The sequence below is a fragment of the Chamaea fasciata genome, unplaced genomic scaffold, assembly GCF_029207755.1.
Source record: "Chamaea fasciata isolate MVZ Bird 193981 ecotype frontalis unplaced genomic scaffold, bChaFas1.0.hap1 SCAF_6, whole genome shotgun sequence".
NCBI lineage: Eukaryota > Metazoa > Chordata > Aves > Passeriformes > Sylviidae > Chamaea > Chamaea fasciata.
Window position 1 is genome coordinate 71,437,235 of NW_027094091.1, and position 71,061 is coordinate 71,508,295.

General features: G+C 45.0%; 1 protein-coding gene and 1 long non-coding RNA gene across 3 annotated transcripts; one reads left to right on the forward strand and one right to left on the reverse strand.

Annotated features, from left to right (window-relative positions):
* Positions 1 to 6,835: 6,835 nt before the first annotated feature.
* On the reverse strand, positions 6,836 to 16,000 carry LOC136290443 (uncharacterized). Of its 2 annotated transcripts, none has more exons than XR_010721122.1 (4): positions 15,945 to 16,000; positions 10,238 to 10,307; positions 8,469 to 8,558; positions 6,836 to 7,556 (listed from the first exon to the last, which is right to left on the reverse strand). It is a non-coding gene; the product is annotated as an uncharacterized lncRNA (long non-coding RNA). The 2 variants fall into 2 exon arrangements; XR_010721121.1 differs by lacking the exon at positions 15,945 to 16,000 and adding an exon at positions 15,622 to 15,701.
* Positions 16,001 to 20,179: 4,179 nt separating this feature from the next.
* Positions 20,180 to 54,028, forward strand: UGT8 (UDP glycosyltransferase 8). The gene is made up of 6 exons (XM_066184855.1): positions 20,180 to 20,503; positions 35,503 to 36,326; positions 49,426 to 49,568; positions 51,027 to 51,103; positions 52,245 to 52,464; positions 53,429 to 54,028. The coding sequence occupies exons 2-6, from the start codon at positions 35,505 to 35,507 to the stop codon at positions 53,790 to 53,792; spliced, it is 1,626 nt and encodes a 541-aa protein (XP_066040952.1). The 5' UTR covers positions 20,180 to 20,503; positions 35,503 to 35,504; the 3' UTR covers positions 53,793 to 54,028.
* The last annotated feature ends 17,033 nt before the right edge of the window (positions 54,029 to 71,061 follow it).

Genomic DNA, 71,061 nt, shown 5'->3' on the forward strand with positions numbered 1-71,061 from the left:
CTTCTGTACAGTTATTTTGCCGTTCAGAAACCTGTTTTGGATGAATTCAGAGAAATAACTAAGCTGATCAATAAAATTACAAGTCTAGTATCAGATCAGACACTCAGAGCTGCCATACAGAAAACCAGGAGTTGTACTTTGGCTTTTAACTGATAAATGAATCTCTGCCAATAACTGTAAAGTGCACAGTAAGTTAGTCATTAAAATGAGATCTTACATCTCAGGTGTAATAACTCCTCTGCTCAATTTCTTAGCACTAACATAACTGGGAATGCAAACATCCCAAACTCAGCAAGTAACAGGGAAAAAAAATCCAACAGAAAACTTACAAAGTAGAAACAGTTTAGTTTTGTCACAATGAGTCACGTTTAGGGCTATCTCGCCCTTTCTCTTGCCCTTACACATCACCTCCCAAAAACACCCCATCCAATTGTCCAAGCCCCAAGGAAAAAGTTTACAGTTAAATCTATGCAGTTCATCAAACAGGTAAAACGCCTTGCTGGAGCTGTACGGCTCACCTGCCTGAAGCTTTGCATCACTAAAACCCAGCACTTCGTGCCCTGTGGTTATAACCTTGATTTTTTTTCCCCCATGAACATAAAATTTGGCTGCAACTAAGCTAAGTATATGGCTTCCCTTGTGGAGAAAAGCTGCTTCCGTGCCCTGGAGCCCCGGGTAACGCTTGCTGCTCCACAGTCCGCGGAGGGCATTACAAGCCCCATTTGCTCACGCATAAGAAATGAAGCTGACGCCTTTTTTTTTTTTTCCTCAGCCTCACCTTCTGCACTGTCGTACCTCTGGAATTAGCCATGCCTTGGCTTGTCTCTTATAAACAGCAACGGCAAGATAACACTCGGAGAGTGACAGGGAAAGCCAAGCTTCATGCCACAATATTCTGACACTCAGTTTTAAAAGCAGTTTATGATCCCAGGAGGGGTCAGCAGCGTTTGAAAAACAGACCCTATTCACAGGAGATAAACCCAAATCTGACAGCCCTCCACGGACAGGGAAAGGTAGAAGTTGATTGTCATCCCTGCTTAATTTCTTAATTAATTCTGCATCTCTCTTCCCCACAAAATGATGCCTAGAAGGGATACTTCCCAAGAGCTTGGGACTCTCAGCGAGCCATTAGCACCTCCTTGGCCACTGAGGGACCTGCTTAGAGGGGACATACTCATTCTTCCCAACAGCAGCGGGAGACCAGGAAATTACATCTACTGCATAAACACTGCTTCTTGTTTGCATGGGAAAAAGATGCAAAGCGGAGGTACACGATTCAGAAGAATCCCCAGTTCAAGTGGAGCTTCTCCTAGATGTGACTGCCCTGCTCATCAGAGTAACACTTGTTTTTTAAATCTTTTCAGGATCAGATCAAAGAACAAGAAGTTAAAAATATTACTGGTAGTTACAGGGCTAACGGCAGAACAGTTCAAGCCAAGAGCACATTAATTGAAATTTAAGACAATCCGTATTTCGTTAATTTACTTCATAGCAAAACAGGAGCACAGGAAAGCTCCGTGCCACTAACTTTGCCAACCAAAACTTTAAACAATGTGTGCAGATCTAACACCATCTTTTTATTACCAATATCTACATTCCCATCTTTAAAACAGATATCGAGATAGCACTATTTCAGATAACTCCCAGAATTAGATCTGAAAAGGGAAATCTGCAGCAAAAAAAGCTGATGTAGAGTTTAAGAACGAATTGCAAGAGATAAGAGAACATCCCCTGGGGACTTACACTGCTGTGTAGAGGGCAACACCCATGAAAGGACAGGAATAGCTAAATTCAGGTTATACCTTTGAAACCACAGTTTGATTTGCTTCCCTTCAACAGCTCTAAATCCTGGGAAGAGAAGGCTAACTGAGTTAGCCAGAGGTTTGTAGCAAAACAAATGGTGTCCTAAAACTCTCTTAACATTAACAGAGAGAGCTTTAGAAGCCTTGCTGAGGTAAACAGACATTGCTTCACTTTTCTAGAGGGAGGAATGGAGCTTTCCCAATAGCGAAGATTGCCATCAGATGTCAGAGGCTGTGAACACTAAGTGTCCTTAGACAGTCAAATTGTCTGAGCAGTGAGAAAGTTCAGCATCTTTTTATTCCAAGCCATATTTCAGTAATTTTTAAATAAGACTTTTTTAACCATTTGGACAACTCTTCACCACATCTAGATATAGACACCATGTTGGTATTTTTACTTCCAACTTATTATCCCCCAAGCCTGTTACTCTTTTAAGATGTATATGGGCATGTTATCAAACTTTTCCCTGATTATCTCTAATACCTTAATTACAAGATCATAAAGACCTCACATAAATCAACTTGCTGGGGAGAAATGGATGTTTCTTAATTTGTTTTAAACTCACCTGGCAAATATTTTGAAATTTAACAGTAATTCTGTTGCACAACTGATTTTACTGACTTTCCTTTAGTGGATCCACAGTATTTGAGACTACAGCACTGAAATCTGTATCTATAGAGGGAGAGAAAACCTTAATATCAACATTCTTAAATGATTCTCCCTCCCCCAAAATTAACAATAGTTTATGCAAGGCCAGAGACACAGAGCTCTGAAAGCTACACAGCATAGGCCTAAAGGAACCTAAATCCTCAAGATGATTTAACACCTTTCCCTCTGATGATTTGCTGCTAAAACCAGCACTTCATCTGTGCCTAGACACGATGTGCTAGTGGTCTTGTGTGTGCTGAACACCAGTGAACTAAAAACACGTAGGCAGCTACTAAAGATCCTGAAAGAAGGGGAGTTCATTGTAATAAGGAAACAGATAAAAAAGGACTCAGAACGTTATGATTTCGCTGTCATAAACTCTTTTCATAAAAACAATTTCCCCATACTGGAGCTAACAAGTCATCACTACCAAAGCAGTCAGTGGTTTAAGTTGCTTGACTTTCACTGCCATCATTTACTTCAGTTTGCACTGGACTCCTCCTGGCAAGTTCAGAAACAAGGAGAAACTAAGAATTTCAAGTACTTAATCTCTGTTTTAATTGCTCATCCTCCCACTAAGCGTGCCTTTCCAACTGAACAAATTTTGAGGAAGCTGCTAAATATCTTATCAGTATTTACATTCATTTGGGAACTCCAGGGCTGCTACTTCACAGCTGTTCCGAGGAAAAATTTTATTTGATCGGCTAAATGGCTTCTCATTAATCATTTCATAAGGTCAGAAAACCAGAAAAGAATCCCCTTTTTTTCCCCATGATATCTGATGACATAGTGCTAGATAGCCTCTCCTTTCCAGAAGAGATTAAATCACCATCCGTTTGGGATCTGTGCGAGTATGAAGCGCTTCCTGTAAGCAGTGTGCCAATTCAGTTCTTGGACTTCCCAAATTTGTAACATGTAACAGAAAAATCCACTACATAAGAAGCAATATGAGAATGAAATCACGAAGCCAGGCACCTAAGGCAGCACTACCACAATACTCCTCAGACAATAACTGCCCTAAGAAGAACGAAACAATAGTCTTCATTATCTACAAACAGCCTGACTAAATAGTGTGTTCCAGGGGTTTTCTGATCAGAACAACAATAATATGTATTATTTCCTATTATTTCACATTATTAAGACATTATTTCTTATGTTCACAAACATATTCAAGGTTGTAGTCTTTACATAATAACCTGTCCCTTGCCAGGCACAAACACTAGATTGCCCTGCAGAGCCAGAGCTAAGGTAAACTCAAGGGTTCTCAGAGTCCTGCTTAGGAGGATCGGTGCTGTGCAAATGGCAAGTAGGTTTTTAATGGCTCATACGACTGGTTAATGAGTGACATTAACATACATCTGTTGTCTGGAAAACCTTGAACAGTGCTACTTCCTGGTATCTAGCGAGGAGTGCAGCGTTTAACAACATGATGAAGTCAGAGATAAGACAGATACCACAAAAGCCTTTCAAACTAATCTAAAAAATCCCCTTGAGCAGAAAAATATAAAATAGTTTAACATGGGTGGGATTTTAGATTTTGATTGCATATTGGATTATTCAATCTTACAATTATTCTTCATAAGCCTAAAGACCGCATACAATTTGTATCAGCAAGAAGAACAAGCTAGAATTCTCACAAATTAATGAAAAAGCTTGCAGACCCCCAGACAGAAGTTACTTGGATTCAGTCCTCTTCACCCAAAAGAATTTCATTTTTTGCCCAATAAGCATCATTAAAAGTGTATTGCCATATAAACAAATATAAATATACAAAGTAACCGGCTGACAGACTCACAGAAATGAGGTAACTTAACTGGACATTCCTAGCCCTAGTAGCATTTTAGCCATGGGGAGCAGCTAGGTCACACTTCTCTACACTAATGTGTCTATTTAGTACAGCTATGGCAGAGTCAGAGCTTAAGCCTTCAAAGCGTAACAGATTTGGTCCTGTGATGTCCCTGTTCAAGAATCATTAACGTCATCACAGGCTGAGGTTGGAAGGGAACTCCTGAAGTTACGCTCTGATGCCTTTGGAGGGTACTTTGTGCTGTCCCAGGCTTGTTCTCAGATCTGGCTGCGACTTAGTGGATGCCACACTTCTCTGGCCAGCCTCTGCTGGTGCTCAGTCACCCTCACTGCAAAATAACGTTTCCTGATGTCCAGGAGAGAACACCCCTGTTACACTTTGTGTCCAGTGGCTCTGGATCTAGCAGCAGGCAGAAAAGGCAGACAAGTTCTGTCTCCTCTCTACCCTCCCTACAGCTTTTTGTCCACTGATGAGATGTCCCTGAGCCTTCTCTTCTGAGCTGAAGAACCATAGTGCTCCCAGTCACTCCCTGATGGTAGGATGGTGCTTTTCCTTGAACACCTTCCTGGCCCCTGGCTGCACGCTCTCCAGTATGTCCATGCCTCTCCTGTGCTGAGGAGCCCACGGCATCCAAGGTGCGGTCTCACAAGTGCTTTACACCTTGGAAAAAGCTGCTTCAAGGTCAGGAACAGCTCTGTACAGGAAGTGTGTAAAGCTAAATCAACTTTTAAGTTTCCTAATACCAAAGATTACCATGGTCTGACTGAACCTTTAACATCTTCGACCACATTCCTGACCCAGATTTTAAATAAAAAAAATCTGTCCTTAACATTAGAGTACAACAGAGGAAGTCCAAGACAACATTTTAGCATCAAGTTGCTTTCCAATAAAGCAACTTCAGAAACATCCTGGATTCTTAGTTTTGGCCAGCTTACATTTTAAACAAATAAATGCCATTTAGCACTGAAAACATGAAGTTTTTACGTGTCTAGAATAATCTCCTAATGTTGAAAGCAAACTTCCAAAAGCTCTATTCCATAAAGTTAACACAGCCTTTGATTGTCTGGGGATCTCTTCCTGTCACACACCAAGAAGAATCACTACGCAATACACAGATGATGATACAATCTCTGCTTTTGGTAGTTGTCTCCTCAGTAACCTTTCTGAATGACACCACAAATTTAACAGCACTCTTTCCCAGTCCTACTAGAAGGAGAACGTCTGAAATCAGTCATTATCGCTTATGCCTCAGCAATGGCTAGAAAATGTTTAGAGAGCAAATAAGTTGGTTTACGTAAACTTCCAAGGCAGTAAATTGAGACAGTAAAAGATCAAGTAATCTGAATGTGTCACAAAAAATTAGCAAAGGAAGAAACTAGAACTTCATTTCCTGAGTTCTGACCCAGAACCTTTGGAACTTAAGCTACAAGCTTGTTGATTTTACCATTTGTATACCAAAGGCACCATACACAAAAGTACATGGAAGTCAGCAATTGGAATTATGCATGATAATATAGCTTCTACCAGAAATCTATTAATGCTTTCCTAATCTATGATTGTAGTGCAGTAACACTTGGGGAGGGGTGTAGGTATGCATTGGGATTTTTTTTCCCCAAGTAATCATGCAAAGAATAAGTAGTGCATGTCAGGCTTCTGCTCTAAGTCCTCACAACACTCTGGCACACAGACAGATGAATTCCAAAGCATACCTGTGAATCCAGTGGTCCAGACACAGGCAAACACTAATGACCCTTAACCTGATGATGCTTGAGCAGAGATATGAATCTAGCAGAGATGCCTATCAGTGCACTGACATCCCCACACCTGTCTGGGGCAGAAACCAGCCCAGCCACCTGTGGTCAGGCTGGCACTCATTGCCAAGGCAAAGGCCAGGCCATGACACAATCCAGTAGTTTTGCCTAGGAGGAAGCACATCAAGCATGAAGATGAAGAGAGAACCGTGTTTGGCACGCTTTTGTTCCCATGCCATAAATAAAGGAAACTGAAACATTTGTCCAGAGCTTCCTTGTATTTCACAGTGAGTTTCTGTGGCAGACTAGGTGACAGTTATTGAGAAGCCAGAGCAATGTCTGTGGCACCCAGTGCCTGATGTCCTCAAACACTGATTGTACAGGCGAGCCAAATGCTCAGCATGGCTCACAGGAGCTTGTTACTGTAGGATTCCTTACACAGCATCACATATCAACCCTTTCCTTCCCCTGCAGAGTCTGCGAGAGATTTAAAACAATATATTACAGCAGGAAGTTAAGCCCACTTTTAACCATCACTGAAGTCCTTGCAGTATCTGACGGAGAAAGTCACTATCAATTTTATGGTTCTGTGTTTAAATTCTCATCCTAATTTCACTCACCACAACGTTTCAGAATGAAGGGGGAGAGAAAGACTGAACACTTGGGTCCAGATTATCTTTTTAAATATATATATTGATTCTTATACATATAATACATTCATAATTCGTAACTGACAGAAATCATAAAGAAGTTAAAATGGAGCCAATAGCAAGGTGGGTTGAGTTGGAAGAATAAAGAATAGACAGACAAGCAAGTGGCACAGAGATATCTTATCCTATAACTAAGGGATATCTTTATTATCACAGAGTATAATAAAAATAGGAATTCCATAGGAATGGGGAGACCCCATGGATAATGCTTCACACATTTCACAGCATTCCCCTTAAGGAGAACAAGAACAGATGAAGATATTTTTCTCATTTACACCAAGGTATTGTCAACAACTCTGACAGGAGATATTCTGAGAAATAAGAGGGAAAAACACAAAACTTGCAAAGTTTTTGTACATCTAAAAACACATGAGGGCATCTCATACTAAAGACAAGGACCATGGACCTACAGCTTACCTGGAGAATTACATGCTAGAAACACTTGCACTAATAAATCCATTTTAGAGTTCCGTTCCTGAAGTTACTGTAAGGAGCAAAGTGCATTCCCCGAAAACCAAACCAGCTTATCGTGCCCCAGATCCTTTGGTTGAACCTAATAAAATTTCCAAGTTAACTTCTGTGTTCCCCTTTATTGCCAGGCACTTGTAAGGCAGTGCCTCAGACAGCTAATAGGCTCTTTGGAGCGAGATATGCAGATACACGTCCCCAAAGCTGTGCCAATCAAAGACTTCCACAATAAATGGAGATAGTAATTCTATTGCTGCGGTGATCTAAGAGAGGTCAGGCTCGTGGGGACAGGTAGTCTAGTTAGGCAAACCCTTGGGCAGGCAGTCACAGAAGACTCAGTAAAAGGTCACCTTCGTGAGCTCACATAGACTGAAAAACACCAGAATAAGATGACTGAGCAAGCAAAAATTTCTTGCCAAATGTGAAATGCAATAATGGGGCCATACGTGAGTACTGCTCTGTATGTAAAAAGGTGCATTCATGTCCCATCAGCATTACAATAAAACTACAGACTCCTATATGTAGATGTTCTGGAAGCAGGAAAGCGAAACCCTTTGCACAACCAAAGACAGCAGCTGTGATTACTTCACCTTGCTGGCATAAAAGGCCTTGAAAAAATTTGTTGCTTTTATTTAGTCTTTAACCTGGTCAGAATCAGCAAATATATCAAGTGTTAGCTAGAACAAATAATTCCACCGTCAAGGCAAGGGTTTTTTTCTGGGTTTTTTTCAGTTTTTTTGTTTGATTGGTGGTGGGTTTTTCCTGTTTGGTTTTTTTTTTTGGTGGTGTTTGGGTCTGTTGGCTTGTGGGTTGTTTGGTGTTTTTGTTTCTGTTTGCAATATTTGGGTTTGGGGTGGGGGTGTTTGTTTGAAGCTTTTACCTGTATGTGGTGCACCAAGAGCAGAATACCAGTACAATACCAGTAGAGGTCTTTGGTTTTCAGGGCTAACCTGCACTGCTCCAGGCCCCACATGTTCTCATGCTTGACCTGGTAAATACAACCTGCCTACAACAGGAAGTTCCAGGCATGAACTGTAGCTTCCCGTCTCATACAGCTGGTATCTAAATCAATCCCTTTTCTCACCCAATCTGATATTGCATCACTACACGACCCTTTCCTTAATGCAAATTCAATCCCACCACATCTCCCAACTTTCAGCATTCATTTCTTTCCGGTTGTGTCACCATTTACAAAACGCTTCATCTGCTAGGATGTTGCAATTTTGGAATAAGAGCTGGTAACTTATTTTGGCAAGGTGCATGTACTTGAATTTCACTTACCTCAGCGATGTTCTAGGTGTGAAGAATTTCCACAATTTGCCCACTGTCCTTCCTGTTTCAGTCTGTAGATTGTCTCCTTCTGGGCATACACTGTCACAACACAGAATAAAACACAATGTAATTTATGCTGCTAATGCCATGCATTAAGTGGTGGTACTGCTATGCATTGCACACATGCAAGAAGATACATGTTTCACCTTCATTATCAGACTAAAGTCGTTCCCTGTATAGTCAAAACAGGATGCTGCCCTTATATATTCACATATTTACTGAGCATCAGTAAGCACTTTTTCCTTGATAATTTTAAGGAAATTGAGAGATGCCTCTGGTGACAATAAAAAGGGCAGGTAGTGTTAATCTGAGAGGGAGAGAGAAATTTTCCCATTATCAGTCACACAGTGTTTGATCCAGGCAAGACAGCAAGGTGTGACACCATCTGCCCATCACTGTGGTTGTCAATGGGAATGAAATTTAGCTGCTCATAAATGTTTTTTCTGTTTTACTACTAGAACACTAATAAGTAGTCAGAATGAAATATTGGTCATTTTACAGTGCTGCATGTGTTTGCGTTTTGTTCAGCAACCAGAACAAATAAATTCTTGGCACAATGATGTCCATCCTGTTAAACCCAGGATGTCATATGGACACAATACAGCCAGCCCTGGTCACCAGCAAGTGCAAGTCATTTCACAAATTCTTCGATGACTTGTCCTGACTTCTCAATCAACTCTTCACATAGGAGCACTGTTGTTTTCAGCTGCTTTAGTTCAGTGACTTCATATTCATATTTTCCATGACTTATCATTCCTACAGTTCCTTATTTTCCAGCTCCTGGTCACTTCCATCCCTGTATCCCATGGTGCTTTCTTGCTTCTGCAATCGGTGGCAGAAGCTGTCTCTGTCTCTCTGCAGCTGCCACTCTTGTCCTCATTTCACATCCTGCTTAAGTGTGCACTCCTTGTTCCTTGAACGCCACCCTTCTTGCTGCAGAGACGGCAAAATCCTCACATCTCACTACTTGGCCATATCCAAAATACGCATGAACCACTTGGGAAAGAGCCCCGAACAGTTGGCAGAACAGTGGCTCTCCCCCACCTACCCCTCCTGCAGACTCATCTCTGCCTCTAAAGCAGACCACGGGGCAGTACCACCTGTTTCTCTAGTACAGCAATCATCTTTTATACTTATCACTGATCACTTCTTGGAGATCAAGCCATTTGAATTAACCTGCTGTCAAAAAAAAAATTTTGAAAAAGGCACCACAGAGGTGGGATGCAGCCAAATTTTTCCAAATGTGAACTAGGCTGGAAAGGAATCTAGAGAAATGCTCTTGAGCCTTATTTTTAGCAGACAAAACAAGAGACAGATTTACCCCAGAAAGAAGCAGCAGACCCTATTCCCTAATTTCTCGATGAGCTTGTACCACTGGATGGTGCTTTCAAGAGAACCAAACAACTCAAGTCAAAGCAAGGTCAATACACCAGAATGGAGAGAAAAAAGCACAACAAATCAAACTGAAAACGTACCCTAATGTTATTAAACTTGCATTTTAGGCCACGTTGTGGTTCCCTGGCAGAGAAAGGGAGCCTTAACACACCCTGCCATCACACCAGGGACGTGACGAACAGTGACGTGGTAATAAATATTCCAAGCTCTCAGTTGCTTCCAGCAAAGGATACCAGGGCATGGAGAGAAGAAAATAGACTCGAGCACCCTCTGGGCAAGCAGATGTCATTTTCAGAAAAGAGATGAATTACACTCAAACTGACCTGAAGCCATCTCACTTGCCACCTGTCATCGTCCCTCCAAGCATAACACTGGATCACTGGGCTCAGTGGTCTGAGGAAAAAAAAGAAAAAAGTTGGTGTTTGTCCTTATGAATAGGCGTGAATTGAGAACTTTTCTGGTTATTTCCACCACTCAGAAGCTTGTTAAACAAGCCATAAGAAAAGCTTGGCAACTGCCTTTTTAATCATATTTTAAAACACATGCAACATTTCTGTACAGATACACAGCTCAGCCAGCTGGAAGCTTCAAGATATGTTGTTTTGCTTCATGCTCCAATCAGGTAATGAATAGAACATGGCACAGAACAAATATATACATTTTAATTTCAGTCTTTGCACTGTTTTATTGTTTGTTTAAGCCAGCCCAACTGAGACTCCTTGCACTATACGCCCCTGGTAGCATTCCATTGGAAACAAAGGCATATTTGAGGGAAGTACCTCTCACAAAGAGGTATTGATGAACCAGAAATCAGAGTCTGGACAAATGACCATTTTTCTATAAACACAGCTCTATTGTTTCAGCTGTTCTTCTCCAAGGGAATAAATATTTCATTATTCAAAGCAGTGGCTGGAAAAGCAGAACAACTCCTCCCCCTTCAACCAATAATCTTCCCCTCTCCACTCTAGAAAAAACAAACTCCATGCTATCTGTGATGCCTCTCTTGCAATATTTGTATTCATTTTATCACTCTAAACTTGTCCACAAACACATTACTGTGGAGTCAAAAAGAGAAAGCCTGAGCCAGTTAAGACATGCACAGTAATTTCTGCGATCCCTTGCCCATCACACATTAATTCCAACATGTTCTTTGTATCTGCACCACCTATATTTAACTCTTGGTTTTGCTACTACCAATGCCTTCATTGTCACTAATCCTATTTTTTTTTTTGCTTGACTCCACCCCTCAAGCTGCCTCCTCTGCAAGCAAGGAGCTCCTTCCCAAGTGTGTTCTCACCCATTTCACAGACATAAAATCAAAGGCAGGAACCAATTCTTTCTTCCCTCCAGCCCTAGCAGATTTCAATATCTAATCCAAGTCAAGAACACTTTCCTTCTGGGAATCACTGTTTCTGTACCACACAAACCCCACAGCACCAGAGCCATAAGACAAGATTTCTGTAGGTGTGGAGTGATATTTCCATACTAGCGTCCAAAATCCACACTCTGGCAAGATGGAAGGGGTGCCAGTGAATAGCTTCTCTAGTGTCTTATATCTCAAGTGAGAGAGGTGAGGGGTGAACTCACGGCTGTCTTCAGCTGTCCAGCGGGATTGGTAAAGGAACAGCAAGGCTTTTGGGGAAGCGCTGAGCAACAGTATGAAAGGCAAGGGATACAAATGCCAAGAAGAGCTGCCCAGATACTTGAAAAGAACAATATTGTTGTCAAACACTGGAAAAGGTCACTCAGATAGGCTATGGAACCCTGACGCTCAAGTCTTCCAGGCCCTAAGTACCCAAAACGAACATGATCAATGGGCAGAGGTGGGATTAGACCTCTAAACACAGCTTCCAACCTGGATTATTTTAAGACTGCCATGCTCAAGGATGCCTGTATCTGGAGTAACTGTAACCAGTAACCATCTCCAAAACTGCGTTCTGAAACTTCTACAAGGGCAACATGAAGCAGCAGACTTCTACAGCAGGAAGATGGATTAAGGCTCCCAAATATTCAAATCTACATATGACAGTTCTATAATGGATTTTAGTACACTTCTCCATTCACAGCACACAAAATCAAAAATCTCAATCATCAGTTACTAAGTCTTGGTTAATCGTCACATACAGAAAAAAATCCAACCCCCCCAACCACAACAACTTACACCACAACAAAAGGGAAAAATTACATTAACTGCAAACTGATCAAGCTTTATCACCCCTTATCAATAAAAGAACCAACCTTCCAAAATTGCTGGTAAAACTACAGCGTAGGAGGAGAGCTTAATCATGAAATGGCAGATTTTTTTTCTTTCCTAAATATACACTTTGATCAGCTGCAGTTCAGTCATTACAGCTAGAGTTATAGGATAATGGGACAAATGGAAGTCTAACAGTTCACTGCTCCTAACATTTTCATGCTCTTGCATATGTTTAACACACTCTTGATACGAAATAAGATCCAGGCTCCCTTAGCAAAACATTCAATATATTACTCAATGGTCCTAGGAGGGCTTTAATATGGATATACTCAGCAAGAGACAATAGCTTCAAATGAAATCACTGAGGGCTCAGTAAAGGACGAGGTCCTGCAGAGGAAGATGGTTGATACGAGGAGATGAACACAGGAAACACATCGTTATGTGATGATATCAATCCCGGGCTGCAGATGAATGAAAGAGTTCTGTACTCTTCTCTCCCCCAGGCCACGAGCTCAGCCCAACACATCTGTCTGCAATCATGTCATCCCCAGCCCATTTTGGTGTACCTGGTGCATCACAAGCACACTTGTGGTGAGGTAGGTGTCCACAGATACAAGACAAAAGCTAGCTAGCTCCATTTCCACACAACTCTTTGAGAATGTTAGAATGAAAAAACAATGCAAAGAAAATAAACAGAGGATTAACGCAAGGCAAATTTCCCCTCCGAGAGGGGAAAAGAAGAAAAGATTCCTAGAAAATAAAAGCAGACAGAGCTTATTCGAACAGAAGAGAACAGATTTTCAATAACAGAAAATATTAGTTGTTTTCTGCAATTGTTTAAAACTGACTTCCTAGAGTTTGTATAAATCATGTTGCTGATGTTCTGTACAAACTTGCCACTTACTTAAAGACATTTCCCTTGTTCTATTTAATACTGTTATTTGAATGCAGCCTTTAACACTACATAATTCAGAGTTACATCAAAATTGTTAAACGCACAAAAAGTTCACAAGTTAGTGCATAAGAAACTCATTAAGAACTTGGACAAATACACATAGAACGGCTCATTTGAGACCTTTGACTTGAAAGAAACAAGTATGTCACCAGGGGTATGACATGGCACACCGATAGATTTCTAATATCTACACAGAATTAAAAATTTCTTTTTAGCTTGTCGGAGCTCTAATTTGGTAGGGCTATTCTTTTCCCTAGTTTTGTGAGGAATGGAAATGGGTTCCTGACATTCTTAGAAGTGTATTTCCAACCCTTCTCTTGGTATTTAGTTCATCTTCTAAATAAAAGGGAAGAAGAAAGGCTACACTGAAAACTAAATTAACGAGAATAGTTTGGAGAGAAAATGACTTTCAATGTGTTCTCTGTTCCAAAGCCGATCGCCTGCCCTAAATGATTCATTCTACACTTCAGGCCTCCAAGCTTTCTGGTTGCCTTAAGCACAAGGACAGCATGAAATAATTGAAATCAACAACAAGGAAAAACTTGACATTGTAGGAAATGGTACTGGACACACTCTTTAAAAACAGATAAAGCAGTAAGAAATGTTAAAGCCACAAAAGGGACAATGTAAAATGACCCAACAGGTATTCTAAAAGGTACAGCTATAAAAACAAGACACAACTTCAGCTGCACAAGGCTGTGGTCTCTTAAACAGACTGTGATGGTGGAATTGCACAGTATGGATATATTTCTTAGACCCGAGCAGAAGTGACACCTAAGTAAAAAATGCTTCTGCAGCATTCAGAAAACAGCTTGACAGAAGGTTTTTATTATGCAGGCTACTTAAAAGCACGGAAGAGGGAAAGTCTGTAAGGCAGACAGGAATGCATAAAGATGAAAGTCTATTACTGTAAAGATAGAATAGAAAAACAGAACAAGTTCCTGGGAAGCCTGCTTCTCCATCTGAAGCACAAAGTGGTCCTCTGATACTGGAAGCAGTGATTTCAGTACTACATTCCCAGAGCCTATCATAATGCTTGCAATATGAAACACACAGATACACAAGTGAGGAACTTGTTTGGAAGATCTGGCGTGAGGATAATGGTGGTGGCTACCCAAACATTGAGAAATAACTTCTTGGCATGTGGTAGGTACATAGAGTGACTTTGGCATGCTGCCCCATCACACCCAGCAGCAGAGTTACAACAGGATGAACCAGCACTGCAGGTGAGGGTCCACAGCTGTGCAGTAAGCTCAGTACTAGAAGTTCCTGGCTCCCCAAAGCACTGCAGAGCTGAGGGATGTTCTCTCCCCTCTCTGGACTCACATCAGTGGCCATACTTGATTCCCATAGCAGACTGGATTCTCCAGTCTGGGTTATTTCACTTCTTACCTGTTGCTCGAAGTCACAGCCCCCAGCCCCTCCCAGTTTTGTATATAAGTGTATTTCTATTAGTCACTTGGCACTGGAGCTGAAACTCAGAATCTCTGCCCTGTACCCCCTGCAAACACCCCAGAAAGAAGGCTGGAGACCCCAGTTCCTGTTCTTAATCTTCACTTCCCATAAATATCTGCTCAGCAATTCAGGATTGAAAGGGACCTCCTGGGCTGGGACTATGAAGTCATAGAGAACCCAGTCCTACAGTGGCTTTTACAGACCCATCAAGTTCATGTTAAAATCAGAGTAGCTTTCTAACAAAGGAAACAGTACAACAGGTCACAGTCACAATTAGTTTACCCAGTAGAGCTTAGCACTACCTGAGGAGACAGAGCGCATCACATGAAGGAAGGACATGATGTCATTTCAGCAGACTCCTAATACTGTTTAATAAACATTTTCAGACTGCTGCTTAATGCCATCTTTGACTAAAAGGACTTCAGAGTGCCAAACCCAATAGGGTTTGACAACAGGAGGAGAAAAAAAAAAGAAGGAAAAAGAGAAAAGGAACCAACTGCATGAGACACAAAGGAAATGCAGAACTTCATTTAAAGAGGTTCGTAACTAACCTTTTGTCAAGCTTTTACCACTGTACACCAAGGCAGTGAAGATTTCCTTATACTAACTTATAAAACAGAAAACCAAACATGCACACAAAACACCCCTATCACCAGAGTCAGTATGGAATTACCACACAGATCTCAGTTTGTTTAACTATTTCTTTGAAGCCCTTTCGAGGTGCTGCACACACCTGCTGTTCCTTACAGTTACTGCTCAGATGGGCTAAGCAGAACAAACAAGATGCACAGAGCTTTGGCATTTGGTATTTTCTTAATAGGTGTGGCAAGAACTCTTTTATCAATGAGAAATGGTGCAAGAGCTAAATACAATACAAGACTGCTGGAGCAATACATTTGTTTGTTTTACTGCTCTTTTTTTCCTTTCAGTCAAACAGCAACACCTTTTTGTAGAGCAACCAGGCACTATTAATTATTTCACTTATTAAATACGAACTAACCTTTTCTGCTTACACAGAAAAGATACACAAAGTGTAACTTATTATCGTGGATCATTAAGTGAGAACCATAAATGCAAAACTAAGCAATGAAGCCACTCACAAGGAAGAATACAATCAAGCATCTTGTTGGATTGGTTTGCGCTCTCCGCAGCCAGGTTTTGAAGTCAGTACTTGTTAAAATACGTACATAATGACAATGGGGTCCGAAAAGGTTTCCTGCAAAAGCTAGGTATAAAAGTAGTATTAGCTCTAAGCTAGAGTATTTTAGAATTTTTTTTGTCTTGTAAAATAAAACTATTGTAGTAGCTTTATGCAATTACTTCTTCCTGTCTAATGAACTAATTAGAACAAGCAACCCCCACTAGGTAACAGACTCGGAACACCTTTTGATATTGTAAGCTGAAAAAAGACCACCACCAATACCTGTTTCACGTTGTTTTCCTCAAATTTAAAGAGATTAAGTCCTAGTGCTTCTCTTTGAAGAGAGATGAGAAGAGCTGCACATGGTGTTACTTGCTAAGATAATAAAAACCTGTAAAACAGCAAACTACATGTGCAAACATTTTCAGCTGCAACTAAGAGGACAGCGTCTTCACATGTAGGCTTTTTACAAACTTAATGACTAGTCTCATGAAATTGAACTTCAAACAACTTTCATGAAAGCATGAACAGAACCATTCATCTTTCTATTTCTATATTCCTTTTCAAAAGCACACTGAGGAATGCACCACCACACAATTCAAGGAGCGACTGAGCAAGTGGAGAGGTACAATATTCAGACACAGGAATGAAACAGGGAGTTGCACAGGTTTCAAACTTACTTCACTAAATCTACACTAAACGTAGAAAAAAAACAAGTGAACAAAAAGTCACCAAAACAAATGACATAAACAACGTTATTCAACTGAGAAGCACCCACATCATACCTAACGCTTCCAGCTACTTGTGTTTTAGCATTACCCTAGAACTTGAAAATGCTCAGGGATGAACACAGCCTAAGTTCCCAGAACTTCTGTAAAAAACTATTATCTCCACTTACTAACAGAAGAACCAGTCAAAGAGTCTTGAAATTTTCTGACTACATTTTCACACACAGAATTCTGCATAAAGCAGTAAAAAACTCAGAAAAAAAGAACTTAATGAGCATCTTTGCTCTCTGGATTAGAGTTCTCAACACAAGAAATACTCTAAGGGTTAATGAAGCTCTTCTAGGGCACTATTGGGTTTCTAACAGTGGGAAAAGACCCTAGAGAGAGAGCATAACCCCTTCCAACAACCACCTCCCTTACTGCTCACTCAAAATGCTCAGCTATTGTATTTGCACAGCAACAGGCTCAAAGAACTGAATTATAGCATCCTTACCCACATAGCTGCTCACTGCATTACTAACCTTACTGCCCCAGCCTGCCTTTTTAACTTGTTGGGGTAATAAAGGAAATCAGGATCAGCTGCTTTTCATTAAGAGCTTCCTCTCACCTCTTTAACCTGCTTCGGTTACTGTCACCTGTTCTTAAATCACAGCTTCTAGTGAAGAGCAGCTGTGTAGCTGTCATCTCTGCCCCCTTCATGGTTTTGCAGATCTTGCCCAAACCCTCTCTCAGCTATTTCCTTTCCACACAGAAGAGTTACACCTTCTTCAGTCTTTCCTCATAGGAGAGCCGCTTGATCTGCTCAAACGCTTTAAGTGCTCCTCCCTGGGAGGACCACAGAACGTCCCCAGCAAAGTGGGATTTATCCTCATTCCAGTGTCCTGACCCCATGGTCAACAAACCTCCTCAGAAACTTACAGTACTGCCAGACAAGGGGTAAGTAAGACATGAGGTCTCACCTAAATTTGTCCATAAAGGATTCCTTCTTCCTTTGTTAAAATTTTTGCCCCAGGAAATAGAACATTGTGTTTTGTAATTATACAGGCTGCACTGAAAGAACAACTGCAGGCACATCACGGATTTGTCACCTCGGAGAAAAACTGTCTGCTGCTACCCAAATATACATCAGTTGACTAGAAATTACCATTTCACACCTACACGAGCCACAGAGCAGGGGGTGATCACTTTAGTTCTCTGCTGGGAACCATTTCTAGCTGTAATCCACAGTTATGGGGCTCACCCATTCAGGTAGAATTACCTTGTGTGTCAGTGTCACTTGGGTGAGATAACAAGGCCAACAGTTGCCTACAGCAAAGGCAGACTCGTTTGTATGTTTTTCTTGCTTTTATGAGGACCTGTGAGCAGGTTCCAAAGACGTGGAAAACAGATCTAGAAGTGCTGGTTGTCTGGTGACGCTGCAGTTAAATCGGGTACTATACATTTCAGATGATTAATTCCTTCTGGCATATGGGAAAGGCTAAAGAACTATAAACCCTATTTAAATAAATTTGTTTGGTTGCTTGTGATTGCATGCCAATTAGGAAGCAAAAGCAGCTAACACTGTCTTGGAATGTGAGTTACAAGGAAGGTGATACTTGTATTTTGCTCTGTCAAAACTCTTGAGGTATGTGCATGTAAAGCCAAAACAATCAAAGCTGAGGAAAAAACACTTAAAGAACTCGATGTCAATCATCATGATCCAGAAATCTCCTGAAGAAATTCCTTCCTCTTTGACCAGACCTGTGCAAATCAGTAGAAAAGCACAAGGGACATAATCTTCAATAGAACTTACACATATTGTCCCGTTCAATCAACTGGATTTGCAGAATCACAAATCTGGAATTAACAGTGTAGCGTTTCTTGATTCTTATGAGCATGATAAAAACTCCACCAGGACAAAAACGCAACAGGGAACCATTGTCTTCCTCCAACATAATCAAGTTCTGACTTCACACTGTTGGAAGAAGGAACTCTACTACCTCAGAGAAATGTCACGTCAAGAGGCATTTCTTGTTCCTCAGCAGGGAAAAATAAGTTTGATGACATAACTGTCCAAATTAGAAGCAAATTAATTAAATTCCTCTCTTGAAAAATAATATGAAGATAGACAACAACAGAAGGTTGTTGAAAATGCTTTGAAGTGTTTATTAGCTCTGTAAAACTTTAATTAAAATTAAGAATGCTTCGTATTTGTAGCATTCTGTGAATTTTTATTACTTTATTTGAATCTGATTTCCTTATCACAATTTCAGATTCCAAGACTCCAAAACTTTTGCAGGACAGAATTTCTTTGTTAGTTTCTGGAATATGGTGAAGAACAAAAAATCCTCGTTTCAGTATTTGCTGTGTAACTTGTACACCTTAGAGTTATAATCATAGCTTAGCAAATAATGAATGCCTTATATTTACTTTGAAAGAAGCACAAAATTGTTCAAAACAAAATCATACACAAATCTGGAGTTCGAAATAAAATCAGTTTGGCAGTAGCGTGGAACCATAACAGGCAAAGACAGGGCAGTATGATGTACATATACCTAGAGTTGATGGAAGCTCAAGGAAAGTTGCCATTACAAGGCAAGGAAAGATGGTTGTGCCTTAGGAACGGCTCTGCTGCTTTGGGATTTACTGAATCGCTTGCCACAGGAACAAGAAGGTCGTTTGGATTTGCAGAGGAACTGAATTTATTCAATTCTTACCGAATGTAAATTGAAATTTATTTTGCCGATAAGCAACTAAACCTTTCATCACAAGAGCGTGAATATAGTTGGTTTTGGGACATTTAACTTCAGAACTTCATTTTTAGAGCTCAATATTTACCTTAAGCCAAAGGCCACTATTAGCTTGTAGGATTTCATTACCACCCATAAAGGCTGAACACGATTTAATGTTAACTGAACATCAAAAGGAGTGTGAAGTTTGAGAAACTTTAATGATTTGTTCTATATGTGAGAAACAGAAGAGCTCTTAAAAAGCTCTATAATGAATATTAAAAAAAATTATGTCCCAAATAAAATGGATTAATCTGAGTGAAAGTAAAGTTTCATTTTCTTTTGCAAGTCATCTTGACTAGAACGGGGAACAATTTAAAGCTTATGTTCATTTTCCTTATCATGCCGTTTCATTAACCTATCATTCCAATTTCATTAACTTTTTTGTTTTGTCTGATGAAACTTAAACCTTCACTTTTATTAAAGGAGTAACTTGATCCGTCAAATCAGGAAAACAATCTGACACTTCTTGTCCTTAAAAGCTCGTTGCAAAAACTCCAGTGAACGTGTAAGTTAAAAGAAGCAGGGAAACTTTCAATTTTAGAGTGTGTGAGAGGTGAGGGGAAAATCCTGTTGTCTCAAAGAACTTTACTGTCTGTCAGCTACGACAACACAGTTTTACTGTATTTTGATAGATCGTTATTAGACAATAGGCAAATAACATGGGGGAAAAAAACCCCAAATCCACATCCACCCAAACCACACACACGCGCGCGAAACCAATTGGGTAATTTGTATTGAAATTGCACTTATTTGTATTTAAAGCCTGTCGGGTGGGCGAGGACGGGATAACTACGTTGTTTAGCTGGCGCTCAGCTAGCTGAGCGCTGGGACGCGGCTCGGAGCCCCCGGCGCAGGGCAGCTCCCCGCGGCCCGGGGCTGGGACCGACGAGCGGCCGGGCCGGAGCTGATTGGCGGCGGCGGCCGCGGTCCCTCCCGCCAGGGGCGGGCGCAGGGGACCTGCCCTGTGCCGGGAGCTGCCCGCCGTCCCGGCAGCGGGGCAGTGCATGGGGCGGGAGGGCAGCCGAGCCTTTCCCCGGACGCGGGGGCGAGCGGCAGCGCCGGTGCATGCGGTGGGGCGGAGCGGGGGCAGCCCGGAGTGATGCGAAGTTGAGGGAGGACGGAGCGAGGGAGCCTCCTCTGCTCGCAGGGCAGCTCAGCCCCGCAGCAGGTGCAGCAGAGCCCGGGCGGAGGCACCGGCGGGCCCGGCGCTCTCGGCGCCGCAGCAGCGCCGCAGCCCGGGCCGGGCGGACCCGGCTGAAGGACAAGAGCCCCGAGCGGAGCTGCGCTCGTCGGCTCCTTACCAGAGGCAGCGACGCGGAGGAGCGGCCCTGAAGGGAGAGCGGTGAGGGGCCTCGGCGGTACCCAGGGGGGCCGGGCGGTCCCGGCTGCGGCGCGCAGCAGAGGGTCGGGGTGGGGAGGCGGAGAGGGGCTGTCGTTCCACCTCGCTGCTTGTCCTGTCCACCTTCTCTCTCTTCCCTCCCGTAGCGTAAGGGGAAGCCCCCGGGTGCCCGCGGCGGAGGCTCTGGTGGAGCGGGAGGAGGGAGAGCCATTCAAGGGGGGGGGTGAGAGGCGGAGGGCTGAGGGGAAGAGCCGTGGAATTGGGGGTAAGAACCGGGGAGCTAAGGGGAAAACCCGTGGCGTGGCGTGAGAGCCGAGAGAAGGAGCCGCAGGGGAGCCGCGTCGATGCGGTGTCTCCGAGCGAGGGGACGGTGTGACCTGAGGAGGGAGCTGAGGGGTGTGGGGGAGCGCCATGTCCTGCGGGGCGCCAGAAGGACACGTCCCTTCCCGCCTTTTTCGTGAGGGGCGCTCGGCGGGGGGAGACAAGAAGGGCCCGGGGTGCCTGTGCGGCGCGGCCGGCGGGCGCTCATCAGGCGGGCTCTGGCGTGGTCGTCGTGCGGCGCCGCAGCGGCGAGTGCGGGGAAGCCCGGCAGGTGCCGGCGCTGCTCCTGGAGGAAGCTGGGGCGCCGTGAGGGGAGCGGGAAGGCTGAGGGGACGCCCCGCCGCGGGTCCCTGAGGGCGAGGCGCGAGCGCGGGGCGCGGAGGGCGGGAGCTGAGGGGGGGACGCGGGAATCGCCGCCTTTCGGACGCCGGATCCCGGCTCCTTTCGGCCGGTCCCCGTGAACTGCCCGGTGTCGCCGTGAGGGGCTGTCGCCGACAGCCGCCCCGCGGTGGTGTCAGCGGGGGGAGCCCCGCGCTGTGTGGGCGCAGAGCCCCCCTCGTCGGGTTGCCACCCGGCTGCCGGCTCGGGGGCGGCGGCGTGAGGGACACCGTGGGCCCGGGATGGCTCCCGGAGCGCCCGGGATGCGGTGCCCTCCCTGGATATCCCCCGAGCTCCCATCCCAGCCGCCCGAGAAGGAACAGCGTTGCGTAATTGCTGCTGCGCCTCCCGGTTGGGCTCAGAAAGGAGGAAAACGGTCAAGCGTGAACTTTTCGGGCGGCGCATCGCTGGAGTTGCGGTGTTTGAGCGGGTGTCCTGTGCCATCTTGTCTCTTACTGTCCACCTGCTCGTTTGAGCGCTGGCCGGGGAACGGCGGGGAATCGTCGGGGATTGCGCAGCCCGTTTTGCACGCTCATCAGAGTTCCCTGGGGATGGACAGACAGCAGGGAGCAACTCTAGTAGTAGGCATCCTTGAAGGTCTCCTCCCCCAAAGCAAACACCTTGAAATGAATTTTTTTTCTTTCGTGTTACAACCGAGTGACTTAGTTTGGGGCATAATTCACATTATATTGCTTATTTCCAGACCTTTATTGCCAACATTTTCTCAGTTAGTGTTTCCAGTCTGAAGCTGCCTGCCTGCTTCTCCAAGCAGTTACCACACAAGGTCACTTAGATTTTTAGCTGAGCTGGTTTTAAAGCACCGACACCACACAGCATGCAATTCACCTTTGCTTCACATTTCCTTGTTTTTGTTCCTTTGTTTCAGTCATTGATCCAGGCCGAACATTGGATACTGCAGTGGCTTTTCTTTTCCAAAGACCGACCAGTTTGTGCTGGAGTCTTGTGCTCTGAGACAGCTTTCATGCTGTTGTGAAAATATTTCAGTTGACATACAGGGAAATGAGTATTTAGCACAAAATGCTTGTGATTTATTTTCCTTTTTTTTTTTTTGTATGTTTCCTGTTAACAGAAGCTCTTTATAGAAGACGAGAAAATAAAATATTTGTCTTGTGATGTGTCTGTTAAACACTGAGACTCAGAGGTGAGAATCATGTCAGTGTTTCGTAAACAGTAGATTTTATTTTCTTAGGGTGCCTCTAAACAGTTGGGTTGTTCTGAAGCAGGATCTGGGTGGAGAAACCCGTGGGATTAACCAGGGCTGGAGGAGAGGACATCTGAAATGATCCATCAGGGATGTCACCTGAGCTCTGAGTCCTCTCCCTGCCCGTGTGAGTGGATTGAAGGGACTTGCTGAGTAAGTGCCATGGAAGCAGTGGGCTGGAGTAATTAAAAGTGTGACAATGTTTGTCCTGACTTGGTTATTTTCTAATTGATGCTCTTGGGCACTAGATACATTAGTTCTGACTTAAACTGCTGAGTGTTTATTGCCAGGCCTACTTTTCCTGCTGTTTTCCACTTCGGGCTCTTTAAAGTCTTTTTTTGTCCACATTTCTGTTTTAGGCAGGCTGCTCCCTTCAGAACAGTGCAGGAATTTACCTGGGCTTATTCCTTATTCCTTGTCTTTTACTTAAAAGAGAAGTCCCACTGCAGTATTAAAGCCTATTGGGTTGTTTGTGGCGAGATCAAATTCGTGAGATGCTCAGCAAATGAAATAACTTTTTTTTTTCTCCAGCTCTAGACTTTCAACAAACGTTTTCATTCCTGTTTGATTATTACAAAGACATATTTGTGAAGAGAACAGAACTGTGTTTGAGAAATGCTGATACATGAGAAGCATTTGACATCGTTCACCTCCTTTGTTGGTATTTCTAGTCCTCAGAAAAATTTCAGCAAGGATTGACCTCTTATTGTTGTTTTGGAAAGTATCTTTGGGCTGAAAACTGATGTTCTGATACAGCTCCAAGTGTTTGTGAATAGGTGTTGTAGAGGGCTCTTCTCCCTGTTTTCCAGGAAGTAAAATCCACTGGAAGCATTTAATCGAATTCTCTGTCCTTCCCCTAGGACAGCTTTGCTGGGAGGCAGTTTCCAACAAGACTTGTGACATAAGGTTTCTAGACCCCTTTGATGAATTGGTTTTGATCTTTTATGACACTTGGATGGATGGATGGATGTTAAAATGCTCAGGGTGTGAGGTGCTGATGTTCCTTGTAAGAAATCGGCATTTAAATGGTTTGCAGTCCAAACTGTGGCTATAAAGTGGTTTGTTATGACCATTTCTCTTGAGCAGCACAGTTGTCATGCCCATAATTTTATTTGTGTAGGGAAACAAGCATAGCTTTCTTCTTTGCTCTGTGCTGGTTTTTCCTCCTATGAATGGACGGTTCAGCTTCACAAAAAATAAGCAACTTAAGACTATTTTCCTTTCTTACTCAGTAACTAAAGGGAGAGTTAATGGGAAGTCTTGAGTCAGCTTCTGATTCTGAGCTGGAAGTGAGCCTTGATGCCCTGCAGAAACAGCATGCGTTAAAAAAAAATTCAAATATTAAGGCTGTGTCTCAGCGTATTTAGAGGGAGGTAACAGAGAATGTAGAAGTTGGAGGACCTTCCAAGTTTCTTAATTCAAAACTATATTCCATTAGAGGAATTATTTTTACCACCAGTCTGGAAAAAGTTATTTAATTTATTTGTTATTCCTGAAGATGAAGTGCATAAGTGTAAACCAAAACTTCAAACGTTAAATTTAGACAACCCAGCGTTTTAGATTAAAATGCAGTTACAAATTTTGTATTTGATTTGGTTTGGGTTTTTTTTTTCCACAGCCCCCATCCAGTTTGAAAGTTATTTAACTTAAGTCGAATGAATCAAGTGCTTTAATGCCAAGAGCACCAGTTCATGAAATAGACATCTTAAAAAGTATTGCAAAAACTTTCAACAAAAATGAAGTGCTGGCTTAAAAAAAAAATCACAAAAAACCTCGTACAGTGCAAACAAAAAGAGAAGCAAAAAGGCCTCAAGAAAACACATGGCCAGTACTCATGGTTTCTTACTTGCTCTTAGCTTTATTTTCAGGATATCACTGTATCTTCCCAATTTAATGTTTCAACTGAGAAATACCCAGATTCGAGGCCAAGTGAGGTCTGGTGACACTGCACAGTGAGGTTTTCTGGCTGACACCGCAGATGAGATGAAGGGAGCATGTCTCTGTGAATGAAATCTGGGTGAGGAGCAGGAGTGCCGCCCAGGATGCTGCTTCCAACACGAGATTCACAGCTGGCTGGTGAGCTGAGGTGGGAGGTGTGGCAGCAGAGCCCACTGCCATGGCCACCCCCAGCAGCTGTGGTTGTACTTCATGTCGTATCCGCCTCAGATTTCCAAGTGCCAGGGATTTTTAAAATGAGATAGTTGTTACAGAGCGTAGGTGCTGGTTGCAAGGAGCTAAACAGGTTTGGGTTTTTTTTTTGGTAGGTTTGCTTGGGAAGTCACTTCTGCCAATTTATCTTATCTTAATCAGCTCAAAAGTACCTCTATTTTAATAGTGTGGTGTGCTGAGGTGGACCTTGTAGCAGAATCCTTCTCAGGAGTGTTCTTGGCTAGAAGGTTACTGGCACTGGAGGGCTGGGTTTGGCACTTTCCAAAGTCAGCATGGTTCAGTTAAAACCTGTACATCAGTGCACTGTAAATGCCAGCGAAGCTTTGGTGGAGAATTGCACCCCTGATGAAGCCTTGCTGCTCCTTAGAAGAACTTTATTTCTGGAAGCTGAGCTTTGAGGGGTGCGTGGCGATGTGTACGGCGTTTGGTCCCTGGGTGCAAAATTTTATCCTAAGTAATCGAGCTTGAAATGCTTGTGTGGAGTTTTGTCTGCTCACATTCTGCTTCCCAGCAGTGCAAAGTGGAAAATTCCACGTGTATTTCAGTAACATGTCTGGATAGGCCAGTCTGGTGCTTGGGGCATCCATGACTGGTGGGGCTAAAAGGAAACGGGAGCTGGTGGTGTCAATCCTGTGAGGACTTGCGTGGAAACTTGCCCAAGGACAGCTGATGATTATCTGATTTTTTTTTTTTCTCACGTTGAGAATCTTGAAAAACAGATCTGAGTGTGTAAAATACAGCAGTAAAGCTGTCATATTCCTTGAACCACTCCTAATCATAAACCATTAATTGCTGTGCGTTGTGACACTGCAGTGATTATTTTGCTTGTTTATCAATTAGCTTTATTTTCATGGAAGTACACTTGGAGCATTCCAAACCATTTTATCTCAGACTATGCTTTTATTAGACAATGAGTCTTGCCTTAAACTGCTTATTAATGAAATAATTACAGATACAGGCTATAAAGTTTTTTCTGTTTTAAACCCTCATCAGGTATTTATTACTATGTAGTGTTCATGTTGAAAAAGTTTTAGTTGCTTTCTAGAAGTGGAGGAATACCTGGGAAGGGCCATTTTGGTGGGTAGGAACAGACGTGTGCATGTGTAGAAACACTTGGGGTTGTGCCTGCATGGGTTATTGTTCATTTGTTTAGGTTTCACACCCAGATCATTCGGGGAGTTGTAGTCTTGGAGATGGGAACCATCTCCCTCTTGACCCTTGTAACCTTTGGATTTATTTTCTCTTTTCCTTAATACGTGTGAATTAAGAGAATGTACTGAAGCCTCAGGCTATCTTTGAAAATCTACAAACCCTGTCTTCAGATTGTTCCTTTCTTGAATTATACTCTAGTCTTACTCAACTACTGGTGCTAGAAATTTTCAGGAAGCTTATGTGTATTTAAATTTTTTTATACAGCTGCCCCAAAAAAAAAAAAAAAAAAAAAAAAAGAAGCCTCAACCCTTACTGGAGTGTATTTTGCACCTTTCAGAAGATTCCCAAGTTGATTTCTGTCCCCTGTAGCTCTGGTAGGTGATGTGGTCTTGCTCTTAAAATCAGAATCTCAGGATTAAACTACACAGGAAAGCTTACACTACTTTTACCCTTAGTCTAGGCCCAGATTCTACCAGGAGATAGTTCAAAGCAGGCACTCAAAATATAAATCTGAAAGTGACAGACAACAGCTGAATTTGAAGAAAACTGACCTGTAAGTTTCAAAACAGAACCTATTAATTAACAGACTGAATAAGCTAAATGTTTTTGGCATGTGTGGTGTTGCTGCAATTATTTTAATTGAGCTGAATAAGAGCAAAACATGATGAAACGAAGTGTTTTTACTTTATTCCAAGTTGTATTTCCCACTGCCGAAACAAACCTGTGATAGTTTCCTTTGTGACTGTGTTTGTGTGGCTTGTTAAAATGTGCTTATTTGCTATAGGGTGAAGTCAGAAATGGAACAAAGAAATTCATTGAGTGCTTCTGGGTGTCATGTGATGGCGTGACCAGGGAGAGCTTGTACCAAGCTGAAGCCAGCTGGAGTGAAAAGCAAAGCATCCCCCCAATAATTATTGAAGTTAAGTGAAAATCCCAGTAAAATGGGTTTAAAACTAATGTTGTTTCAGGTCCTGAGGCTCGTTCATGAGGCAAAATTCATGCTTGGGTGATGGTAGCATATAACTACAGGCACCAACAGATTAGGCTCACAACCAAGTGCACTGCAGTTTCTTCCAGCCCCTTCTTCAGAGGGTCATCATATCAAAGGAGATCCAGTCATTAGTTAAAGTGTTGAATATCAGAGTCAGGTTTTGTCTTTTTTTCCTCTTCCCATGTTTTTGGCACTTCATTCAGCCACTCTTCCCGCCTGTCCTTTGATGCCGGTGTGAGAGCAAAGACTCCATGGGCAGCTTTGACCCTTCCGTGGGGGCATCTTTATCTCCACCAGCTGGTGTGACACTTGTGCCTTGTCCTCTCTGCAGGTAGAAAGCTTCCTTTTATGTTCAGCCCTTAGTCCTGTGGTGAGTTACTCTGCTCCTGGTGTCTTCAGGGCACGGTGGTCACACCGCAGGAGCAGGGCTGGTAAAAAACATCTTCACCGGCACTGGTGTCGGCTGGAAACGTGGAATCACCTGTTGGCTCCTGTCCGTTAATACCCCCAGCCCTGATGGCACAGCAGCATTTCTGGTGCAAAATGTCTGCAGCAGGTTGAGAAACTTCTGGTTTCAGGCCTGGGCACTTGGAGGAAAGATCTCCAGGGGCTGAGGGGACTTTGTCAAGGGACTCGAGTGTTGTTGCCAAAACACCGTGTGTCATGCGAGTTCCCGGTAGCGGTGAAGGAAAACGCGTACTGTGTCAGGAGAGGTTCTCACGTCACGTTGGATGGGGCAGACAAGTCTGTCCAGCAGGAATACACGTGTCTCGCTTGCAGACAGATGGCTCTTGGCTGTATGCAGTCAGCAGTTGTCTGCCCAAGGTGCCGGGGCTGGGATAACCACGGGCAACCAGGAGCAGAGCTGCACCGTGGGGAGCGCCAATGCGGAGAAACCCGAGCTGCTGGCACACGGGGTCGGGCTGCCCTCGCTGCAAGGCACGCAGCTTTTGGGGCAGTGTGTGGGTGCTTGGCTTTGCTAATCCTCTCTAAGGAAAGCCTTACAAATTGTAGGGATCTTGACGTGCCCCGTTTGAGATGACCGGTGCGAAACAGGACAAAAAGGACTGGCTGTTCTTGCTCTATTTGTTTTTATTTGGGTTATTAAAATGCCTCAAGAATGTCTTCTGCTATGTTTTGACTACCCTACCTGGTAGGTCTTCAGAGGTTAATGTTTCACAGGTTTCAAGATCTTGATGAAACTCAATTCCATGTAGTTAGTTGGGCTGAACTTGGAAAATGGATACTCGTAAAATATTGACCTTCAATAAAGTTTATAATTTTTACTGTGTGTTGTTTGCTCAGTTTTAGTGCAGAGTACTAAGGAATCTAGGTCATGTGGAGTGGAAGATGCCTTTGCCCTGTTGGAACTTAGTTCATGTTATGAAAATATTTAATTAGACTTGAATCCTTTACTCTCAGGGAAATCAGATTTTGGCTGATATAGTCACTACTGCAGCATTATGACCCCAAAGCATGCAGGGCGTGCTTGGGTTTGTAAGGGACTTGACTAAAAGATAAAATTATTGCTATTAATAGATGTGGGTACCATGAGTAGATTTAGAATATAACCAGTCCATAAAGATAATATTTGTAAATATTTAATCTTTTAAGATATGCTCAGTCTTTTCAGAAGTTTGGGACAGGTTTTCATAGCCATGAAGAATCACAGAGCACTGCTTTGCAAAAGCCAGCGATGAAGTGCTACCAGGAGTGTTATAACTTTGGCCACTTGCTATAAAGTCATCCTAATAGGACAGAATGCCTTGCATAATAGTTATATTCCCATGTAACTTCTGAAAGATCCATCTGTTAGCATGCTTATTGAAAATATATTGTGTGTAAACTGTAGAACGTGTATTTTGAAGAAGTGCCCCTTCAGCCGTGCTACCTGTGAAGTGAGGATTTCTAAAATCCTTTTTCTACCATGGCTGAGTACAAAAGCTTAGGTAAAACCCTTCAGTGTTTGATAAAACCTGTTGCACATACAGTAAGTGGTTACTAAAAGTGGTTTCACAAATTGCATATCCTTTTGACTCCCTCTGAATGGCTCCTTTGCTGTTTGCACAAGAAGTCTGACAGAGGATTGCAGCGACACTGTAATGCCCGTAAGTCTTCCTCTTTTGTCTGTGTAAGTTCCTGTACTCACTGAAATGCTTCTGTCATTGGATAGGTGATTTTGTTTGGGAGACTGTACAAAGTAAGTGCAAAACCCTGCTCTTGATACGCGTGTCTTACTGATTTCTTAATTTATTCATTTGGTTGGAAAAGGAGCCTGTGGTTGAAAGCCAGATCACACCACTCATCTAAAACATTGCAACACAGAATAGCAATCACAGCACGCACTGTGCCTCAGCAATTAGTAACAGGATGTGTGATAGGGAAAATTTAAGGACATAAATCCAAAGGTTGTACAATACCTGGTACCAGAGTCTCTTCCCAGATAATTTCCTGGTTTGTTGCTCTGAGACTCTGCACGTTTCTGCATTTCTGATGGGTTTTTGCTGCTTTTCAGCACGTGGGTCATTTAGTACCAAGTGCTCCCTAGCCTTAAACTGCAGTTTGCTGCCTGAAATGTGCTTGAGGGCCTGGTTTACTGTTGTGCTCCTTAAGGATTAGGGAGTAGTATTTTGGATTTCCTGTGGAATATGTACAGCACAGGAAACAATATTATGGGTTAAGAAATGTTTTACAATTCCCAGCTTAAAGGAATGGTAAAGGGGGCAAGTTTTAGCTTGAAGGTCATGGTCTTCCTTACTGTCATCTGTTATTCCACTTATTAAGACCTTCCTGTCTCCATGATAAAATTATTTCCTGAGATTCAGACAGAATTTGGTCAGTGCATTTCCTCACACAGGTAGCGTTTCTGGGTGCTCGGCAAAAAAAGCGCTGATGTGGACTGCTACTAAATCTTAAAATGTCTGGGGGGAATGTGAAAGATTGGAGATCTTGAAGGATGTGTAAAAGGGAAGAGTTTTTCTTTTCTCTGGTCATTCCTCCACAGCTTGGAATCAATGCACTTCATGCATATTTGTGTGTATGTGTATCTATATTTCATCTTTAGTATCAACTGCGTGTGTTTGGCTGACACAGCTAAGATTTGGATTGAGTACATGTATTTTCAGCATGGAATCATCCTGTACTCAATATCAGTGAAACCTTGTCTTTGTCTTGGAATATTTTCTTTGCCTTTCAGCACTATACTTAACTGCAAGTGCCTTCTGTTAGTCATTCCTGGCTATCTTGGGCTCGATAAAAGGCTTTGCTTTACAGGCCCTTTGGTCATGCAGCCTGGGTCGTAGGGCTCGGCTCTCTATTTGTATAACTGAGGTGTTAACAAGCCTCTGGAGGATGAGTACCATGTTCTGCCTGTAAAACTGTTTTAATAGCAGCTAAAGCAAAGAGAACTGCACATGAGGTAGGTTCGTGTCAATGGGGTTTTGAGTAGGCAGGGCAGGGCTGGAGCAGCAGTGATTTGGGTGACTTCAGGTAATCTGAGATCAGTGGTCATTTCTTTTGCTGTTTTATTGCTTCCTCTGTTAAGAGCAGTAGTAAACCATAGTCAGCAGCTGCTTATGTTGGCTTTTTGGTCATTTTCCCAGAGGCAGTTTGTAGTGCTCTCCATGACCAGTTTTTCTTCAGCTTCCTTCAGCATTTCTCTTGCTATGCTTTCAACCACGTGTCTCTTCCTGCAGCTACGGTACATGTGCCCTTAAGGGGAATAAACACCCTGCTGAAGTTGGTCTGTGGTGAAGGCTGCAGTTGGGCATGGCAGGGTGGGATTGGCTCCTGAGGTGACACTGCCCTGCTCATGGTTCCAGTTTCTGACCTCAGGTGGGATCACTGAGCTCAAATATGCCTTAGTGGGAGAGAAGCAACTGGCTCTGGAGCCTGGCATGGGTGGTTGCTGTACGTAACTGAAAATTGGCCGAGGTCCCTCTACCTATGTGGAAACTGCATCAGATCTGCAGCTTTTAATGTAAGTTTAGTTGCTGATTAAATACATATTACTTCCGAAAAAGAAAAATATTAAAAATTGTGTTTATGCCCTTTTGTTCCAGTTGGTTCAGACACTGATGTGACGTTTTGAAGAGTTTACAGCTCCTAAAGCAGAGTTTGTGTTCTTCCTCCTAAAATACCGAGTTTTGTGTAATGAGGTGTAGTAAAGAGGGGGGTTCAGTACTTAGAGCAAGGTGAAAGAATAAATGTGCACGTTAACACCACAACCGGCAGTTTGTATAACACGCGGTTTGCTGAAGTACATCATAATATCACATTTCCCCTTTTTAAAAAATAATAATATTCCTGGGATGCACACATAAGCTTTTCGTTCGGGCATGGTAATTTCGTTGCTAATTAGCTCCCAGATTTGGGCTTGCAGAGGTGGCAGCCTGTTCCTTTAACCTGTGCTGTCTCTGTGAAATGGTAATGAGTAATTTGAGCCCTTTGGGTAAGGTGAGAGCGATCAGCAGCTCAGAGATTGCTCCTGTGCTGTCAGAGGAGCGCTGCTGGCTGGGATGAAGGGCACCTTTCCCGGCAGAGGTCCCGCTCAAACTGCCCAGGTAAACTCAGCAAACCTTAGCAAATCTAAAGGAAGGCTGAACGGAAGGGAGGAACTCAAAAAAGCAAATTGCATCGCTGAACTCAAGCTCTGTAAAACTTCCTTTGCTGCTTTTGAAGTCAGGAGTGTTCTTGGTTAGCGAATAAAAAGGACTCTATATCCTTATGTGCAAGTGCCTAAGAACTGTTTAATCTTTTGGGCAGTGATAGCTGTGGGAGCAGTTTGCATTCAGGCTGAGCTGGGTGCAGGTGAGTGAGAGGCTCTTCCTATTCTGGATCTCTCCACGATGGAGGAAAACGTGGACAATGGTATTGCTGCCTTGAAAATAGCTATTTCTGGGTTTCAGAAATAGCAGGTAGGCAGCCAGGGGCGTAAAGCAGACAAAAAACCCCTCAAACATGCCAAAAAGTTCTATTAGCAGTGATTAGAAAATTATTAAAGATTGGCAGCAAATCTAAATGTGATCTTGGGTACGTGTTCCAGGACCGTAATTGACTGTTACACCAATTATTAATTGGAATTTATCTAAAATGATTTAAGATTGATGTTTATATAAATGACATTAAGTCTTAATGTTTAAATTACTATTCTAAAAGTCAACTAGCACTACACTTATTGCAATGTCGTTCAGGTAATTTCCACATTGTCCAACCTTCAAGTATCAGAGCTTTGTGAAGAAGGGAGGGAAAGATCCTCCCTCCTATTTTTTTTCTTCTGAAAGTCGTAATTTCCTGTGTAGTTACACTTCTTGTGGTAGGTCCTGCTCGGTCCTTCTGGGTGAATGGAAAAATACTTCCTCAAAACAAATAAATCATGATTCCTTAAAACAAATAAATCATGATTTAGAAGTGTTCTGGTCAGCTGAAAACCTCTCCCAACAGTCTGACTGTCAGGAGTGTGCTTGATTTTCTGTAACCCTTTAAAGCTCACGCTTCCTCTTTCCTTTGAAAGCCCCCACGTACAGGTCATTAAACCTACTCCAATAGCTACTCATAAAGTTAATGTTTAACTTCTTGGTATGTCTTTAACTTTTTCTTGCTCTGCTCCAATAGGAGAACCCTTTACAATCAGCAGTTGGTTTCACTACTATAAAGCCACTCTGCGTCTGGTTCCTCTCCCTATCCTTGTTTTAGGGCTTTTTGGCTGAAAGGAACGGCTTCAATTCAGTGATCACTTTGTGGGTGGGGTTATGTTAATGTTTTGGGGTTTTTTTTAAATGTTAGCAAATTTGGGTTTTCCTTTTCACCCTCTGTGATAAAAGGATGTTGCATGCCAGCTCAGACGCCGAAACTGTCTTGTTTAATGGAGGCCAATCCTAAGAAGAAGGACTTAAGATAGAGGTACAGAATGGTTTTACACTGTTAACCGTCCTGGAGAAATGCATCATTCTCTGTCTCTGGACTTTTCTTTCCTCTTTTCTCTCAGGACACCTGGCAGTTCCTTTTCATGCTCCTGGTGTGCCGAAACGGAAGGCAGTTGCGTTGGACGTTGATCCTTTTTATTTATTTTGGCAAATGATTTATTCTGGGAGCTGGTAGGAAGAATCCCTGAGCTCTAGTTGCGATTAGCCGGCTTCCGGCTGAGCACCACCTTGGCATTGTCCTGACCCTTGTAAAGCCTTCTGTGCCTGGGCACTGCCTGCTGCTTTGGGAGATGAGCTGAACCAGAAATTCCCCCTGGAACAGGCAGGTCTGTCCCGGTGGGAATGCCTGCTGTGCTGGGGGAGCTCATTGCTGAGGGCAGTTGGAGTGGTGGAGTGTCTGGGAGAGAGCTTGGAGCTGAGCTTGGGTGGCTGTGTGTTGATGCCCTGCTGACGGCACCCACCTATTCCCCAGTCCCAGCCTGCCAAATGGGAATCAAGCTCCTGATTAATTGGCTTACGGAATGCTGTCACCTATTGCCCTTGCTCCTGCTGAATTCCAAACCTGAGCTCCCTGCTTCTGTCTGGCCAGGGCATGGAATGATGAGGCTGCAGGTTCCTGCCAGAAGTTCAGTAGAAGGTCAATGCAATTTTTCCCAGTAAAAATGTCACTTAATCGGCATTTCTCTAATAGCATCATGTGTTTAATATCTCTATGGCTTGGCAGGTCCTGTACATATATTTTCCAGCTCCTCTGGAAGGTGCTTATGTTGAAAAGGGGAGTTGCATAATAGGTTTTTGAGAAGTGATTATTGTTTTACCAGTTCTGAAGATACCACAAGGTACAGACTGCCAGGGAAGCGTGTTGTGTCATCTCTTGACACTGATACACTGCAGGAGGATAAAAAATAAGGTTTGGTAAATGGTTTTGGTTACATTGGCAGGTTTTTATGTTAGTATCTAGAATACCTTCACAAGGAGTAAAATGGCCAACGTGATTCCCTTTTAAAACTTGGCTCCCAGGTAAGTGTGGGGAGAGGAAGCAGTAGGGAAACACTGTCAACATCCTAGGGAAGGATAGCTGTAGTTCCCATGGCTTTTGGTGGCATGGATGGCACCCCAGCCGTGGAAAACATTCCTTGGGGCTAAGGATTGTCTCTCCTGTGCTGCGCTCTAGGCCTCGGATCAGGAGATGGAAGTAGAGCCAGCCTGTGGCAACGTGTTGGATCATGACAAGCCCTTAGGCTCCTGTAACCTTTGATTTCTGCTGCTGATAGAAAACTGAGTTTCCCAGGCCTGTACCTCCATTCATGGTTTTTGTAATATCGTGCTTGTTGACAGGAGCAGTAACTCAATACTGTGGGAATGCACCTAGCATGGGGAGATGGAATCAATAATGGGATTTTTTCCGAGTTTGAATAATCATTTTTCTTGGATGTTTCACTGGGGAACCATATTGACTTACTTTTTCTAACACCTCTCTTAGCTAAGGAGTGCTGTCCTCTAGCAGGGTCCTGTTCAGGATCCCTGAGCATGGGCCTGGGCAGTGGTTCTCCCTCTGTGCTTGGCACCTTGTGAGCACACCTCAAATGCTGTGTCCAGTTCTGGGCCTCTCACCTCATGAACAGCATGGGGCTGCTGGAGCACATCCTGACAAGGGCAGGGAAGCTGGTGAAGGATCTGGAGAATGAGTCCTGTGAGGAGTAACTGAGGGAGCTGGGGATGTTTAGCCCGGAGAAAAAGAACCTCAGGGGAGATCTGACTGCTGTCTACAACTACCTGAAAGGGGCACCCTTCAGAAAACTTACTACAGGGAAACATAACTCAAAAAAACCCTTAAACTTTTTACATATTAAGTGTACAGGAGTATAGTAATTTATAAACAGCTATATAAAATATGAGGTGCTCTATTTGTTGGCTGGTAACCCACGTAACATCAACTAAGAAAAAGGCCTGAGCAATCTGTTGTAGGAGGGTTATATGACTATACCGTAGGGAGATAACAAGGACTGAGTAGCAGTGTTATCTGCTGTTCTTATTTATAAAGGACGCTGCAACAGACTCAGGCTTCCACGTGAATTGGTTTGGCACGAGGAAAGAGCAGATTGTTTGGTTTGGCTTGTGCTCGCTCCTCCGTCCTAGGAGGGAGATGGTGACTGAGGAGTTTCTGACATGTCCTCATTGTGCTTCTAAGGCACTTTGCTTTCCTCTGCTGCATACTGAATTTTAAATCACCCAAAAAAAAGCGTTTTCCCTTTCCCCACCAGTGTGCTGCTGTCAGGAACTGTGCATTTAGGATGGCAGTGGGGTTTTTCAGCCTAGGTAGAGCTGGTCTTCAAGTGGGTTTTTAAGTGCTGATTTTAAGTAGGTTTAGAATCAAGTACCTGTTAAAGTGCTTCAGTGGAAGTTGCAGTGTTCATGTGTGCAGTACTAACTCCTGTTGTTACACAAATTCTTGTAAGCAGAATGTCACTTTTGGAAGCTCAGAGTTGGTTCTTAGTCAACGGTAGCATCTTCCTGCATGATTTTTGTGCTTTCCACCCCTACATGTGTCTGATCAGCATTGATACTAAAGAAAAACATGGCACGAATTTACATATCCTTTTGAGAGGACAAAAACCTTCTATCTTCTCTATCCTGTTAGCTTATATGAAAACAAGACCCCAGAAAATGTTACCTAAACTCAGAGTAGAGGGTCGCAGCTTGAAGGAGGATGACTTGAAGCCTGCGGGTGACTGTGGGACGAGACCTCGCGGTGGAAGTGCTCGTAGCCACGCAAACGAAAGGGTGGTGTGCCTAAACTGCAGTCCTGTTGTCTGTGATGTAATGCTCTTATTTCTCCTTTCAGCTATGAAGCCGTACGCTCCAGCCTTCATTCTCCTGTGGAGTGCTGTCGGGATAGCGAGGGCTGCCAAAATCGTCGTTGTGCCGCCAATTATGTTTGAAAGCCATCTTTATATTTTCAAGACTCTGGCCTCAGCCTTGCATGACCAAGGTCACCAGACAGTGTTTCTCCTCTCTGAGGGCAGAGAGATTCCTCCATCTAATCACTACAGACTTCAGCGCTACCCAGGGATCTTTAACAGCAGCACCTCGGATGATTTCCTCCAGTCCAAGATGAGGAGTATCTTCTCGGGGAGACTGACTGCCCTCGAACTCTTCGATATCCTGGACCACTATTCCAAGAACTGCGACATGATCGTGGGCAACCGAAACCTCATGCGTGCCCTCAAACAGGAGAAGTTTGACCTGCTCCTGGTAGATCCCAATGAGATGTGTGGATTTGTTATAGCCCATCTTTTAGGGGTTAAATACGCCGTGTTTTCCACTGGCCTCTGGTATCCAGCAGAAGTGGGCGCTCCAGCTCCCCTGTCATACGTTCCAGAATTTAACTCGCTGCTCACAGATCACATGAACCTATTCGAGAGGATTAAAAATACTGTTGTTTATCTTATTTCGAGGTTTGGAGTCAGTTTTTTGGTTCTGCCAAAATACGAAAGGATAATGCAGAAACACAAGGTTCTTCCAGAGCGGTCCATGTACGACTTGGTCCATGGATCCAGCCTGTGGATGCTTTGCACTGACGTAGCACTGGAGTTTCCGAGACCTACGCTACCCAACGTTGTTTATGTGGGAGGAATCCTAACGAAGCCGGCCAGCCCTCTGCCAGAAGTAAGGTTTGCTGAGTTTTACAGTAATTCCTGTGGTTTCTGCACGACCTCGTGTGATGAGTGGCAGCTTTTAAGCAGTGATGTTCAGATGGGACCCGTTCTGTCGTTGCTTGGTGAAACGTTCCCTGGAAGTCACTTCATGTGGTGGTGAGGGGAAGTGCTGGTCACAAATTGAACAAAATGGAATCTTTTTTTTTGGGTGCAGGAAGTACCTTGCTTTTGAGTGAGGTGCTTAATGCTGCACTAGAGGTGAAAGACAGTCCACTCTGTCTTGGAAATCACATCAGTAGCTTTTAACCAAACATGGTTTAAAAACTACCATAAGGGAGAATGGATGAATACTGTTCTATGCTTAAAGAGGCCTGCTGCTAGGTTATACTGGGTCGTAATTTCATGGTATGGCTGTCTTTATGGTATTTGTTTTTATGCCTCCCTTAGGTTTGATAGTGACTACAAGGCTACGTGTACACGAGCAGGAAAAGACTGTGCCGAGTGAGATATGGAGATAAGAGCTGACATAAATGGCACTGTGGCTGCACTCAGGGATTTTTACTGTGCACGTGCAGGACATCAGGTGCTGAACTTCAGACTGAAACAGCGATAGTGACTGGACTGGCTCCAGAAATCCTGGCTGCACAGATTAATAATTAAGTTTTATTACTTCAGTGATCTTTGATACGTTATACCTGAGAATGCCTCTGTTGAGCAATACAGTGGTGAGGGACAGGCAGAGCCATCTCACAGAAAACCATGTCATTTACACTTGTGTTTATGTGTACACAAATAGATCTTGAATTGGAGGCGATTTTTAATGGATGCTTTTGGCTGGATGATAAAAAGGGCTAGGCAGACCTGCAGTGCTCAACGTTTTGCTTCTCAAAATGGCTCTTTCAGCCTTTGCTTCTTGTGTCAAAAGTGCTATTGTCTGTTCTCCAGGGTGTCAGCAGAGATGACCATAGCCGTGCTGCTTCTAACTGGTTCTTTCCACGTATGCATCCATGAGTTTGTGCTAAGGAAGGGTCAGGTATCCTGAGAAAGCAGGCTGAAGGTACCCTTGTGCTGTCTAAAAATTCATCCCTGTTTTCCCTCCAGGAAAGCTTTGCCGGCTGGATTGAGTTTTGTCTTCGTTTTCCAGATGGGTATTTCCATTTTCTGTAAGAGGAAAAAGGTATTTGTGTAATCACCTTGGGCAATAGGTCAACGTTGCCTGTTCTGTGTCTTTTGATGTTCAGTGTAACAGGAGTGAGTGACCTTGAAACAGATCTGTAGGTCAAGCATGTGGTGGCAAATATTTGTTGCAGCGGGGGAAGAAACCACCTGTAATTGTTTGTTAGCTGAGACATCATTTACCTTCTTTTCAGTTTTATCAGGCAATTCACTCTTAGTGTTCGAAGCAAGAGTTTTCATGGAATGTGAGAGAGGGACCAAGTGAGCACATTCCTCTTTTATCCTGTAATTTGTCCGTGCCTGAGCTGTTACACACATCCCCGTGGTGTGTATTGTAGGTAAATCACTGGGCAGTCGCTTTGTGTTTGCTGAGCAATGAGGTGAAATTCGGAACTGTCCCTCTGTCCTGGCAGATGAAAACTGCCGGTGCTGCGGCTGTTCCCTGCTCTTGCTGCATCTCCGAGGCAGCAGCCTTGGCTAATTTATTTTCTGCAGCTTCTAGTTTGGTGCATTAAGGTGAGCCAGAGGCAGAGCTGGTTTATGTTTCTGTGCTGGGCTGGAACTGGTGATGCTTCGGCAGCTCTCACAAGTAATTTTCTCGTCCGTGGACGATGATTAGAAAAGGGGAGCATGTAGCTGGGCTCAGTAGCTAAAATTTGCCCACTAAAGCTGTTACTGCAAGTCTTTTGGGTCTCCCGGATTCACCAAAACTGCTTAAAAGTGGCCTAGTCCCCTTTGTCTGCTAGAGAAGTATTGGGGGAAAAAAAAAAATCGGGTGTTCTTTCAAGTCCAAAATACCTGCTCAGAATGCCTGGGCGCCTCAGTAGTGGCACTGTGTTGTCAACAGTTTTTTCTGGTTTTTTTTCCCCCACCTCACCAAAAATAACCAAGTAGCTTGTTTAACCATAATAACATCCCTACACACAAGTTAAAAGTTCTAGCTTTCTGTTCATAAGCAGCATCTTAAAAATAAGAGGCACATAGTGACAATTAAGTAGTCAACGAGGAGGTAAAGGTCGAGATCTTTTAAGGTGTTACAGGGTGGCCATTCCTTCATTCCAGGGGATGGGATAGCTCTGGTTTGTGGCTGCTCAGATCCTGCACCTGTTCCTTGAACTTCTTGAAAGGAAAGGTAGAAAAGCAAAGCTTGAAAGGTAGCACGTAGCAGTGGGCGCTGAATATTCACGTCATGTAACTCTGTGTGTGTGTGTGTGAGTGAGGGGAAACAAACCTGCCCCAGCTTTGCTGGTCATCTGTGTTAATATTATGGTTTTTATATATATATATATAACCTGCCCCAGCTTTGCTGGTCATCTGTGTTAATATTATGTTATATATATATATATAACCTGGCCCAGCTTTGCCGTCCCATCCGCATGAATATTTCCATCCTGGGGCACATCCTCCCTGCCGATCCTGCAGTCAGCTTGTGTCAAGCGTGATTTTTAGCTGCTGCTGAGCTCTGTAGCAATTACGCTGCGGCCCCCGGCCGTGGCACGCACACTGCGAGCGCGTCTTTGTGTCGCAGCCTGCCCGGCCGCCTCGGGAAGGCTCCGATGCCGCTCCTGCTCTCCCGGCCGGGCATGCCCCGGTGTCGGTGTGCGCTTGGCGCAGTGTCCCTCGGGAAGTCGCAGTGAGCGGCGTGCCAAGGAGGGGGAGGCAGCGGGGAGAGCAGCGGGTCCTTTGGAGGTCACCGCTCTGCCCGGCTCCCTGCGGTGCCTTGCGGCTCCCTCCTTGGCGTGGCAGGGTCAGCCTTACCCGTGCGGGCAGTGGCTGACGTGCCTGGGATGGCGCATTCCCCCTTCCCGTCCCTGCTGCAGGTGGACAAAGCCGAGCGCGCCCTGTCCCTCTGCCCTGCCGTGCTGGGAGGGCTTTGCAAAGCTCCGCGCGGGCAATTGTAGTTGTCCTCTCTGAGAGCCAGTGTGACATTCTCACTGGTTAGATTGGGTGTGGACAGTGCTTCTTGCACAGAGTGTGCTGCTCACTGAAAGGCAAGGAGATGGTTAAGGTGACTTAACCCACTTCCATGTGCAGTTTTATCTGCTTATGGATGATGGGTGCAGAGGCCAGGGTTTGTGTACATGACTCATAAAACTGTATGCTGAATCATATAGAGGACAGCGTGAACAAAATTAGTGTTAAAAAATGAAAAGCTATAGACAGACAAGGTCATCAGTGACTTAGACTATTGAGGGTATGGTGTTCTCTGGCAGTGTTTTCCAGATAGCTGTCATTGGCCACTAGGAAAATCACAGGCTCCTCTGCCTCTTCCTCACTACACTTCTCCAGAGGAATCTGAATGAAGCTGCCTTTTTAAAGGGGCACCCTCTAAAGCAGCAATGGGGAAACCTCTGCTCTGGCATTTTTACCTTGTGAGCAGGTTGATGTGTGCTAGGCATTAATCAGCCTGATCAGGGCAGGAAGCCCAGGGGTGCTACAAGCAGCTGCCTTGGGAAATACTCAGCCCATGAGTGAACAAATTTATGCTGCAGAGGAAGCTGTTCTCATGTTGGAGTAATAAGTCGTCCTTACAGCCACAGCTGTCAACAGATAATTACAGGAACTTCCTCACTCCTCCATGGACATCTCTTATCTGAGCTTGTTATTATATGGATCAAAGTCTATGCAGCAGATTGGTGGCTTTGGAATGTCTGCATTAAAAAGTATTTAGGGTTTTTTTTTGTTTGTTGGGTTTTTTTGTTTTCTTTTTTCCTCCCTGTGCCTTGCTGACAGTTGTGTGTTTACTAGGTGTGTTAGCTGATACTGATATTTATCTTGAAAAAGAGGTGTTTTATTCCTTAAACCTGGCTTTTCTCCTTCGTTCAGATGCAAGGACACATCTGTAAGCCTTGCAGACTGTAGCAGTAGATTTTTCCATCATTTTAGTATTACTTTTGAAGTCAGGGGAATGGTTCTTACAGACCTGTTTGGACAGTAAATTTCTGGTGATGCAAAGCAGCTCTAGAGCTGTTCCAAAATGCATGTGCTTGTCAGCTGGAGAGGCAAAAAGTCTTTTAAGGATGATGGAGATGATGCAGCACTGTGTAAATTCTGTACTGAACTGTATGATTCTGTATTTTGGCTCTGAAATACATTTTAGGTAGAGCTTCTTTCCCCCCAGAATTTGATGTTTTGACCCAGAGGAAAGCATCATGTGAGCTCTCCAGGTGCCCCCAGTCCTAAAACTGTAGAGTCCAGTCTGGGCTGCTCCAGCAGGACGGGGTTGGTGAACCATGTCTGTTCTGCCGTACTGCTGCATTTTAAATTTGGGCAGAAATGTGACTCAGCATCTGTCTGCTTAGCACAAGGCACAGGGAAAAGGACACAGGGCTGATTGTGGAGCTCCAGTTCAACTTGTGAGGAGGGCAGGTGCTCCAGGGGCACGTGCCAGACAGAAAGCTGGCATTCCATGAGCTGACAAAGGAACACAAACCCTCAGCGAGCCTGTGCTGTCCCTCAAAAAGCGAGTTTAGTTGGTTCATGGATTACAGTCCAGGGTGGTTATTTGTGGAGTTCCAACAGTTGTTTGTGTTGGGAATGGAACACAGAAGTTCCAGACCTTAGATGTTGGATAGGTCAGGTGATGAAAGCTAAAAGCGAGGGAATTTACTTGGTAATTTTTATTCATATGGAAAAAAAAAAAACAACCCAAAAAACCAACCCCAACACTTTAATAAGCTACTACTGTAAACAGGCTTTGTGGTTTTAAATATTCTAATTTATCATGTTCGTGTTGGACCCCACAAACTAACAAGATTTATTCATTTTGGTAACATGCAGTGGTTTAGCTGAGTGTCTCTTCCAGATTTTGAGGAATGACCTCCACAGAGGACAAATAACGAGCCAGTAGTTTTCCCATATTTCTCCCATTTACAACATAAAACAGAAGATAGGAATTTATTTCAAAGGGCGTTCTTTTTTCCTGGGGTATTTGGAAGATCCTTGAGTTCGGGTACCATTTTCCTATAATTTGGGAAGTTGGGATGTGCTCAAAACTTGACATTTTCGAGTAGCAAGCCTAATTATTAACATTACTGACTTGAAAAAAAACCCCAGTCTTTAATCAAAACAGCTTTTCAGACGTCCTGGTTGCTTAAAGGTGAAGTGGATAATTTGTTTATGGCTAATACCTTGCTTTGGGGGACGAGGTGGCTCCAGCAAGGGCTTTGTGAGGAGACACCTTCCTGAGCCTTCCCTGGGCAAACCCCAGGAAGAAAGAAAAGCTCTTTTATCTGAAGAGGGAAATGAAGAAGAAATTGCAATGATTAGATTAAAGGATTTAAAGCTGCAGGTTAGAATTCTATCTCCTACCATCCTCAGAGCTCAGGTGTCATACTGGAGCAATGGCAGACAAAATTCCCCACCTAAATGAGATTATCACGTGGATTTTGGGGTGGGGTGTATGTCAGTATCGGTAATACAGAGGTCTGTATTTAAAAGTTAGCTTCTTGTCAATTTTCTTCTTAACTGTATTAGCAGCACTTTAATTGGACTTCATGTTCTGTAGACAGAGTAAGTAAAAACAGTCTCCATACTTAATCCTGTTTTTTTCTTAACTCCTGTAGAGTTTTTTGCTCCATATGGAGCGACTGAGAGGGTTGGTAAAACCTTGGTTTGCATTTCCGTTTGATAATCATCAACTTTGCTGTGCGTGCTTGCAAGTTGACGCTTAGGAAGGTGGTTTTTTGGGGGTATTTTTTAACAGAATGTTGCCTGTGGGGTGTTGCCAGGAAGGTTTTTCATTGGAACCCTGGGTCTGAGGATCCCTCTGCTGCACCCGCTACTCTCTGCAGTGATTTTAATAACCTCTCCTGAAGGGCGAGCTCCTCGTTTTCCACTCCTCCCATTCATTTGAAAGGCAAGGTTGCTTTCCCGGGGTGCCTGCCAGAGGTCTGGTGAGTAATGGATTTTTGCATCAGGGAAGTCTTTGCGTGGCACTTTGCTGGGTGACCTCTAGCTGTGGGTAGGGCGTGTTCCCGGAGCTTCACGGGATATGCCTGCAACTCTAGAGGGGGCTCAGCCACGGCAGCAAAGGCTTGGGGGCTGCATTTCCTGGCTCTGCTTCGGAGCGTGAATTTTATTCCTCGTGGGAGTTAAATGGACTTAAACTCTCTGTCCCTGCTGGATGCTAAATGGGAAAAGGCAGTAAAGGTCCAGGATGAGGAAATACAACATTGTAGGCACTGGAAAGCTTTGTAAGATTTTTAAAGACTTTTTTTTTTTTTTTTTTAATACCCTGTGTGTTTTGGAGAAGGCAGATCCGCAGTGTATATATATAAACAGCAAATAATTAGTGAGAAATGTGAAAGGGAAAAGTTGTCTGTGTTTCAGCAGGGCTGAATCTGTGTCTAATATTGAAAAACTTAAGAGCATTGTTAGATTAATATGTGGTGACTGTACTTACTACTGCTTGGGGTTCTGATAGGAAACAGTTCAAATCTTCAGAATTTGTTTCCCAACTGGTAGCACGTTCTTTCTTCTTACCCAGCGAGAAAACGGGGATTTAGTCTAATGCCACAGTCTGAGTATGCTTCTTTACTGGGCCCAAGGTACTGTTTTTGGAGTTACCATACTCTGTACCAGTATGAATTACAAAACAGAAAAAAAAACGGTGTGAATATTAACTGCATGCACTTTTTGTATGACAGGTCTCGTCAATAAAGCCCAGGGAAGGGAAGAATTAACTTGTTATTAATGCAGAGGGAAATGGGGGCTCGGAAGGATCCTGTCCTCGCTGGGAGCTGCGTGTCTGCTCTTAATTGAACTAAGAACCTAATGAAGACAGATGATATGGAAAGTAGCAAGTCCTGTTAAAATGGGAGAATCCCTTTAAAAGGCAGGAATTCAGTCAGGGGAAAATCACCTTCGGAGCGTGGCCAAGGTGCCGGGCGATGCGGAGCCAGCAGAAGCTGCGGGATGCGTGGAGTCAGGGAGGCTGACTCCATCCTCTGCCTCATGCCCTCGGCGTTCACTGCCGTCTTCTGTGTCCTTTCCTGCTCCCAGCAAATAAAAACCTCCTAGTTTTGGTTCTAGACTGATTGAAAAACTCATGGCAAGTAAATACAAACGGCTTACTTGGCCTGGAGTGGTAGTTTCTCGGAGTTTGCTGTAGAATTGTGGGGTTTTAGAACTTTTAGGTTACACGGTATGATCCTGTTTGTTTTGTGATAGTGAAGGTTGGATGAGGGCACCTGTATGACCTTAGAGCACCCGTTCTGATATGTTGTTAGTAAAATCTGAAGTAAGGATGTATTAATACAGAAGTTAAATATGGCACGTGAGAGAAGTACTATCCAGGAGATGACAGAAAAGTTGGGATGCTCAAAAAATGGTCTTTATACCTTTCTGTTTATTTATCAGAGTATCTCCTTTCTAAAGATGGCTTAATGTGGCTTCTTACTTGAAAATAGACCTGGTTTTGTCCGCTCTGAGCAGCATTTTGTAGGAGAAGTTGCATAGGATGCCTGTGCTCTGCCTTGGGGAAAGGGTGGTTTGCAACCACATTCGAAGAACAGGCGTTTGTGCTATTGCACATTTGAATCGAGCAGCTGAACAGGGAAAGCTTCGGATATTACACCCGGTTATGTTTGTATTTGTGCACTTTGTTTATCTGAAACAAAGCTCAGTATTAGGCACCACTGGTTACTGCCAGCTGGGCCCTCACTCCCTGCTCACAGCTGTGTGTTCAGCACCGGGGCCTGCAGAGAATGGCTAATTAGAGAACCAGGCAGAACAAAGCCCACACAGTGGGGCTGGCACAATAGCATTCCTGTCTCACATTGGTCAAAAGATGGATTTTATTTCTTTATTCCTCCCCCCTCGCCCCTACAGTACAGCACAGATCAATAAGTGCTTCTTCTCCCTATGCAGGCACAGAGTCCTGCACTATTTCTCCCCAAGGACATGCATTTGCACAGAACTTACATGAAAACAAGCAGAGGCCTGGCAGGGTTGGGCACAGTGTTCCAAGTAGAGGCCCTTTAAGTTTTTTTAATACTTTAGTATGCATTCTCTATTATTTTTTAAGATAACTTGTGAAAATGGTAATTGATATAGGTATTAGGTGGTATTTGCATTATTTATTATATTTTAAACCATTTTAGTGAAAATTTGAGTTGGTTATAATATGTGTATGAGGTGATCCTTTATTATGAGTGTGTATAATGCTGTAAGTGGATGGAACACAACACTGAGCTGGAAAATGTTGTTCACAGTTCAGGTCAGAACGTGAATGTGCCGTGTTAGACTTGCCAGGCCTACACTTCTAATGGACGTGATGTACACAAGCTCTGTGAGTGTCCATTCTGGTCCCTTATTAGAATTTCTGTTGGAAGTTTGGCTGTAAAGTTCACCGAGGTTTGGGGGTTCCAGTTCCATAAGGTTTCATTGCTGGTTTGGAAGGGAAAAGCCAGATCCCTGTTTCTAAGTCACTGCTAGGTTTGTCAGGTTGGCAGTGTAGCCTCAGCGAGGCAATGTTGTCTCTCGGCTGTGCTAGGACTTAGAAAGAAAAGCTCTTGCCTCGGTTTAAAGAAGACCTGAAGATTACTTATATTTGGCAGTGAGGAAGAGGGTTAGGTCTTCTCTTCCAGTCGCTGAAAGAGAGAGCCATTTACAGAAGTGCACGTCCTGATGATGTGCATCTTAAGTTTGAATTAACTTCGCAATTCTGTGCTCAGTTGAAGTTCGAACCGGAGTTTGAGGAAGGCTCAAAGCTGCTCATCAGGTAACAAACTCCCTCCCCTAATTTTTTTTCCTGTAGGTTAGACCTCCCAAATGGTAATTTCCTTTCCTTGTGTTAAAAGAAAATCATCCTGAGTTTCCAGGAAACCCCGAAAATCCTTCAAAGTGGGCAAAAGGAGGTCGCTGCTCTGCAAGCCGGGAGCCGTGAAGTGCTGCCCGATCAGGGAATGCTGCTTTTAATGAGGGCAGCTCTAATGACTCATCCTGACTCAGGGCCTTTTCACACACACGGCCAGTAGATCGCCGGGCAGAACGTGCTGGAGGTCAAAAGTGAAAGTGGATTTAAGGGGAAGAGAGGGGTCAGTTCATGGGGGATGAACTTGGGTGTCTCTGAGGGGACTTTTTGTGGGTTCATCGAGGCTGCTGTGGGGGATGTTAGGGCTAATATGGCCCCGGGGAGTGGAAAGGTGTCGTAGCATCTTCCCCAGCAGAAAGGTAGGAAAGTGCCTGAAGGCTGCTGAAACTGTAGGCAGACAGAATGGTTCTGTGGCATCGGCGTGCGCTTTGCCAGCGTTCAGGTTCTGTGAGCATTGCTCCCAGCTTCTCTTTCGTGAGCACTAGGAGTGTACATGCAAGAATTAAATGACATAGATAGCCATAGTCACAGCGGTGCTGAAGTATTCAGTGCCTTTCAGAGGTGTGCCAAGAGCACAGCCTGCTCTTTATCTGCTGTTTCTGTGGTCTGCTGGTATCACAGCTACACCTTGTATACTACCCAAAGAACAGGCAAAACACAAGAAAATACTGCGGCTTTGTGCCGTGGCCTGGCTAGCTGTACCAGCACATTCAGATGTGTCTTAAAACCAAAGGCCTGGGAGTGCCACTCGCTTGGATTCAGTTTCACTTGATCTTCTGTTTAGAAATTCTGTGCTAAAAAGCTGTCACAGGAATGATGATAAGTTTAAGGAACCTGAGAGTAATGGGCTCATCCGGATCACAAACTGAGGGAGGAGGATGCAGTGTAAGTTCCCTGTTTTCCATTGCCTGATTTTTTACCCAGCTCCCTACGTTTGCGTGGATCCCAGTGAATGAGGGCTGTGTTATGCCAGGAATGACACAGATGTTTGCAGGAAGAACCCTTGTCCTGACAAGTCTGTAGCTGATTTTCTGCAGCCCGTGCACAGTAGTGATGTCCAGCACCCCTCTGGGGAAGCAGATTGGAAAGGGGCTGCAGGTCAGAGGGCAGAAAGCAATTCCTCTTGCTAACAGCACCATGCAAAGTATAAATAAAATCTGGGGTGGGACAGAACCTTTCAGTTGATGTCAAAGTACAGCAAGCTGAGATGAAACTCTCTGGGTGTTCCTGAGGTTGGCATGGGACAGTTTGGACCCTGAGGAATTAATGACATTCTTTCTAATTTAGTGTTCTAAAAGAAACTCAGAGGACAACATCAGGCTCCTCTGCTTCTGCATTGGCCAGGTGTCATCCAGCTCTGGTCTGGATATTAAGGTTCTGTTGGTACAAACTATTTTATTTTGTATTCCAGGTTTGTTTTTTTTTTTTTTTATGTAATCCTGTTTAACATGACGAACAAATCCCATGCTTTCAGCCTCATGGTAGGATCTTGTCTTGCCTGTCAAGATTTTCAATTCACCTTTGTCCATGTTATGTTCCACTGAAGCAGTGGGATTACCTTCAAAGGGAAGGACTACAGAGGCTTGGCTATGAAACCACCATAACAACACAGAGCAGGTTGCTCTGCCGTTCCACAACAAAGTGCACAAGTCTGTAGGTGACATAAAGTTCTTTTTTTAAAAATTATTATTCCTCTAGATTAAATTCAAAGTACTTAGCGGCTATTTTTTTGTTTTACATGGGGGCTTTTTGAATGCTATTTTAGAAATTCCACTACAGGGGAATATTTATACTTCCTCTATGCGTCTGTAATGAAGTACCGTTGTTACTGTGGGAATACATCTGATCTGTGAAGTCTCCCAGAATTTGTCATTAAGCACAGAGGAGCAGTGGCATTGGGAGCCAGTTCTCAGCTAGAACAGGCTCATCATCTCCAGCAGCAGAAATCATGTGTCTGGCCAAGGAGAGGCAGTCACAGGCAGGACCTTCTGATGCCAGGATGATCCAGGATTATTCTCCGTCGCTTTCCAGGGATCAAAGTGAGCCTGAGTAGACCACTCCATGGATTTTTCTCTATAAAAACACAAGTGCCACTTGCTATTTATCCTGTTTCTCTACCCATTCCACACCAGTTCCCGGACACCTGGCATTTCTGGGTGCACCCTGTGTAAGTGGTCTGTGTCCAGTTGATTTAGATTTCCCCTCTGGTCAGAGGGACCTGGCATTGCCAAAGGCCAAACCAATGAAGGCTGAAATGAAGGAAGCAGGAAGCACCTTGAACTTCTTGTCACCAGGTCCCTTGTCCCATTCACCTTTGACTTTCCAAACCCCATCCCTGCAAGCTCAGGCAGTGCCTGGATATTCCACCTGTCCCTGTTTCGGATTCAAGAATGGGTTTTCCCTTTTTTTTTCTTTTTTTTTTTTTCTTTTTCCATCTTTATCTTCCTGCCACCTTTGCTGGCTTCCTGCTTATCAGCATGGACCACGCTTGAGCTTGGAGGAAGTGGTGCTGGAGCATGCTCTTCCAACATGCCTGTCTTTCTAGGTCCATTTCTCACGGGATTCTTCCAGGCAGGTCTCTGAAGAGGCTGGAATTGTCTTTCTTGAAGGCCAGGAGTGGCTGCTGTTGTCTGCCATGTTGCCTCAGCATGCTGAGCTCCATCTCATGGTCACTGCAGGCCAGGCTCCCCGACCTTTGCATCCCTGCCCCGTTTGTATGTTTGAGCACCAATGCCTGGTTTGTGGCTTCTTGAGCACCTCTGTCAGGGAGGTGTCATCAGAAAGGCACTTTGGAATCCTCCAGGAATCTGTCCCTCTGGCTGGGTGAAGACCAGGGCCTGTGAATATTGGGCTTTTCAGACTGGTTTGTCCTTGAGCTCACAAAAAGTTCTTTTCTCTTTAGCTATAAACAGCTGATGGGAAAGACTTCAAGATGTAACTAGTTGCAGCACTACAGTGACTGTAATATAATGACATTTGCAGTGTGCCTTAGGTCCTGAAGTAAGATTCAAGGACGAGCTTTAAATAAATCACAAAACCACTTGGAAAGTTTCGTGTCAGAAGTTCAGCCCCTAATAAATGATTCAGCTTCGAGGCAGGTCAGAGCCACTTCCCCTCCTTTGCCTTCTCCCTCTCCCTTCACATGAATAAAGGAAGGAAAAGGGTGCACTGGAAAAAGGACGAACTGTGGTTTTTAAAGAAAATGGAAATCTTTTTTGCTTTCTAGCAGAGAGCAGTGCACAACCCCCAGTGCAATGTGCTGGAATTTGTGCTCAGATACGACAGCACGGCATTACTCCATTGCTGCCTGCCCTCCTATTTATTGCCAGGACAAGAGGCACATTGTGAGCACGGCTCTTCATTTTCTCTTTGCTCATTTCCTATTGCTGCGCTGGTGTTGAGCAGGCTTGTGCTTAAACTCGACGAGACCAGAATTAAACCATATCCTGAGGAACAGGAGATATTCCTCATGCGACTGATATGTCAGGGGTAGGATTTTTTTTTTGTTTGCACTGCTAACGGTTGTGTTAGGAAAAACCCAGAATTTAAATCTGTGCTTTAAAAAGCGAAGGGTACGTTTTCTTTATTCCTTGAGCCGTAGAAACTGACAGTGTCTTTAGAAGCTCTGGCTTCTCTCAAGTTGAGTTTATTCTTTTCATATAACTGAAAGCAAAGCAGGGCTTTTGAAGCACTCTCACTTTGCTAAAGGCTGGAAATGACACAGCTGAGTCCCGGGCTTCATTCACACTTCTCCTGTGCAGGGCTTCCAAGCTGATACTATGAGATGGATCTCTGTGCTTTGCTGAGTTAAAATGCAGCCTGTTAACTTGTGAATGTGTGTCAAATGATCAGTTAAGGAGGGACAAATTGTTTTAAGCCGGCCGGTGGTTAATGCTGAAGCTAAAGCAAACACAGAAGGGTTTTGCCGTTCGCGGCCTCTGCCCTGGATTTGGAATCGTGAGTCATTGTTCTCGGTGACGCCTAGAACATTTGGGATTTGTAAAACTTGCCTTCTGAAGCAACGAAGGCACCAGCAACTGCTCTTTCTAAGCCATGTTTGCTTACTGCTCCTGTGCTTTGCCTCTGCAGTGTTCAGCGTGAACTTTGTTTTCCACAGGATCTCCAGGCGTGGGTGAACGGCGCTCACGAGAACGGCTTCGTCCTCGTCTCCTTCGGCGCCGGAGTGAAGTACCTGTCGGAAGACATCGCCAATAAGTTGGCACAAGCCCTGGCAAGGCTGCCCCAGAGGGTTATCTGGAGGTAAGGGCAGTGTTGGAGGAACTTGGGGTGGTTTGGAGCAGGCTTGTTGCCTGCTGAAGCGACTCCTGGGTGGCACAGACGGCGTGACACTCCTGAAAAACACATGGCATGAAAATACTGCAATATCCTGGTAGCAAGGAGAAACAGTGATTGTTGTGGCAGAAAAAGACATGGGTTCGTATCCTTGGAAGGACTGGGGGCGGTGAAAACAAGCTGAGATTATAACATTTGGGATATACTGCCACTATTTTTGATGAAGGAGCTACCCCAGGGCTCACAAATGAATCCTGATGACGAAAAGCTTCCATTTTCTTTCTTCTTCCCCTTTCCCCTCACTTTTTTAGGCCCCTTTTCCTCTTTTATGTGTAAATACATGCTTTCATTATTCATTTTCCCACTTGCTTGTTCTTCTGTGAGAAATTGAAAGAAGAGAAATTTTCAGGAGTCACAATCAGTAAGAAGCGTTCTCAGCTCTAAAAACATCTTGAGTAGCGCTCTCAACTCCCTGTAAAAATCCAAAAACTGCTTAGCTCTGCTTCACATCAAGCATCACTGACATAATTTGGTGGAGTTCATGTGAACAATTTTTTTTCACATATTCAGTGTCTTACACCTCATGGGGGTGTCTCACGACCCTGCCACACTCTTGGAGTTGTATGAATAGTCTTGGTGGCCTGTTCCCACAATTTTTTAGGGAATGTCCTCGCTGCTGTGTGTAGTTCAAGGATCAAATCCCACGAACAAACAGGAAAAATGGGATTTTTTTCAGGCTGTGGCACAGAATCTGTGGTCGTAAAGGTAACATTAGTTTTTTTGGAGCAGAGCCACTGTTTTCTTATGAATCCCACAACACTGCTTGGCTTCTAATTAATCATCCACATTTTTCTTACTGCTTTTCTTCTGGCCTTTTACTATGTTTTCCCTGGAATATGTATCTTTAGGAAGCATCCCCTTTTTATAGCAAATAAATTGGGAGGATAGCTTTTTTTTTAATGCCAACCCAAGAATTTAATTTAAAGCCTTCTGTTAAAATTTAAGTATTTATATATCAGCCAAATGTAACTTGGGAGTTTTTGGGGGATTTGGGGTTTGGTTTTGTTCCTCAGATGATGGAGCTGTATGTTGGACAGAAAAGTGGTGGGTACTGCTCGGTGGTCTTAATGTCATGATCCTCATCAAGGGATTTTTGTCATTTTTTATAACCTTCTGGTTAGGGAGGACAAACCAGTGACATAATTAATTGCTTTTATGTAACTTAGCATAAATAATTTAGGCTTTTTTTGACATACAGAAGTACAAGCTAGTTGCAACGATGTGTGTCTTGCTTAATTGGGCATGTGTAGCTGATTCTTTCTGAAGTTGCAGTTCCAGTCCTCTCTAGTGAACAGAACAGCTCCATCCTTTAGTGGTTACTTTGGAGGGTTTGATAACTGTTTCCATTTCATGTTGCTGGTTTAGGTTTTCAGGAAACAAACCCAGGAATTTAGGCAACAATACCAAGCTGATCGAATGGTTACCACAAAATGACCTCCTTGGTGAGTATCCGTTTCCATTATTTATTGCTTATTCTCGCTTGAGTTCAGTTTGTTCTTTCAAAAGTACTCTACTGAAGTAGCAGTTATTGTAAAGCCAGGATAATTTCTGTCATGGCAGTCATGGAGCAAGAATATTAAATTGAGATCCGGAGAGAGAATTGGACACGTCTCTGTTAATTGTCTTCCCCTGATACGAATTTCATGTTTTACTTACCTTCCAGCACTGTTCACGGAGGAGTCATGAAACTGAGGATCAGAATAAGTTTTAGAGGGGTGTAAATGCTGTTTTGTAAATACAAGAAAGCTGTACCAGAGCTCGGGCACATATTGCAAGCTGATAATCGTTCTGTTGAACTGAGGTGCCTCAGGTTCTCAGGGAGAAATGAAATTTGATATTTTATTTTTCTTTTTCTTCCCTGTCAAAGGGTACCTGAGCACCTTGCAGACCTGAGAGCTCACCAAATATTTGACCATGTCTGGGGGACCTTGGGTGTCTGTGTGTTCCCTAAAGAGCTCCAATGGGAGCTGCTGAGTGCGTTAAGCATCAAGTGTGTGTGTGAGCTGGAGAATTTCCCATAACGTAGTGATTAGGCAGATGACTCCTGAAGCAGGTAGATTTGTTTTGGTTACAAGATCGCTCTGAGGCAGGCTGTTTTTTCCATCACATGGGACTGTCAGGTCTTGCTAACCTCAAGGCATGAAAAGCTTTAGGGAGAGTGTGACATCAGTTGTCCTGCCATTAGAAACGTTTTATTTCGTACACAACCGTGCTCCCCCTCACTCACGTGTACTGCTAAACCCGCTGGAGTCACCACCTGCGGCTACTCAGGAGTAGGCAATGCATATTAATTACTCCATTAATCATCCTACATCATTACGTGAGTTTACATTTGCACACGAGAATTTGCTTTGCTTTGGCTGCTCTCTCTCTCTCAGTGTCTAAGGAGATGATTTAATGCGTGAGGAATTCCAGCAGAGTGGGTTTAGGTAGAACTTCGGAACAAGTTGCAGTAGTTTTCATCTGCCTGAGTTGCAGCCATAGAAACGTGGTGATAAATCTGTTGTACCCAGACGCTTCAATAACTTAATATAAAAGAGACAGAAGTGCATTTTGTAACCTTCACGCTTCTTGTGGTTCCAGGTCACTCTAACATTAAAGCTTTCCTCAGTCACGGAGGCTTGAACAGCATTTTTGAAACCATGTACCACGGCGTGCCAGTGGTGGGCATTCCCCTCTTTGGAGACCATTACGATACCATGACCCGGGTGCAGGCCAAAGGGATGGGAATACTACTCAACTGGAAGACCATGACTGAGAGTGAGCTGCACGAAGCCCTAGTAAAAGTTATTAATGACCCCAGGTACGGAATGAGCAATTGTTTGTGCATGAGCATGGGAATGAAACCTTTGTGCCGTGGAAAAAACCTGCGTTTGGTTATTTGTTTGTACAGTTGAGGCAGGTCTGGGTGTTTGTCCCATTTCCCAAGATTACCCAACGGCTGAGGTTTCTGTGTGGGTGCTGGGCTGATTCCTCAGCACCAAAACTCAATTGTCTCACTTGCTCTTTGTAGCAGTTGCCATGTGGAGGGCACAGAGGTTATGGAAACAAACCTGTCCCAACTTATTCTGTGTTGCAGACCAAGGTCCCTTTGTGTCTGTCTTGATTACTCCACACGAGCAGTCTGGTTGTGGTGCTGCCTGCAGGGCCTGGAGCAAGATACACGTACATGGTTTGGGTTGTAGCTGAAATGGGGAGGTATTCAGAAAGAGTGACTCTAAGTTCAGTGATTTTATTTTAAAAAAATTAGTATTTAATGTGTTATTTTCCTGTTCTGGCTCATAATACCTCTCATATCCAGGTTAAAAATAGAGAGGGGTTAGCTGGCAGTGTACTGTATTGGGCTAACCCCAGTTTTGGAGAGAGGTGCTGTTGATGCTTCTTGCTTTCCCGGGAGCAGAGCCTTTCTGGGAGATCGCTGTCAGGAGCAAGCAGCAGGGCAGCGGCAGAGAGGGGGAATGTTGATAGCAACCTCGATAACATCAGTTGCATCACCTTCCCCTTGTGCAATTATCCTTGGTGTAAAGGCAAGTCCTATGTAAATAACCTGTCAACCCTGCAGACAGGAAAGAAAGAATTTGACAGGGTCATCTGTCAGGGTGAAAAACCAAAAGTTTTGGGCGAAACTCCGGACCCGAGTGGAAATGGTTTATTGCGAAAGCAGCCCCGGGTTTCTTGCTGTTCTGCATTTCTCTGGTAATTCAGTTGCACAATGGCATGAGATGACAGCTTTTCCTTTCTTCCTTGTTTGCTTTCCTCCCCCCCAGCTACCGGCAGCGGGCGCGGAGGCTGTCGGAGATCCACAGGGACCAGCCTGGACACCCCGTGAACCGGACTGTGTACTGGATCAATTACATCCTGCGCCACAACGGAGCCCAGCACCTCCGTGCCGCTGTTTACAGCATCTCCCTCTTTCAGTATTTCTTACTGGATATTGCCTTGGTCCTACTAGTGGGTGCTGCCTTACTTTACTATGTTTTGACCAGGATGGCAAAATTAATCTGCAAGCAGAGCAAACATCTCTGGTCCAATGACAAACATAGCGCTGTTAATGGACACTACCAGAACGGCATCCCCAATGGCAAGTATAGAAGAAACGGCCACATTAAGCATGAAAAAAAGGTGAAATGAGCCAACAGCCCTATGTAAAGTAGTAATGAATCAGATCAGTAATCGAATTGTATCGCTGTAACTTAGTCTAACAACTACTTAAAACCTCAGTAAGCAGTTCTAACACTCCCCTTCAGTATGTAATATTACGTGACAAAATTCTACAGAACTAAGAGAGGTCTTTAAAAAAAAAAAAAAAAAGGCAAGCACAACCTAAAATGGAAAATATTTTATTCTTAATACTGATGCAGAGAGGTTATTTTGGCACTGAAGTTTTTAGAAGCCTTAATTCTCTAAAGTTCTATACAATGACCGTATTTATGAATTTTCAGCTTTTAAAAGCTCAGTGTGTGTTTCCCAAATGAGGCGAGGTTTCTTTTTATTTGCAGAGGTGTTCTCCTTTTATTTTTTTATTATTTAATATCTCCATTCTTTTAGCTGAGAGAACTCTCTAGTGCTAGTTCTGTGTTTCCTTTGTGGGAGGTTCAACCTGTTGTGTAAGAGCACTGTTTAAAACACAAATGATTTCCCCCAGTCTTTATGCGAGAAATAGCAAGTTGTGGACTGAGAACACAGACGTTTTAAAAAAAAATAAAAAAAAAGAAATAATCCTAATGAGCACTGAAGAAAAATGGCAAAAATATGTACTCGTTTTACTGATAAAGCTGCATGACTCTTCTGCTCGCTACCGGTACTTTGGAGAAAAGGGTTCTGAGCAAGTCTACAGTGTGTCCTAACTTTAACTGAGACAAAATTTTATTTGTCGCCTTTCTCTGCATACAGAATTTATGCCACGAAAATATTAGGGAGTCTTATTTCAGTTCCAAATACGGCTGTGTGGGAAGTGGATTTTGCATAATTAAGAAAAATAAGTGAAACAACAGCAACAACGACAAAAAAAAGGACTGACAAAAACCTAGCCCTGTGCTTAGTGCAGAAGGTTTTGTAATGGCCCAGGGCTGTGCAGACTCGAACCACTCCTTGGGGTTTGTTTCAAGGGAACGACCCCCACACAGCGCTCCCCCCGCGCCCCCAGAGTTTGAATGTCTTTCCTGTTAATTCTCATTAAGTTCTTTCTGAATCGCAATGTTGTAGATGTTCTCTTTCAATGGTTGTATCTGGAAAAAACAGAAATATTACCTTCTATTAGTCTGGGCCACGCAATCCGTGTTCCGCATAGTTGCCAATAGGAATTCCGCGCCGCGGGCGGTGTCCAGCCGTCCTGCCCGGGGCTGGTGGCGTGTGTGGGGTGAGGCCCGGCCACCTGGCGGGCGGAGGTGGCCCCGTGTCCCCCCGCCTCCAACAATCTCCTTCAATCATTGTCGCCGACACGGGACGCTGGCGGTGGTGTGTGCTCCGAGGGGCGGGAATGCCGGGCGTGGAATCATTGCTGCCCTGCTGAACCAAAGTTGGCAACTATGAGTTTTATTTCCATGTCATTCTGTTTACTTGGAATTTGCACTACACACGTTGTGAGTGTACGCTTTATTTATTTGTAGTTCGAGGTCCCGTGGCTGAAAGAGAAAGGAGGGAGGCCCGTTTTGCCTTGTGTCGCTCACTAACATGGGAGGAGTTGGGATGATGACGGGATGCTGAGCTCATCTTCATACACAGTGATGCAATATTTCATCACCATTCCATCAGGAGCCTCGGTCCTACAGCAATAAATAACAGTGCAGACATGTTTCTAATATGCAGGGCAGCTACTCGTGCTGCTCTCTGAATACTTGAAGAAAAAATGGTATTATAAATATAAGCCTCTTAGCTATACCTTTTTACAATCTCGCAGCCCATGGCAACTACAGGAGCACACAGAGGCGATGAATGGTGGGATGGTGAGAAGACTTCGAGTGTATGAATGACTTGGTTTAGAATGTGGGGGTTTTTTGGCATTAAAGAAGGTACAAAAGCACTGACCGGATGATTAAGCATAATTTAATCTCCACTGTGATAAAACTTAAGCAATAAACATGGATTTAATAGAGAAATTCTGTTGTTGGAAGTATATTTTTGTTCAGTTGCTTGCTGGCTGTCTCAGAGTACCCACCGTGTGTGTGTGTGTGGACGTAAATGTGGATGCTTATTGGGATACACAGAACTTCTCGGAACTTACTGTGGTGCATGGATGTGTAGTTGAAATCAAAAATATTGCTGGTTTTTGTGATTGTAGGTCGATTTCCTGTAGGAGCCTTGGATTGAAAGAGAAAATGGTTAATTACGTTTCTTAAAAACAACCCAAACTTTTTGAAGTTGGTGGACGTACCTGGCACAGTGCTTCCCGTTTTGGTGTTTTCCTGCACATGGTAAGCTCATCACCTCAGGAGCAGGGCTGAAAGGTTTTTTGCAGTGATCTTAGATGAGATGATGGATTTCTTGAGTAGTCCCTGTACGTACAAACATGCTGCAATGCTTTTGCAAGAACAGGCATTTGCTGCGTCAATTGTATTGCCAAATTCCTGATGAGTCTGATCCACCTCATCTCTGGAAATACCTGTTGCGTTTCAACTTTCTTCTAAGTTGAAGCATGAGCTGTTGCTGTTACCTCAGTCCCCTCTTTGCCACAGCAAGCGCATTGTTCCTGTGTTTCAGACACAGAATCACGCAGTGATTGGCTGTTGGTGTCCAGCCAGCGTTGAAATCAGCCAGATGGCTGAAGGAATGTTAAAAAAGTGTTTAAAAATACGTGTGGATCTCCAGACTGCATCAGAGTATCAGGGCTGAGGCTTTAGTCACCCCTCTGATCAATGTTAGTTATTACACATTGAGCAGAGAAGACGCTTAAAAGAAAATGAGTTCATCTTCCAAGACGGTGCTCTGCCACTGGTTGGAAAATGCCACAGTTGGGCCCTACTTACCTTAATGAAAATGACGCCTTTTTCAGAGTTATACACCTGGTTTATTTACAGATATGTGTGTGCTTTCTCCAACAGAAGCCAGCAAATGCTGAGTCTCATTTCAGTGTAAAATGACCAAACACACTACATTGGGCATTGCTGGTTGCTCTGTACTGAAACAAAAAAAAAGTGGATAGAAAAGACAGCGTTCCTCATACATTGGAAGGTTGGACAGTATTTAGGGACATCTTGGAAATTCCTATTCTGGGATTTACTATTAGAGTAGGGGATAGAATCATCCAATTGTTTAGGTACATGAGGCTTGTATTACTTAGGTATTAAGTAGTGGTTCAGGAGGTAAACAGATCAGGAATGGCCAAAGTTCCTTGGGTTGTTACTGAGCCGGTTCAGGAATTGCTCCTTAAAAGAACGGCGTGGGCTGGGAGTGAAGGGTTCAAGTGTGTCAGGTGGGATTTTGAGGCACAAACACCAGCCTTCCATAGGTTTGTGGGTGCTGGTGTGTGGAAAACAGAAGCACCGACTTAGCAGAATTGCACTGCATGGAGCATTAGTTGTTAAATGTCAGTGTAATTATTTTTTAATGAAACATTGGTATCTCTGGGAGTAAGAGCTGCTGGGGCATGGTTACTAAGGCAAGAAACAACATTGACTTTTTGCAGATGAGTACCAAGATTTTTGGCAGCCAAATACTCTTAATGCAGGGGACACCTATAGACACTTCCAATCCAGATTGAGAGACTGAAATAATGTCAATTTGTACATTTCTGTACTGATAGTAATGGAGACAGAGTTCCTTTACAGTGCATCTGTTCATCTTGTTTGCCTCATGATTTTGTTGTGCCGTGATCAAATTTAACCAGAGCTTTGTATTATTAGAAATGTTTTACTACATTCCTACATACTTAAGAATCACTTAGAACAAGCTAACAGTCAAAATTTTAATTTACTACCTACGAGTTTAATTTGTTAGGGAAAAAAGTCTTGCCGGGTCTCAAAAAATGGGGAAGTTACTTTTAAGAAGTGTAGCTGAATACACATAAATATAGACAACGTTCTCTTTTTATAGAGAATCTTGGATTCTGGAAAACAAATGGGTGAAGCTGGGATTGGGAAATGCCAGGAGGTGACAATGAGATGTTTCTTTCCACACCAGGAAGAATTCCTCGTCCTGCTCCTCCTGACACGGTGTTGCCCCGGCTGGGCTGTGCAGTGTAATAATTAACTTGGGAGAGATACAGGCAGCATTTTATGTGTTCACATGTGCTGGTGTTACAAGAAAATGCGGAATTAGAGCAGGCGTTCAAAACTGGAAGGGGCAAGGGTCAGGAGGATGCTTGGACTTCAGGGGCTGGTTGGACACGAGCTGCAGTTGGCGCAGAGATGCTCGGCATCCTCTGGGATGTCTCTGTGTTATTTGTGCTCCCCAAAGCTCACCTGGTAGTTTCCCAAACTCACTGCAAAAGGATGTGCTGGACTCCTGTGGCAGGCTGATGGGAAGAGATTGGTCTCATTTTAAGCACAAACAGCTCTTTGCTTCTTGAAATGAAGCAGCAGATACCTGATAATGTCAGATAGAGGCTTTGAGTAAATTCTCATTTTCTGCTCCTGTGAGATTTACGGCAAGGATAAGAGTTTTCAGCTCCAGCTCATGCCCACTGAGGAATACTTAGTAGAGACAGCAAATACACATGTAGAGAAAATAGAGCTCTATAAGGAATTAACACATTTGCCTGTGTTTGTTAGAGGTTCTACTCTGTTGTGCCCTGCTTTTTTATGCTTTTATGCATCTTTTTCCAGAAGTTTCTATTATCTTCCCTTTCTGGCACATCAGCCTTTCTCAGCAGCATTTTTACCGTGTGTTTTCTGGGCTTGCCGAGTGTTGATTCGCCACTTTCCCAAAGCCCCCTTGGCATTTCCCTGCCCTCCTGCTTCTGCTTTCCAGGATAACTCACCTGGGGACATGGTGGCTGTGCCGGAAGCTGTTCCAATATCTGCAGCCCAGTCCTGCTGGTATGAAAAACTCCTGTGTATCCCGTATGTCCAGCCTGGGCTCTCTTGGGTGGAGGCGGCCTCACCCGAGGGAACATTTCTGAGGCCAAGATTTCAGTTTGGTCATTGGATTTCACCGCAGATAAGAGCTTTCAACGCTTCAAGCCTCACCCATGAGCTTCTTGACGAAAGAAATGTTGATTTGGCTTTTCTTTTTTGTTGTTTTTGGCTCTGCAGCCTCTGGTCTGGGAAAAGGTGCCGTGTTGGGTCTTCTGGTGGCGCTGAGAAAAGCATGACAAGGAGACGCGTGAATTAAAATCCTCATTACTTTTACTGGAAAAAAAATGTTAGAGCTCGGTTTTTAGATGAAATGATAAGAACTTGGAGTGTGACTGATGGTTGGGTACAGCAAGGGGAATAGTTTTTTTCCCTGGATCCCATTGCCTGTGTTAGTCAGGTACAAGAGCTTCACCCGTTCTTTTTTAAGGACCTGTTCCCGCTGGCCACCCCTCCTGCCGTGGACTGCAAATGGCTCCTCGTTTTTGCAGACACCTCTCCTTTTTGTGGAGCTGCACCACAAACATACCCAGTGAGAAGATCCAGGTAACAAACAACCCCACGGGACTAAACCCGAGGTCATTCCCTGTTTGTTTGTCTCTTTCAGAGCAGCCTCACAGCAGCAGACGGAGCAGTGAAGAAGCCAAGGGGCCAGGAATGGCGTGTAGTGAGGGGCAGGACTGTGTGACTCCATGCTTTTTCCCAAAAAGGCAAACGGATCCACACCTGTGTGTGACACTTGGGATTCCTGAAAGATTCATCCGCTTCTTTAATTTTAATTTTCTTTGTTTTTTTGTGCTTTAAGTGTGCATTTAAGCGGATGTAAAGAGAAGAACATCTCAAGGTAACAATAGGAAACATTCCAGTCTATCCATGGGAGCCTGATGGGATTGCTGTATAAAATTAAGGAGGGGGTATAAAAAAAAGCTTGTGGTTAAGGGTGGTAAAGTAACATTATAGGTGAAACAGCTTATTAGGAGTAACAAATTTGTCGTAACTGTTCGAATAATGTAAGAGCAACTTCAGGGCAGGTTATCATTCCCAGACCTGTGACCAACTTTCTTGCCATTAGTTTCTTAGATAATTTCTTCCTCTTCAGGAAATCTCCCACAGACCCAAACCATTTTATCAGATGTGTTGTTATGGACGGTTTCTGGGCAGTCCTGCTTTTCCTGGGTGTGGGAGGAAAGGTTGGGAAAGCTGGACGCTCTTATTTGTGTCACAGGAGTCACCACATGTCCACCTGGGTGGCTTCCCTGGTGAGGGCACACCTCAGTGTGTTGGCAGAAAACACAGAGGGAGTTATTGAGGGGTGGTGGAGGAAGGGCAAGTGTGTCACCTTCTCCTTTATTTATCCATCCTATGGCATGAGGAATTTGTGGAATCTCTCAGGAGCTCATGTCGGGGCTGTCCCTCCCGTGGTGCTGGGTGTCTGCTCTGCCTCATGCTCCCACTGTGTCCTTGCACCTTTTTCAGGTCATTGCCCTGCCCGAAAGGTGACCTCTGTGGCCTTCCTCTGGCCAGGCTCTTCAGCTGATGTCTTCAGTGCTCTGAGTTTTCCCTGTTCTGCTCCAGGACCGGAAGGACTATTCCCACCCCTTGCTGGTTGGGTGATGTTCTGTGTAGGGGCTCATCATCTCCTGCCCTCTCACGTGCCTCCCTTGTGCTCCTGGCTGGGATACAGCAGAAGGCAGGTGCCCTGGGCCATGCAGGAGCCCTCAAAGTGGGGATGTTGGGATGAGAGATCCCTTTTCTCACACCACGACTGGGAACATGGTCTACATCCCAGTTATGGGAGTGGGGAATAAAGGTGCTGTGTGGGTGGCAAGCAGAGGGCAGCGGTTGAGGCCGAGTTAAAATATCAGTGTTCAGGCTGGAGGGAGTTAAGCAATGTACAATTCTGGTCACTCTTTAAAGGTGGTTGATGTCTCAAGCCCTTAGCCTACAAACTCAGTTTGAGCTTAGCTGAGTTAGCTGGGCCACCATGATCTGCGTAAAAGGGAGGCCAGGTTGTAGCTCCCCTCCAGTGTCCGTGGACAGTCTGGGTGCCGAGGGAGAGTTCCTTCAGCCTCCCAGATGTGCAGGGTTCAGAAACTTCCCAGTGCAGAACAATTGGTTCTCAGGGCTGGAGCTGTGTGGGAACACTGAGCAGTCCCTGTCCAGTGCAGGGCCATGGAAAGGTATGTCACGTGTGGTGTGAGAGATTATTATCCATGGCAAGGGACCAGTCATGCCAGCCAGTTCACCTCTTATTGACATTTTTGGGCAAGTTCAGTTGAGCTGAATGCCGATATTCCCGTAACTACTGAAGCATTGCTGCCCCCTCACTCTCCTCGCTGCCTTTATTTGCATTTTTTTTTTTTCTCCTAATGCTTTGCCTCACTCCGTGAGAAATATGAAGACACAACCACCTCCCAGGAAAATCTCTGCTCGCCAGGAGTTGCCCACCCCAGAGCACTGTGTCCAGATGGTTTTGAATATCCCCGGGAGAGGAATGTCCAGATGATTTTGAACGTCCCCAGGGAAGGAGTCTCCCCAGCCGCTCCTCGGACAGGCTGCTCCAGCGCTCAGTTAATTCCAGTGCTGCTCTCCGGAGTCCCTGACCCCCTGGGTTTGTTGGCACCGGAGGTATCGATTTCAGGGAAGGAAAAGCCAATTCCCAGCTCGTTCAGTCCCGCGGGCAGACAAAGGCTGGGAGGAGCTGTGGTTACACAGCAACGGGGATTTTGGCCCGAGAATTGCTCTGTGAGGCAAAACCGGAAAGGTAAAGGGAAAGTCGGCCAGGAGAATATGGAGGTGTCCAAGGCCAGGTTGGATGGGGCTTGGAGCAACTCGGTCTAGTGAAGGTGTCCCTGTCCGTGGCAGGGGCTGGAATCAGATGGGCTTTGTGGTCTCTTCCCACCCAAGCCATTCAGTAACTCCACGATTCATCCTGTGATTTAGGCTGGCAGCTTTCTGATTGTATCTCAGGAAGAAAATGCTTCTTAGTTTCACCGTGGAGCTTGATAAGCATGCAGCCAGCCCCTGCTGGCTCACATGCGGATTGGAAAACCCTTTCCACTTCGCTTCTGGGCATTTCTGGGCTGGGAAATCTCTCTGTGTTTCCCAGCATCACCTTTGCTTCTCACTGTCTGTTTCAAAGGATGGCTTTCCTCAGAAAGTGTGTGCTATTTTGCTTTTAAAAGGCAGTTTAAAAGGCCTAAAACCAACCCAAAACCCGCTGCTGAGCCTGGCTGGTGTTTTAACCTGAGATCCCAAATCCCAGTTTATGGCATGAGTTGAAATTTACAGTAAGGTGTGTTTCTGGTTTATGGTGAGATGATTTTGGGGTTTTTTGAGGGGTTGAGGAGGAGTAACAAATGTGTGCATCCCTGTACGTGTGTCAGCATCCTACAGCTGTGCCCATGTATCCCTGTCCTCTGTGCCAGCCCAGCCCTTTGGCATCTTGGGCTTCTTTTTCCCAGCGCTGGAAGCTGGAGCATCCCATTGGAGCTCTTCCCGCAGCAGAGCTTCTTTCCCTGCAGACAGCCTGTTAGACATCCACTGTTTTTTTTTCCCCTTTTCATCTTTTATTCCTCCCGTTTTCCAATGCCCCCCGCTTCTTCCCGCTGCACTCCGTGGCTGGGGCTGTGCTGCCACCTGGCGTCACAATCCCGGCAAGCCGGGAAGGAGCGTCCTGCTCCTTGGGAAAAGTGCTTTTCTGCTACCCCTTGGGGCTGTGTGACCTTCAGAAAACCCTCATCAACAACAACAACAAAAAAAGATGAGGGCCCCCCGCAGAAAAAAAAAAAAAAAAAAAAAAAAAAAAAAAAAAAGGGAAGCACAGCGACATTTTTGGCGTCTCCTTGAGAGCTGCAGCCGCCTCCCTGGGAAGGGGTTTTATTGGATGTTGTGTGTTCTTTATCATAAATTATCATCAGGTAATACAGTTGGGGTTGGAGCCCTTCTGCAGTATCCTTTTCCTTATCCCTGTTCCTTGCTCTCCATAATAAATCAAGTGGAGTCTTCCACGTGTTACCCTTGTCCCAGAGGATCCCTGTGGTTTAGGAGATGTGTTCCCCAATAATTTCCCATATTTAAATCTTCGGGGTTGTGCAAGGCTCCGGGGGCAGAACCAGGCCTCTGCCTGGTCAGGAGCAAAAGCCAGGGCCACGAATATGCCAGGCTTTGGGATTGAAGCCTGGGGAGAAGAAGGGTAATGTTTCTTTTTCCTTAGGAGAATGGGAAATTACTCTATTTTACAGGGAATCTCCCTGGCAAACACTAATTGCAGGCTTGAAGGGTGCCACCACTGCCGAAGTGGAAGCTGGGGGACCAAGTCACAGTGCCTGCAGCTCGGGGTGGATCCTGCTCCAGCCCTGCCCCGGCTTTCCTTCCCTGTGTTTGCAGAGATGTGGATTTGCGAGGAGCTGGATAGCGTCACGTGCTGTCTGTAACTGAATACAAGGGGTGATTCAGGGATTGGGGAGAGGCTCCCCTTGGTGCCCCCAGCACAAAGGCAGGATTCAAGTGGAGCAGCCCCATCCCAGGATGAAATTGCAGCCCCTGTGCTGTGCCGAGGACGGGCCTTGTTTCCCTAACCTGCTGCCGCTCCACGGCTTTAAATCGGAGGGAAAGAAAATCTGGATGTAAAAGCGGCTGTGAAAGAAGTCAGTGATGGCAGGGAAATGTGATATAAAATTGTAGCCAGAATGGGCAGGCAGGGATTTATTTTGGATGTGGGAAGAGCATCCATGCGTGTACATGTAACCCCAAGGCATCGGTTTCTGCCACCTCAGCCTTGCCAAACAAGGGTGACCTTAGGCTGGGATAATTTTAAGGGCTGCAAGGTCACGTCTTACCCCTTGATGCTGCTGCATCCTCTCACTCAAAGATGAATTTGAGAACTGGGAATGTTTTTAAACCCCTGTTTTTTTAATGGAGGGATTTCTCACCTTCCTGGGTGGGAAATGAGCGCATTTCCTCCACGCATTTTCCCTTTCAAGATTGACGTGGATTGTATGGAGTAAATTACTTAATCAGTTACTGACTACTGAAGAATAGTTGCTAGTTTAAGATTTCAGTGTGTTCCTTTCCTCAGTGCATCCCTAACTCAGGAAAGGTGCAAATGAGTCACAGAGTGGAAATCAGCAGATATCACAAATAATGTTGTTCCTGATGAATTAACGCCCTGACCTCCTCAAGGCGACTTTGGAGGTTGTTCAGAGCATCCTTGGCATTGTTTAATGGCTTTGCTCTGACATCCGTCTTCAACCCAAATGGATTCTGCAGTAGCTTAAAAAAGAAATTAAAAAGCAAGTTAGCGCTTGGAAGGTTGAAAAGGAATTCTGCTTGGCTTGACCTTGCTCCTCATGGGAATGATTCTTCTGAGATTTCAGATGCATTTCAATCCACGAATGGGGGGAAAGGCACTCCAAGTTTTATAGCTTGAGCACCTCAGGATCTTTTTTCATCAGCAGAGAAGAACCAGCCCCTCTGAGAAGTGAAGGCGTTGAATTCCAACTTCCTATTTCTGTGTAAGCCATGTACAATCCACGGTGCCATGTCAGTGCAGTACACTGTGGGATGATTCCTGTGATTCCCCCCAGGACCCATTTCCTCCTGGTTCTCATTGTAAATACCTGGCTTTGTTCTAGCAATGCTTTTTGCTTCAGGCTTCCTTAATATGGTGGGATAGTTACCTGTACCAGGCCGTGATGTATATATATATATATATATATATATATATAAAATTATTGCAATGGAGATGAAAACATATCCTGGGGATGGCCTGAAGCTCCAGGGGCTGGCTTCCACTCACAGCAGCGTTTAGCTTGTTAGAAAAAAAACTGCCCCGCAAAGGCAGGAGCTGCAAAGCTGCAGGTCTGTGGTGGCGTCTGGGAGAGGATGGAAAAGGTAGAGGAAACACAGGGGACCAGATTCTCCTGCTGCAGCTGCTTCCAGCGGAGGTATTCCCCAAATCCTCACCCTTCTGAAGTGAATCCCAAATGTTTTGGGTGCAGGTACTCTGTGTGTGTGTGTGTGTATTAAACCACCGTTAGAGGATGTTGGTCACCTGCAGTGACAGAGGTGGGGGTAGAGCTTTTAATAACTTTTGCATTGTCTGTTGATGTTTTAATAGGCTCCAGGCTGGAAGTTTAATCCATAAAAATGTGTGTCGGGTGGTTGATGAATATAAATTGCTGAATACCGTAGGCCTGCGAGGCTGGAGGATGCAGGAGGGAGACAGGGCTGTCTTCCATGTCGGGGAACTGGACTGTGAAATTAAGCACATGGGTTTGCAGCCTTGTCATTCTGCCTCGTGTTCCCTGGAGTTCCACCGCTGCGGACACGCCCGGTTTATGAAGATGCACAAAGAGGTAAGAAATGCCCTGTGGCACAGACAAAAATCGTGGAGAAGTTACAGGGAGGAGGTTAAAGAGTGCGAGAGCCGCTGTGGCTGGAGAAAAGCTGTGGAGAAATCCGGGTGCTATCCGAGTGGCACAGGGAATAGTGCCACTTTTTCATCTCCGGGAAGGATAAATACATGAAATGTCCTGCTCCAAGCCTTTTGATCTGTAGGTCGGAGAACAGATAGTGCAAGAGCCAAAGTTTTAGGAAGGGAGGCAAGGGCAGCCCAGGTGGAATGATGCTGGATTGGGATGAAGGACATGCTTCTAACAAGCCAAACTGGCCTTGCCCGTGTAGGGAAATGTGACTTTCACAGGCTTTGAGCTTTGGTTCAGTATTAGCTGTAGATCAGGGTAAATGAGGTGGATAATAAACACTGATGCAGAGGGGCTGTGCTGGCCATTGCTCCGGGCTGGCAAAATGCCTTTCTTACCCTGCTTGACTGAAATCCTGATGTCTTAAATCATTTTACCAGCCAGAAGCTTGGGGGGAAAAAATGATTTGTCAGAATTCCCGATTATAACAAAGAAGTAGAAAGGACTGTGCTCCTCAATTACAGCAGTCGTTCCAATCGCTCTTCCTCCCACACAAGGTGCACCGGGAAAGGCAGCCGGCACACAAATAAATCCAGGCATGGGCTGTAGATCTCGCCCTGCTCGAGGAAGGGGAGCCTGGGGGTGTTGGTGGCTGAGGGAATGGGGGAGTTTTGCCGTGGGAGATGCTTTTGGTCACGTCCCCGTTTACAAAGTGTTCCGCCACGTCCCGGAGCCGGGGCAGACGGATTGTAGGGAAAAGGTTCATTTGCTCAGGATGCACGGCGCTCTCAAAAATAAAACGCCGTCAGGGATTTTCATCTGCCACAGGTGCTGCCTAGTAGACAAGGCCGTCACGATGGATGAGGCGGGAGCTCGGAGCTGGAGTGCCTGGGCAGGGCTCCCAAGACGACCGGAATTTCAGATATTGCAGCTGTTTCCCTGTTGCTTTAGCACATTCCATGTGCTCCTGGGGGGGTCTGGTGGCCTCACAGTCTGTGTTCGGGGCAAAGCACCTGATGGTTTTGGGGAGGATTTGTTGAAATATCAGGAGGTGCGTGCCTTTTTGGGGAATGCCTGAACTCATATTTGCAGTTCTTCTCCCTGGAATAGGGTCTAAAGCTTTTTTTTCTTGTGAGATCCCGAAATCCTGGAACGGTCTGGGTTAGAAGGGGTTTTAAAGCTTGTTTTGTTCCAACCTCTGCCATGGTCAGGGACGCCTTCCCCTACTAAGAACAGGTTGCTCCAAGCCCCATCCAGCCTGGCCTCGAAGCCCATAGCGCTGGTCGCCGCTGGGATTGTTACCATTTGACAGTCGGGATTGACACCGGGAGAGTGCCTTCAGTCAGAGCCTTTATTCGCACAGAAATTAAGTGGCCGAAACCCAAAGTCAAAGCGTGTGTACAAATGAGGGCAGACGTGCCCCGTGCGCCGACCCACAGCTCATTCCCCGGCCTGCCACCATCCTCTGGAGTGTCGCCGCATCCCCCCTGCTCCCCGGATCACTGCCTGCACGACAGAGACCGCTCTGACAGGGATAATGAACCCGCCTGGAAGAGCTGGGGACTTGCTGTCGGGCAGGAGGAGGGCAGTGCTGATGCTGCCCGGTGAGAGCTGTGCTTTCCGGCTGATCCCGATCCCCCGGAGGCAGCTGACTGAGCGGCGACAGAAGGATGACAGTCTGCCTTACTGCCAGGGGCTCAGCGTGCCTGGAAATGGGAACTGCACAGAGAGAGGGGGGCCCGGGCCCTGGGATGCTTCCCGCTGCTCTCCCTTCAGAGCCTGTTTGCTGGTCAGGGGCCCCACGGGGGGCTGTGAAACCTGGCAGAGCATCCCTCCGGAATAAAGGGGATGGGAGCGGGCCTGCGCTGACGGCAAACGTCACTGCCCATGGCAAAAGCCTGCTGGATGCTTCCGGCAGCGCCCAGAGTGGCTTAGGGAGCACTCGGCACCCACAGGGCTGCCTATCCCGGGGTGAAGCCTAGGCGTTGGCTTAGGCTGAACAGAAATTCCTCTACTTCCCAGTGTGTTGTCCTCATTATTCCGGGGTCTTCCATCTGAGCTCCACAGGGATACTCTCCATCAGATCCCTGCCTAAATTCTGGATGTCTTTACTGGAGGTAGGAGAACAGGACGAATGGTTCCGAGTTAGGCTTTTCCCTTCTTCCCCGTCTCTGAGGGCACTGGGAGCAGTGCGGTGAGCCTGTGAATTCCCAGTTTCTGAGCTGAGCAGATGGGACAGGGCCCGGCCAGCCCCAGGGATGAGACCCAGGGCAAAAACAGGAATGCAGCTGCTTCTGTTATTCCTTCTATACCCCTTCCCTGGAAGTGTCCAAGGCCAGGTTGGATGGAGCTTGGAGCAACCTGGGACAGTGGGAGGTATCCCTGCCTGTGGCAAGGGCTGGGAACTGGATGGTCTTGAAGGTCCATCCTGGGATTCCCTCTCTGAAGAGATCTTCTTTTTAAGAGCAGCTGCACAAATGAGGAAAAGTTTTGTTTGTTGGTTGGATTTTTTTTCCTAATGGATAGCCGAGTCACCATTTCTAAGAATAAATATTTACAGAAACGAGGAGCTTACAAATAATTCCAAAACACAGAGTAATTGCAAAGCAAAATTTATAAATATTTTCAGAATTAATTGCTGTTGCTTCCCAGTAGAGCAGATGGAAAAAAAATTCTGTTAAAATGTTCCTCTATTGCTCTATAAATATATTAAGAACTTATTCAAATCTAGGGATAATGAGGGCTTAACACAGGCTACTGGTTTTTCCCTTTCCCTGCGTACCCTGAAGATTAAACCAGAATCAATCTTTACATTTGAATTCAATCCCAAGGGAGTGTCATACTGAGTAAGCGGAGGGTTGTGCTACCGAAAATGTGCCTGAAACCACATGCTTCAGCCAAATTGTTGAACTTTGGTAGAAAGAACGAGTAACCTTGTTTATGCATTGCCTGAAGCACCTCGATTATAAATCCCGTGGGTATGTGCAGTGTTTAGATTGTCCCTGTGAGGTTCCATGCGTTGCTTTGTCCGTCCTCGGAGCACCGTGCGGGAGACGGCAGAGCCGGGAAGGAGCCACGGGAGCTGAGCATCCTCCTGGGTGGCTGCAAAGCCCTCACCATCGACAGGCAATGGACCTGCTTAGGGAAACAAAGTCCCTTGTCATGGGACAAGGGACTCCTTGTGGGAATTAGGGATTGAAACCCTGTTGCCAGTTTGTTGATTTCGTTGTTCTGTGGAGAACGCTCTGACGTGCTTTCTCCAGGGTTTTGGGGAATGATCATCTGCATGGATGAGGCGCCCTAACAGTGAGAAGTGAAAACAGAGGAAGCACATGGAATGTACTGTTTCCTACACCGTGGTCCTTTACAGCCAGGGCTCTTGCTGTAGCATCCCTGGGAGTGTCCAAGGCCAGGTTGGATGGGACCTGGAGGAACCTGGTCTAGCGGAAGGTGTCCCTGCCTCGTTTCCCTCACTTCAGAAGAGCTGTGTCCCTGCAGAGCCTGGACTTGCGTTCCCACGGTCCCGAGTGTGTCTGTGTCCTTTAGAGCAGAACTTCCTTCCCGTGGTGGCCTCGGGAGAAGTGCTGTCTGCTGGAGCTAATGGGATTGGAATGGGCTCCGTGCTCACGGCTGAGAGCGGCGCTTTGTCTCCTCCGGGGCCTCTCCCGCTTTGTTCCGCCTCGTCCTGTCCTCGGCACGGCTCACACCTGGCAAGGCCACCGGTGTTTGTGTCCCTGCAGGGATTGTCTCTGCAGTCAGAGTGAGGGAGCAGAGCAGGCTAAATCTGCCAGCCCTTGACTCCGAGACTGAAATTAACACAGGGATTCAAACGAGGAATATTCCTCATGCACTTATAACTGCTGCAGAACTCGTCATTCCATAGGGGGATAAAAAATGATAGCGTGCAAAAATCCTGTCTTTCCCTTGTGAGTGAAGGTTTCCCGTTCATCTCCCTCGCTTGCTATTTATTTCCGTGTCCTCCTGGAGGGGCTGTTTTATCTGTAAAGGGAGAAAAAAAAAAAATTCAACATATTTCAAATAACCTCCATCAAATTAGAAGCTGAGTGGGAAGCGTTGCCACAAATGTCCCTTGGAATTCATAAAAGGCCGGACATCAAAAATGATGGAATTATTTAAGGTTTTATTTTCCCTGGCTGGAACAACACGAGATAAATCAGGGGAACGACGCGATGTCTCCCGAGTGTGTGGATCCAAAGCTCTGGCAATTTTGTGAGCATCTGTACAGCAGAGCCTGTCTCCATTTCCCTTTCATTCCCATGCAGATTGCTCTCCCGGCGTGCTCGGAGTGAACAGACTGATGCGTGCCGGGTAAACGTTTACAGAACAAAGTACGACAGTGCCCAAAATGATTCCAGAATCGGTCCCGCCGCATTGCCATGAACGGGAATCATCTGCAGCCCGAGGGGAGCACTTAGGAGCTGGCAGAGCCACGGGACAGCGTGGGGGGAGCCTGGGGTGTGCCTGGCCCTGCAGGAGGGGAAAGAAGGAAAGTCAGAGATCCAACCCTATCCTGAGCTGCATTGTTTCATTCCTCCCTGGGAGGGTGGGCACGCCCTGGCACAGAGTGCCCGGAGAAGCTGTGGCTGCCCCTGGATCCCTGGGAGTGTCCAAGGCCAGGCTGGACATTGGGGCTTTGGAGCAACCTGGGACAGTGGGTGTGGTGTCCCTGCCCGTGGCAGGGGATTGGGACTGGATGATGTGTAAGGTCCCCTCCAACCCAAACCATTCCAGGATTCTGTGGTTTGGCAGCAGCTCCCACCTGAAAGCCCAGCTGGTCTCAGCCAGCGGCTGCGGGGAACGAGGGGACCTCCCCAGGGTGTGCTCAGCAGAAGCCAAGGCAGCTGGTTTTGTTCAGGGAGCAATTTACCCTTCCCTCACAATACTGACGCATCCAGCAGCTGTCCCGCAGGGATGGGAGCCTCTTCCCTGCTGCCTTGGGATGGTGCTGTTCAGCTGCTCACTGTCCCGGGTTACCTTTGCCCCTCCTCAGCAGCTCAGCTTGTTGATGCAGTCCCTGATTTGCTGGGTGACAGTTCAGCTGCGTTCAGACCTTGGTAACTTCCCCACTGCTCGAGTGTTACCAGGGAATGTCAGCGGTGCTTCCCGGCTGCTGGATCTGTTCATGGAGGCCTTGGGGACAAAAGCACCTTTGGATAAGGTAAAATGTGGGTTGTGAAACCCCCAAAATGAGGAAACCCGGCGGGGAATTCCGGGAGCTCTTTTTCAGGTGTGTTCTTATGAGTTGGCAGGATACAGAGGAGCACAACTGATCACACCCTGCTCTCCCAGGCTCTGGTGTTTGGATCGGGGTGGGAAACGGGAGCGCTGGAGCCGGGCGGATGCTGCTGTTCCAGCTGTAAATCTCCCAGTGCTTGTCTCCATCCGATTGCTCTCATAATTCACACCCACAGCTGAACTGTCAGCTCTTGGCTTCCTTCAGTGAGGAGGCTAAAATGGGGTTTATTGTTTCGTGTCTGAGGGTGGAGGGTCTGAGACGACGCTAGAAAACCAGGTCGTGACAGGTTCCTTCTCACAGGAGGACGCCGGATAATGCAGTTTTTTACTCCAGAGATACATAAAGGAAGAGAGGTAATAACTGATTAGAAGGAAAATACACGTGCAAACCTCAATTCTTTTTTCCAGAAAACCATCTTTGTTTTCCAGAAGAGCTCCTGATTCAGGCAGGCATTACACCGTCCACTGTGGCCGCAGTGGGGGACGAGGGGGACGCGGCTCTGGCCACCACCTCCTGTCTGCTCCCTGGCCAGACAAGGATGAGCACTGGGAATTGTGAGGGATAAGAGACAAATGACTGGACCACAGAGGAAAGGGAGGAGAAAGAACAGAACGAGTTCTTTGCTCACCACCACTGCGTCGATCGCTTATTAAATTACATCCATTGTGTGATCTGAAAGAACAACTCCTTTTATCTCGACAGCCATC

Excerpts from the sequence above, each read along its gene's own strand:
- UGT8 (XM_066184855.1), top strand. The coding sequence starts at position 35,505 with ATGAAGCCGTACGCTCCAGCCTTCATTCTCCTGTGGAGTGCTGTCGGG. Across the intron at positions 49,569-51,026 it reads CCCCAGAGGGTTATCTGGAG|GTTTTCAGGAAACAAACCCA; the intron begins GTAAGGGCAGTG and ends TTGCTGGTTTAG. Across the intron at positions 51,104-52,244 it reads ACCACAAAATGACCTCCTTG|GTCACTCTAACATTAAAGCT; the intron begins GTGAGTATCCGT and ends TTGTGGTTCCAG.